Genomic DNA, 72,089 nt, shown 5'->3' with positions numbered 1-72,089 from the left:
GGTTAATATAGAATAGCAAGGAGTTTAAGGCATAAAAGCCCCAGAGATTTGTTAAAGAAACCGCTACTTCATATCAACGGTGCTATTGACAACACTGTTTTCAAGAAAGAAAACGCATTTTAAATTATGCTTCGATAAACCTGCATTACAAGATGTTTCGCAAAAATTTAGCGACGAACTCTCTCCTTACGATTTCCAAACACTCCATAGAAGAAGAAAGAAAATGCATCTTATGTAAAAACGAACTGGAAACGTCCACTCACTTCTTCTTAGATTGCAGGGAGTTATCGAAGATACGAGGCATATTCGAGGAAAGGGTTAAGGAAAGCTATGGAGTAACACTGAAGGAGACGGATTGATTTTTTTTAAATGTGTCCAGAAGCTGACGAAGACATGAAAATGGAGACACTAATTACATGTTTTCTTTTTAATGCTTACACAAATAAATGCCATGGAATCCTGTTAAACAGTTCAGTAATCTGCGAATGGATTGATGAGAAAATGCATACACTAGCTTTCCTCCGCTAACCTGTATCACTAGATCCAATGGTTTCAGTGCTTTTTATGACTCATTGTTGCCATCTTTTTTCTTTCTTCATTTTAATATTAAATCTGTTTTATGTGGGGAAAGAAGGGAAAAAGAAAAGTAGAAGGTTAGTTGGGGAAGGAAATGAAAAGAAGAAGAAAAAAATAAACGAAATAACCATTTTAATAACTTAAATTTTTTTAATTTTATACACGTTTTAGAAGCTTCCTAGTGGAAATAATTGAATTTGAAAGGAACCCTTTATTATTACAAATTTCTATGTTTTTATAATTTATAAGCACTTTTTCTACTTACTTTTTGAAAATGATTATGTTCTGCTGTTTGGGTGAGAATAAATAATAGTGATAAAAAAAATAATGTTGCATAAGAATTCTTATATAGTGGTAATTTAATTTACTCATCGCCAGTAATGGGTTAATAAAGTCAGTAAATAAAAAAATCCTATCAATTAGCAGCATTTGTTTAATTTCATTTACACCAACACGTAATAAAATAGCATTAAATAATAAAAAACACACATCAAGTTGTCAACAAAAAAAAAAGTTTCACACCAAAAATTTTTTAGAAATTACAAGCCGAGCTAAAGCTTTACTTTAAACAAAAAGTAAATGGTAATTAAATACATCATTTAATAGGTGAAAAATAATACAACATATGATTAATTATATCATATCGTACAATTATCATCTAATTAAAGTGATTACAAAGGTGATATGGGATTGCAGTTAGGTGTTTAAGAATAAAAGGGAAAGAGTAACATCTGCCGAATAGATAAATGTAAAAACATTTATAGAAATATAAGCGGAAACTAATGACATATAAATAATATCTGTGGTGCATTTTTAAGAAATGTGTTGTAATGGAAAAGTGTCATATAATTTATACCTAAATGTGAAATAAAAACTCATATACATACACTCACAAAACCACACACATTTACAGGGTAAGGATTTTAGTTACAGAACAAGTTTAGACCTCAAACTCTTGGCAACCCTGAGATTTATGTTTATGAAATTGTGTGCATCATATTTAACCTACAAAACTTTATAAGGAATAATATAAAATCATTGGGATATCCACCGAATATAAACAGCGTGTTCCAATTATTGTTTGCCTTTCTACCGTACATATGCCCAAAGACACAAATAATTATATAGATAATTTTGCTTCAGAGCTTTAATTGATGCTGTCATCTTAAAATTTTACACTGGTGATTTTTGCCCAAATTGTATAATAGAAATAGTAATTGTGCAAGAACCAAGATTAGCACGACATTTATATTTTGGGCAAGGAAAATGTGGCCTTCTAGTTGGCTGAATCTGATCCCCTTGAGCTACACTGTGTAGGTCGTCATAGTGAAAGAGAGTCCATTAATCGTGCTCATAACACTGTTGACTGCTTGAAGGCTCAATAATCTGGACTAAACCCATTAAAATCAACGAGTTTCTAATCAAAACCTGTGCCAGATTCAAGGCAAGATTGTTGTTGATTTGAGTGATTAACTTCACTATAGATTTGTGAATTGCTTTGTTTATGTTAGGGAACAAATTATATTAGATTTTATTCTTAAATTTTCCAGATTTAAATTCACTATCCTGTAAAAAATTTTAATAGAAAAACAAGAAAATACGATCAAACTACAAAAACCCCTAAAAAATGCCATTAAATTTCTAACACAACTATTTACTGTTAGTAAAAGTAAGTGTGATGCTTAGGCGTAATGGTTTGTTTACTTTTTTAGCAGAAGTATAAAAACTATTTCCTTAAGAGGAGAAACAGCTTTTTAGTCGTGAGCAATGTGATCAGGTTTCTTTATTTTCAAAGCTGTTATCATTAATATTTAATCTTAAGGAAGGGAATCTCTTAGTATAAAATAATCAGCAGTGACTAGTGCTCGAATGACCGAAAGCAACCATGAGGGGTTACTTGGGAATAGTAATTATAAGAGCTATTGCGTTTTATAGTTTGAAAATAACGGGGTACTTTCAAAAAAATAAAACAACTTTTGTAATTTTAGTTGGATTATTTATAAATGTCATAAAGTAAAAAAAATTTTTTTATAAAAAGCAAAATTTTTGAAGTCAAGAATAATGATTCATTAAATATGAAATAAGATTTATATTATGCATACAAAAATGGTATTAATTAGTGGTACAAATTATTAACAAATATGCTAGTAAACTATTCAGAGTTATTTGTAATGTTCATGATATACAAAGCTGTTTCTTGTTTTCCGGTTATTTATCGTTTTTTCACACATAGGAGGAAAAGTTTTTATTAATTGTAAACGAAATCAAGATACTTTTGTGGATCTATAATCATTATTAATTAATTACACTGGAAGGCATTTTCTTAGATATTTGAAACCCAGCTAAAAACTGGCATTGCAATGTAATTTTTATTTAGGTAAGTTGAGATAGTAGTAATTGCAGAAATCTTATAATATAATATACTATCTAATATAACTATTTATAATTTTACCTCAAATATTTAAAAAAAAATTGTGATCTTTACATAATTTATTACCTTTTCAATATTTAAAGATTATATGCTGTTCTACAGGGTTGATCTAATCTAGTGGTACAAATTTCAATTCGGAAAGAAATTGATGGATTATCACGGAGGAGACCAACCAGACATTTTATATCCAAACAGAGCTAGCTCAGGCAGTTTGAAAGATCAAATAATCAAAATTTTCTCAAGGCCAACAAAAATTAGAACAAAGTTTTGCTCTTTTCCAATGAAAATAATTTCTGATGTCACTATGAATAAGTAGAACAGCCACTAAATCACAACCAAATATCCAAACAATATTTCATGTTCAGTAAACAAAAGATTAAGTCTTGACATTGTGGCCAGCACAAGTGAATCCCCCTATCCATTTTTGTGGAGATGGAGAAGATACTTAATTCATATACAAACATTGAACTTCTAGGTAAAAGGGCCAAAAAAAAGTTCTAACCCAGGCCTTTCTGAGAAACAACTTTCCTGATTTTTGGTAGCATAACACCTACGTGTTTGGAATAGATGATGTTTCCTACTCCTCACAGGAGTGACCAGTCACTAGAAGCGTCCATCAAGCTTACGTTTGACTACATAATTATTGCCTACAAGGGATTTAAGCCTTGTATAAAGGAAGTTATAAGGGAAGATATTTTATTAAAAGTTGTGCCAGACAATATTTTCAGATGATTTTGTAAAATAAATGTCAATACAAAACTTCTCCTTTAAATTTTATTCTTGAAAAATTGAACATAATAAAATATGTTTAGTTTAATAAAATCAATCTTCTATTTTAACAAAATATGAAGTCTAAATACCCATGCCTTTTTTTTTTATAAATATGTAATGTTACTTGTGTGAGTCAACTGGTACCTTAATGAACTTGTTACTTCACGCACAAATATATCACTGAACACTTATCTCCATAACTCTATTTAACTTTAAATCAAAGAGAATAATTATTTTTAAAGAAAATATATAGAATATATTAATCCACGCTATTACTTGAATTAAATAAGAAAATATGTAAACGTGGAAAAAATTATTTTGAGATTGATAATTGAGAACATTTGCCACATCTTAAGTTCCAGTCTAACCACTATTCTCGAGAAGTTGATGTGACATTACAAGGAAGTTTGAGTATTAAAGATCAGAATACAATTTATACTAACTTGCAATGTAATTCTTTAAAATAAAATCATTGCTTCGGATATGGTGTAATCACTGCCTCAAAACTGGGTCAACTTGCTTCTCCCCATTAATATTTTTGTGAGCTATTGAATTTTGTAGTCTTACAGCTTAAACCCTTTTTGCTGTATATATTTTATATTTGCGATCATTATGCAAATAAACGTATCAAGGACTTTGCTGAAGTGTGTCAAATCAGATCTCTGTTAAAGCCTAAGACCCAAGTCTACTGCAACACCCCTCAACAATCGATACACCACTGTGCAACCTCTGAAATTTTGCCATTTTTAATGCGTCTATAATTATTTTTGAGGTTATTGTCCGAAGAAAACAACGAATGTTTTGCAATTCTTCCATTTCTTCCTTATCACCTTGAAATCACGAGTATAATTATTGATGGGACAACCATCACACCACAAAGTGATATTATTTTATTGTTGTCGTCTAAAAAAAATTACTTGCAATTTGAGGCAGGGGCTAAAATTCAGAGGTTTGTCCTTACACATGTATTGTAAAATGGGAACTAGGGGTTTTCCCCACGATTCCGACATAAGATTCCAGCAAAATTTTAGCCCTTGGCTATTTCTAGGGACCTATAAATACTCTCACTACTCGCACTACTTCCTAACCTTTGTCGCCATTTTAAATTAAGAGTCCTCCACGATACTTATCGATCGACAGATCCAAGCCCAAATTATTTTTTTTGTCAGCTTGATTTATTTACTCTTACCCCTTATCAGTATTCTCCACTTTGATTTGTTGAACTCAAATTAAACTATGTTAATTTCTGTTAACTTTAAAATAAATAATATTACGAAACTTTGAAAAAGAGACATTTTTGGTAAGATACCAAATAATATATTCAAGTCATTATTTATGAAACAGAGGTAAAGGGATGAAATAAAGAAACAATTGATTTATGTAAAATAATTTATCAAAGACATGTCGTTACGCATAGAACATCATTGAAATCAAAAGTAATTCACATGCCAAGGACATTTATTTTACGATGAAGGTCCTTTTTTTCCCCTCAATGCACATTTATAATGAATGATAATCTCTTTTAGTGTTTTATAACACTAAAAACCTCAACCACCACAGATTGTGAGTGAAAATCATTTTTTTTTTTTTCATTGACATGCTGTGTAATTCATAATAATAGTCCCATTAAAAAAAGTAACATTATTTAGAGAATGAGGTTAGAAAAAGCATTCATATTTTTTTTACATATTGACTAAAGTCCAACAATTGACAAATATATTTAGGGATTTGATTATTGTCTGTTTTGTGGATCTTTTAATAATGTCAAGAAATCGGTTTATTACCCATTGTTTATTGATACATTATATATTTTTTTTAAATATGGAGTATTAATTAATAAGAATATTCATATTTTGGTCATACCCCCCCCAAAAAAAAAAAAAAAAAAAAAAAATTGAAAAAAAAAGTAATTTGAAAAATTAATATTTTTAGAAAAAAAATTCCAAAAATCACCAGCTAGTCCCAAAAATTTTTTTGTAAAAAAATTCAAATATTAATTTTATTGTAAAAAATTAACGAAAGTCTATACCAATTTTCAAAAAATTATTTTTTGTTCTAAAATCCATAACTGTTTACAAGGAGTTATTCTCCTTGAAAAAACATTCCAATATTATAATTTTTGGGAAAAACTGCCCCTTGTATCTTCCACGACATCTTTTATTCGAAATAAAGACTGATGCCCAATTTCATTGTTGCAAATTTTGTCTAAAAAAACCCGGTTTTTTTTTGTTAAAATTTTGAACATTACATTATTCAACATCACTTGTCAAATTTTGAGCATTTTAAAAAATGTATGAATTTCTTTCAGTCCCACAAAGAATTGATAAGAATAAAAAAATTCTTCATCTTATTAAAACTAATTATAGTTAATTTTTTTAATAGCTTATAAAGATTCGGCTGAATTTGATGGGACACACCTCCCGGTTTTAAAAGGTAATTTTTTTATTACGTTTAAAAAAAATGCTAAAGTTACGCTTTAGAGTTAAGTTCATAGCATTTATTAATTATTATGATATAATTTTTAATTATAATTGAAAAAAGTAATAATTTTATCATGAAAAATAAGTTAATATTAATATAATAACATTTACATCATAACCAAGCAATTTTTCTTCATTAGCTCTGTTTGCTTTGTCTAAATTGCTATAAATGTGGTAACTCATACAGCTGCGAAAAAAGATATAATATTTTGTTCTTTGTTTTCTTTCTATTTATTAACTCTACATTCTTTCAAATAATTTAAAAATATCAAACTAATGAATAAAAATATGGGACAAGAGTGTCCCGTCAAAACAAAAGGGTGTAATTAAATTATCAGTTATGTATTTAATTTTGCCTCATTGAAAAAATAAGCTATAAATAAAATGGTGCACATAAAAAAAAATTATATTCCATATAATGAGGAAAGTTTACGTACAATATATTTCATAATTTGCTTTTTTTTAAATTTTAAGTCAAGTTTGTATCAGATTTGCCATAATTTAAGATGAAAAATGGAGTCAGACCAGCCGATGCCATTTCTTCGTATGGAGTATCTCTTGTGTTTATTTACTTTATTTTAAAGTTATACACAGCTAATTTAACAAAACGTCATAACAGCTAAGCAGTTTTAATCTAAAATATCCTTCAAATTGTGAGGGACATCATTTTAATTTTTGAGTCTTTTAATTACTGATTGAAAATGCTCACTATTTACAAGTCTTGAATATCTTGGGTTTTTTTTTGCAAAAGTGACCTAACTGACCTTTTTCTCAACATAAGATATGTTTGTTATACATTTGTTGAATGATTTTTGAATATGTTTGTATGGTTTTTTTTATGCATAGGTCACGATATGCAATAAAAGTTAATGAATAATGTTTCTGAAGAAAAGCCAATATGTTAATTATTTCTGGAGAAAAAACACTAAAACAGTTTTTGTCGTAAATTTTATCTTAGTCTTTATTTAATATTGCCGAGTTTACACTTGTTTTATTAGTGTCTAGGTGGTTCCTTGCAGCAAGTGCAAAATTAACGTAGTTATATATTACATCAATTTTGCATTGTATTTTTATGAGACCTTGATTTTTACATTACATTCCGTAGCTACAATCACCCTAAAAACTAATCTGTCACAAAAATTGTATCGTTAAAATTATGTTATATATGTATTAAAAAAAGATTAAACCATAAAATAAAAAGATAGAGTTATTCAAGTGATGTAACTTTTGCACTAATCCCACGGCATGATATACGGAGGTCGTTAGAAAAGTACGTACAAAGTCGAGAGATGACACTACTATCAACATAATAACTTTGAGACATATTGGTAGATTTCTTTTTTTTTAGAACTTGGTTTGAATGGAGGAAGTTGAGTGATTTTTAACAAATCGACAAAAATAATTTTGTATGTTGATTAAACATTATTTTATGGAAGGCAAAATACTCCAAATACTAAAAATAAGCTTGATAAACATTGTGGCCAATGCTCACCTTCGATTAGAACAGTTTATAAGTGGTTACAAAAATTTCAGAGGCGCCATATGTGCACAAGTGACGCTGAACGTTCCAGACGCCATGAGCTACTACTCTACAAATCATTGATAAAATCCGTCATATGGTCATACATGACAAAAGAGTGAAAGTGCGTGAGATTGCTAATATTTTGGGCATCTCTAGTTGGACCCCTATTTATATTAATTTTGCAACTGCAACTGTTGAGGTGTGAGCTGGTGCATCGTTGTGATGGAAAATTGCATTGTTGTGGACCAATCGTTATTGTTTTTCTTTCAGCACGGGTTTCAAACAGTCCAATATCAATAAATAATTTGCACCTTCAATAGTTCTACACTTTTTCATATAGTCGATGAGGATTATTACTTGCAAATCCAAAAGGCAGTCGCCATAATCTTTCTGACCGATTCTTCGATTCAAACGAATGTCAAAGAGAAAGAAAAAGGCATATCTTGTGGAAATTGGTTTGTGGTCTTCCAAGAGATGATACTATCTAAACATAACTTCGATTTGTGGCAGTATTGCCATCTCTTAGACATTGCAAACAACCCTCGTATGTGGTAGACCGTCTTTCAAGGTAATGCTACTATAATTCTGGGCCACCCTGTATGTATATATACATTATAAATAGAATAGGAATATCATATACCAGTAGCTAAAATACACTTTGTCAATCTAAATTTATGGTTAAAAGAAGAATGATTTACATAAAGGGGTTAATACGTATCCCATAAAATGAAAGGTACATACATTCTCTGACTCACATTTTGGTTTTTTTCATTATTCTCTTCAAGATTTATTACTCGCTGTATTATTTCTTAAGCCAAAAAAGAAAAAATCGTATATAAGATTTCGTTAAAAAAATATTTAAATATCCATGACTGTTTTTATGACACCAATACGAACACACGCATCAACCATTAAAATAACATTCTTCCTCCTTACATCCTTATCCTCTAATGGAGTAAAAACCTTTATATGTACATCGGAGGGAAGCTTAATTTTGTCAAAAAAAGCTAAATATCATTTTTAAGATGCTGATTACATCAGTAGTGTGTCAAAATAAAAACAATCATTTACACAAAAAAAAAAAAAAAGAAGAAAATCCCAATTTGTCTGCAAAACATGGATTTTAAATTAATATTTATTTTATGATTAACAAGGGAAAGTTTAATGATTGTTTTTGATATTCTGGTTCAGCTATCCTTTGTGCAGAAACGAGTTCTAATAAACATTTCGTCATCATGAGTCAGAAAAAGCCTAAAGGTGGAGCATCTCAGATCTCCTAGATACTGAAATAGAGGTGGCGATGATTATTGAAATGTTAAAGTTCTCCATGAACATAGTTTTCAAGGTGACCCAGATAAAATTTTTTGAAGAATATCTTTGCAAGAAAACAGGAAGTTTAGGATACAATTGAAAAAAGGATCTGGTGTTCTTGCCCCAGCTTGGAGATAAAGATTGTGGAAAACCCCACCAAATTGATGAACTGCCTCATCAAAGACTTCTCTGTTGCTGCCTTGACCATCATGAAGGCTGTGAAGGACAATTTGAAATTATATGCATACACAAGGGCCTTGAGCCGCCTCTGACAGCGTCATGAATGATGGAGATGTACAGAGGCAAATACATGTGCTCCTTTCCTTTCCAGATTTGAAACCGTAAAATTTTCTGTATGGGCACTTGGCAGAGGAAAACAGGGAAAATTCCAAGCCCAAATTTGGAATCACTGAAATTTGCCATACTGGCTGCATGGGACAACTTTTCTGAGGAGTTTAGCATTAACTTCTGCATGGCCTTGTGGTGACGTGTACAGCCTGTTATTGATGCTGAAGATACGTATTGCAGCCCAATCTCTGTACGTAGAGGTCATACAAAAGTTTTACGATTAAAGTTAATGAATTAAACAGAAAAGTATAATTTTGTATATGTGCATTTAGTATCAAAGACATTTGTATTAATATAGTTTTAAAAAATTATATATGGGATAGTTTTATGAACAAAGGAGGCTGGGAATAGCGGCTTCTAGGGGGTGACAGAATCTACTGTACGGGCTTTTGATGTAAGCCTTGGATATGGGAGCCTGATGAGCTTTTCCATTTTCATACTTTGTAGATAGAAACTTTTGCGCGGTTGCCAAACTTTTTTCAGTAAAACAAAATCAATTACAAATCCTTTAACGTAGATAACTTGTAATTAAACCAGACTTGTATGAAACTAAAATTTGACAAATGGGTAACTGAGCCTCAAGGTCAATCTTGTCATAAATGATTGTATAAGTATTTTGTTTAAAACTTTATGTACGTAATATTATTTATCTTTTTGATTTGGTTCATTCCAATCTTAATTTTTTGCTATTTTGTTCAGCATAATTTTTGAAATTTGTATAATTTTTTACTGATTTCTTACTTATTTAAAAAGTCCAATTTACCACCCAATTTGATAAATTCCTTCTTTTATCAGGGTTTGAGAACTAAGAGAAAAGAAAGAGCGTAAACAAAAACGTATACAATTACATGATAAGCAGTTAAACACTTATAGTAAATTCTTCATTTTTATTTTGTACCAATTTTTAATTATAATATCTGAAAATGTAGATATGAAATAGAAAGCTAAAAAATTTAAATACAATATAAGATATTAAAAAAAGATAGATCCTTAATTTTTTTATAATCATAGCAACATTTTTTTTTTTGAGTATTAACAATATAGATTCTTATTATTTTTTAAATTAACATCCTCTTTTTTATTAATATTTTACAAATTCTTTGCAAGAGCAAATTAATTCCAACAAGTTGATAATTGCATATAAGGACCAAGATTTTGACTTAAAATGTATTCTTTTCTTTGATGACATACATGTATTTTTATTAAGTAACCCTAACGTTCTGAAGTAGTCAATTTGCAAGCTTCTTGAATAAATAAAGACTGGATGACTTCAATCAAGAATCTGGCCTATCTTTTTTATGTTGAAAAATCCAATATAATTACAACCAGTAATTCATACGGAAATTTAAGTTTACTTTATTGACCAAATTAAATCTTGGAACTTAAATATATTTCTTAGCATAGTTCATTTTCTTTGGTTCATCCCTTTCAAAGAAGGAATTAGATGAGAACAAATGAACAAACACCTTATATATTGAAAGAAATACTCCATACTCAAGTAAGTGAATAGGAGCTTGGTCTTTACGATATCAAAATACAATAGAGGTCCTGAAAGTATTTCTTACTTAGACAATTAAGGCTGTTTCTGGATTTGTTGGCTAAAAGAATAAGAAATTATTTTAACAACAACACAGGCTACTATTTTGAGGAAAGAATTACCATGGGCCCAAGAGACCTTTATTCAGCCTTACCTGAGAATAACTGGAAAATGCTATTGTCTTCCCAGAATTCATTTTTGTTGGCTACTATTCCACTGTTGGGAGAAATGAGCCTGTAAATTTTTAATAACCTCTTCAAATGTAGAGATTATTTAATTGAGCATTAGGAAAATGTCTCCTAAGGTCAAATAAACTATTTCCTATCCCATTTTCTTTAAATTTTGTAACGGACAACTGTATCATTTCACTGGGACATATAAAATGAAAAAAAAAAAAAAAAAAAGGAGTATTGATACATACATCCCGTTTTGCATTGCGTTGGATGCTCTCAAGGTACAATATGTTCGAAAAGAGCTTGTGAAAATATCCAATAAAGTTTCCAACTCCTCAATTCTTTAATTTTTATTATTTACTCAAAATACTATTTAAGACGATATATTATCTATTTATTGTTTTAAAACATGTTGGCAAAAAAGTATTCCATTTATTTTTTTTAATTTTTACTTATAGTAGTATATAATATATACAATAATGGACCAAACGTTTTTACACTGATAAATTATAAATTAGTGTGACAATTATTTCATTTTTTGAGAAAAAGTAAAGATATTAAAGTTTATAAGCGGGTTTTTTTATCTAAAAATAAGATAAAAAAGGTCATTGTATTTATAACAATAATTTAGCAATCCTTCAATTTTAGAAATTTTACATATGGTTATCATTATATTCATATCATTTGTATAAGGCACATTACAGCTTTTAAACTATTTTAATATTTATTTTGGTAAATCATATTGCTATCTAAAGTATTTAATAAGTTTTTATGTGTGCTTAGTATATACCACTATAGTATACGATAATAGTTATTAAACAAAATGTAACCTTCTGCCAAATCTGTCTGCAAATTAGCTTATTACAGCTAAACAATTTGACTGATAAACCACAAAATTTGAAAATAAGTTAAATTTTTACCTAGATTAACAAAAAACGATAATTTTGGAGCTTTTTTTTAAAGAAAAAAACTGGTACATCCAGTTTTTATAATTTATATAAAAATTTGACTGAAAAAAAAATATATAGGAATTTTTTTGGAGCTGATTCTCATTAAAAATCACTTGTGATGTCATTTAAGGCCGAAGTCAACAACAATATCAATACCAATAATTTTTTCTATTATTTTTTAGGAATATTACAATATTGCTTTCGATGTAAATAATAATATTAATTTTAATAATTGTTACTTTATATCCAAGTTTCTTTTGTAGTGGCTTAAGACGCCAGGCAAATACTTGTAATAGAATTTGAAGGAAAGTCCAGAGCGTTTAATTTACAACCTTTGTATTTAAACTAGTCAAATAAATATTAAAATGGAGCTAACTTACCATTTTTAGACAAGGAACGCTATTATAATTTCGCCTACCCGAATAATCGACTCACAGATGTGGTTTTAAATCATTTTTTAACCGTTCGTTATTGGACTGAGACTTTTTGCACCCCAATTGCAATAAAAAAAGATAAAAATTTGTTTAAAATAAATTATAATGCTGCATTTATTTACTCCTAAAACATCTTTCAGAAGATATCCATCTTTTAGTTAATGCAAAAAATGTATTTTTTGGAACTATTTGCACATTTTGGACTTTTTAATCAATGTTTGGTGAATTTGATTAATTTGTTCATTTTTAAGTCCTTCTTTTACTTTCTCTATTTCCCTTTTTCATTTTAAGGTATATGCATTTATACAAATGTAATATCAGCCACATATATCACACTCAATCTCATCAAAGGTAACACGTACATTTTTAGTACCAAAAGTTTTGATAAAAGTTTTAGCGAAACTGAAATTATAATATTTCGCCTATAATAATAACAAATGATGTATATGTCAACAACAATGTATCAAGAAATATAAAGCTTAATATTTTGGGTAAACGGATTAATCCAAGTTTATTAACTACGTCAAAAAATAAAGGATGTACGCTAACGGAGAGTTAAAATAACTAGAGACGGTTAAAATAGCTCAAAATAATAAAAAATAGATTAAAAAGTAACCTTTAAACAATTAAATTAGCTTAAAAACCATTTTTTAAACTTTTGTACAATTATAAACATAATAGGAAGCGAATCAAGATTATTATAACCAAGTGCCAGTTAATAATTGATCATTAAAATTGTTGTGCTTTGAGGAGTATCAGTAATTCATAATTGGCTGATGCTTCTATAGTTGATTTGCTAAAAGACAAGATTCTGTTTTTTAAATCTTTTTGAGTTTTGATTTCAATGGCTCGAGTTAGTTGGAGATTTTCAATTAATTCCGATCTCTTTGAAAGTAACGCCCTTTCAATTTAATAATCTTGGATACCAGTAGCTTCAAGTGTTTGGTTATTTTTGAAACTTGGGAAGAATTTTCATCTGTGTCGAGAAAGGTATATGATAAATAAATAAACAAGGCCACGTGAAGTAAATACTGCCATGACGATCCACATTTTTATTCAGAGTTCAACAAGGGCTTACAATCATAACAGTGTAACAAATACTTTTGTTTCTTTCTGTCTTTTATGAGACAAAATGTTTAATCCAGTTTTAATTATAATTGAATGTAGTACCAAAAAAAAATCACTTCTCAGGAGTAAAAATAATGCTTACAACACCTGAGGAAAGGATTTTTTTTTATATGGACTTCAAAAAAGATTCTTAGGTCTGATGGAGTAAATGTAATATCATCATGTTTACTTATACTTAATAAATGCAATTACATCTGACGAGTTTAAGGAACATTAAAACAAAAAACACACACAATTTACAATATTATATATAACATCTGATATACTAATTATACATATTGTTTATATAGATAATAACATGTTCTACAACTCTTAATTATTTTAATGTAATGGTATAAATATGCTTGTGCCTTTTTCTTTGAGGCATGAATTAACTTTGCTTTGTAGAATAAATAAAATATATCTACTTGTCTTTCTTTCCATCTATTTTTTTCCATTTTCTACCCTTTTTTTAACCCAAAAATAAATGCAATCAATGAGTCAATCAAGATTCATGAGAGTGCTCCTCAATGAGCCAAACACATAGAAAACGATGACATTTTTAAGGATGAGAGCTTTATATATGTAACTTGGATTTTATCTTTCTTCTCTTTTTTATTCTCTTCTATCTATTAAACATACCTAATGGACCAAGACGAACCAACATTTATATCTTATATGCAAAGAAGAGTCTTTACTAATAATTCTGTAAGTCTTCTCTCTCTGTTTTCTTTTCTTTTTTCCTTGATTGTGAAGAAGTTTTTTATTATCCAACCCTTTTTATTTTCTTTATTTTTATCATTATTGCCTTCAAAATCTATTCCAGAAGAATAAACCTAGGAGAGAAAAAAAGAAACTCTTTCTATCTTTCTTCAATGTCAAAATTAAAGGACATAGTCGTGGTAATTGAAAATAAATGAATAAATAATGTACATGTGATTTAAGTAGATTTGTATGTAAAAGTAGTCACTGATAATAATATAAATAAATAAATAAAAAACTTCCAGTAATTGACTTAATAAGACTTGACAAATAACTAATTACATTTGTTCATGCATATGCGTCGTATGACATAATCTATAAATGGGCTAAAATCGAAGCATTGTCCGTATGTTAAAAGAAAAGAAACAAACAAATAGTCCAGTGTATTTCGGATATGACCTGGCTATTTTAATATCTGCTATTACGGAAGGGTTATTTATTTAAACATTCACAAGTTCAAAAAAGAAGTAAAACGATACCGTAACTTTATTTTTGAATCAATTTATCAAAATTTCACAACAGTCAGCAATGTAGGATAAATTGAAAATGTTATAAGATTTCAGTTTTTAATAGACCACTCGGTATATATTTATTCATGGTACTTTTAGCAGACAAAAACGTATTTAGGTTAGGTATATGATGTTAGGAGGACTTCTAGTAACGTCATTTGTGAATAAAAAGGTTTTACTAGGAACAAACTTTAGTAGTTGTTATAACAATTAGTTACTTTTTGGTTAGAAATATACCCAATCGAAATAGAGAGCAATGAGATTGTTAAAAAACAAAATTGTAAACATATTTTATACAGTGTTAAAAAAGTTTTATAACCGTTTTTGAGTGATATTTTACCATCTAAAAAATAAAGTATTCAAAATATGGCAATTTTATTATTTCCAAATTAAAATTAACTTTAAATGACTGGGAGATACATAAAATTATTTAATATCTTTTTTATATTTATAAGCAATTATTGTTGAGGAATATTCTTCTGTAATTTTTTAAATTAATATAAAAAACTTGCAACTTTGAGGTTTAATTTTTAATAAACTTTAATAAAATGAATCTGTTTCTATGTATTTGTTAATCAATTACTTTAACTCAATATTGATTTTAAGGTTTTATTTAACTTCAATAATTGTTTTTTAATAATACATTCATAAGAAAATTACTCCTTTGAGTAAAATTCCCCAACAATGTGGTTGTTGATATACGATCTGCATTATTATGGCGTTTGAAAGGAAGAAAATGTAAATGTATTTATAATTCTTATACGAGTAAGCGTTGAAGGTTTACCAAAATTTAAAATTTAAAAACAGCTTAAATACAAACAAATATTTTTAGTTATTAAATACCTAAATAGGCTAATTTTTCTACAACTAAAATATCAAAAAATAAAATTCCAGTATTAATTTTTTTTTATATAACCAAATTTGTACTGCCAAATTAAATAAAAAGGCACATTATGATGCATGTTTTTCAGAAGAGAATGCAAATTTATTCAATATATTTTATTGGTTCACAAATTTAGAAAATTCAAATTTGAGAGTAAGAGAAGTAAATATTTTACTAAATAATTCTTTTTTCTACTCCTATGACGTGTTTATATTATATATATTTTTTCCTATCCAAATAAGTAAATACAGCTTGTCTCAGGACCGAAGTATATATTTGTCTAAATCGTTATTTATATCAGTTTAAACATATAATATCTCCCATGTCTTTATAACAGTAATTCATTTCCTTCTTCCAAAATCATATAACAAGCAGCTGATATCAACAAAAGACTTCAGGTGTACTATAGGTATATTTACTGGTTTTCTCTTTGCAATCTCTTATTCATAACAAAATGCTCAAATCTAATTATACAATATATTAGAAAAATAACAAGTACTAATTTTGATATTCAATAATTTTAGCACACAACAAAAGGTTGTAAAATATAATGAAAGAGCCCTCATTGGGTCAACTATAATGTCTTCAGTCCTTTCTTTTCTGGGTTTAAAAGAACTATAAATTATAATACACGCTTTATTAGTGCCGAAGAGATCTAAATAGACCAGATTTACTTCAGTGGGACAGTAAGGTGTACCAAAAAAAAATGGTATTATTAAACCTGTGCTGTTTTATGATTTGATTTTTCAATGTATAATTAACATAACAAAAATCAAACAGATATCTGAAAAATTCGACCATCCCAAGATGTTAAAAGATTTACACGATATTAAAGAGGAAATTACTACAATTTCTATGGCGTCAGCACATGAAAACTTCATATTTCAGTAAATATGAATAATTGTATGATTTTGTTTCACAAATATATTTCTATTGTGATACAACTAAAAACCATTATTTTACTTTAGATTGTTTTAAACTAATTTTTCTTTCATATTTTATGTTAATTTTTGTTTAATTTAGGCATTTTTTTGCATAAATATATTGAGTTATTTATATATATTTTTTTTAAAGTACAGAATGGGTAAAGCTAAATATGCTTGAATGCAGCTACCACAACCAGCTCTTCTCTAAGGTGTCACTTGTTTCTTAGAAATGTATCAGTTCCATTAATAGTGACTTCCTGATCTAATTTTTGATAGTTTTATAATTCCTTCTAAAATTTTAAATCAGTAAGTGGAGCTTCAGAATATAAAGGCGCTTTATACTAATAAGGTCTATAGACAAGACTTTGTGAATCAGAGCAATTTTTCTAATGTACTGATAGTTTAATTACTGTTGTATATTTACTTGTATCAAGTTGAGATACAATATAACAAGCTTTATGAATAGATCCTGGTTTTCTACCCTTCTTAACTCTGATGGGTTTCCTAGCAAAGTCGTATTTAGCTTTGCGTTCTCCAAATAATTATTTCGGTTAAATAATTTGTTATTAAATTATATTAATCCTTGGCTTGATCCCTCATGATATGAAAAACTGAATCTTCTTCAATATTCAAAATTTTCATACATATTATATTTATTTCACCCCATTCTTTTATGATAGCTGCATGCTAAATGAAGAAGAGATTTTTCTAGAGCTCTTTCATAAATGCTGTTATTTGATGCAATTGTATCAAAAGACATAGCGGATATATTTTCTTCCACGCCTTTATAACATTACATGTAGCTTGTGTCAAATACAGTGTTAGTCAATATTTTTTCATTAAAATAGGGTCCAGTTGCAACTACTGCCGATCTCTCTACAATTAATACAATTTTGGAATCCTAATGAATTGTTATTCCCCATGGATACTTGGATGTTACTTCTCTAAAAGGGGCTTCCACTTATTTGTATATATATGTGCCTGTTTCCTCCTATGCTCAAGCTCTTGATGACTTTGAAAGAACAAAATCCTGAAATTTTGCTCTACCAGCTTTAATTGTTGTTGCAATCAGCAGAGTTCCCATTCGTTTGAAATTTCTCCTTATCAATGACTTTGACTATTTCCAGAGATGTACTAAAATGTTTTGGCATAGTCAAATTCATATCAGCAAGATTATCATAAAACTTTCTCTTTTTGGGAAAAAATCTATATCCTTCTGAAGTTAACTTTCTGGCTTAATCATAGGCCTAATTTGAAAATGCATTATTTATTGCATTAACATGACGCTGTTTTTTTTTTTTTTTTTTTTTCGAAACTTTTAGTATTTTAGTTTTTAGTAGGTTTATTTAACTTTTAATTTTCTTTCTTGAGGCCCTATCTTTTGTTTAAGATGTACATTTTCTTCTACTCGTAGCTTTTTTAAATTCTCTTTATCTTTTGGAACTTTATGTACTCCTAGCGTTAAACGCAGTATTTCATTTATTATGGAATTACAGATATCAAAAAGCAATTCTATGTTTTTCAAAAGTTTATCAAAGTTTTGTAAATGAACTTCTCATATCCTTGCTTTGTGTTTATATAAAGATTGACACTACTTGTAGTACTGGATAAGTTTGTATGTGGCCCAATCATTTGTAATTGTCGTTAGATTGCACTTTTTCAAAAACCAAAATGGACTTCATCAATAACGACTCCATTTTGTTTCATATGCTTCCCTTGCCTGGTATTTGATTATAGAGTAATGAAATATGTTTTAAATAATGAAAATATTTTAAAACTTGGCCATATGTTGGTAAGGTAGATGATTCCATATTTATGTACAGCTTATAGTAGAAGGTGTAACTATAGCAATAATGTACTTTAAAGTTGATATAAATATATAATACTAGTATATTTATACAATTAACCTTAAATATGAAAGAAAAATTAGTTTAAAACACTTTAAAGTAAAATGATGATTTTTAGTTGTATCAGAATTAAAATATAAGTCAAACAAACTAATATAATGCAAAGAATTAGTCATTTTCACTGAAGTATAAAGTTTTTATCTGCTGAAAACATAAAATTTGCAGCAATTTTTACTTCAAAATCGTGTAAATCTTTAAACATCGAGGGCTGCTGAATGCTGAATTTTTAAGATATCTATATAATTTTAGTTATGCAAGTTATATATTGAAAAACTTCATATTAAGCAGCCCAAGTTTCATGATAACAATTGGTTATTTAGGACACCTTCATGGGACAGCTATATAGAATGGATTTCACCCCTTGTGCGAGAGAGTTTCTAACTCTAAGGAGAATATAATCAAAGTCTCAAACAAAACATCCACTCCCTTGCAGTCCATTTATTCTTTCGAACATTATCTTGGAATCCCTTACGAATTGGGATACTAGGAATGCAATTCTATGCAGGACTAAGTCCTCAAGTTCCCACATGATATTTGCGGAGCGAATTAAAAAACTTGGCGTATCTTTGGGGAAAATTCATGATTACGCACCCGAAATAAATATGATGAATCCATTAATAGACTAAAGCAAAAAATTGTTTGAGTATTATTTTGAGATAAGTCACTCCAAGTTCCAGCAAAAAGGACTTACTCCTTCTGTGGATTAAAAACCGAGACAAGTATACATATGTTCACTATTGTTTAAGGATTCAATGTATTAGGGAGGCCGTAGAAAGGAATCTTCTTACGGGGAACAGGGTGAAGCTAGACGTCCTAGACTGGCTCAGAACGACGTCGAGCCGGCATACCAACTAAGGAAAAATTGAGAGTTTAGTTGTGAGTGTCCTCTCAATCATCTACACAATCTGTTGCATATGAAAAGGGATCACAGGCATATTCGAGAAATATATTTAGCAATCGATCCGGTTTCTTGGCTACTTTAAAGATAGGGGAGCCCCGCTTGGATTGGGAAAAGTTTATATATTATAAAAGTATATGATTGATGTATTTGCTACTTTTTATTAATTGTTGGTTTTAAAATGATAGTATTTTATTTAGATGTTTACATAATCTCTCTACGATCTACCAGGATTCTAAAAGGAAAGTATGAGCTTTCCCGTATCAACCTCCCTGATTTTTCTTTTAACCTCTTTTTTTTGTACGTATGAGTAAGGGGGAAATATTAAGAATAAATATAATAATAATATTTGTGTATATGTATTTTATTTATTACAGATTAGTGATATAATGGAGAAAATGTAGATTTATATTGTGAATATTTGAGTAGTTGATCGATGTATATTATCCGTAACGTCATAATTGTCATATAATAAAACCCCATACGCCAAAAATAAAGGTTTTTGCCTTTAGTGGATTAAGTATATGATTTTTTACATAGGATCACAAACACAAAAATGAAGAATACATTAACAGAAATATTGACTTTGCAAATCAATTTATAAGTGCCTCAAATTTGTAATAGAAGCTCCAATGTATTAATTTTGGTCAAACTTTGACCTCTTTTAGATTGTAGCTAACCTACTGATTTATTAATGAGCTGACTAATAATATAAATTTTGAATGATAAACTTACTATTATTATATAAGAATAAATTATATTTTTAAGTTAAAAGTTATTTTAATGGTACAAAAATATATTTTTTTTCATTATGGCTCTTATAATTAACATCAAATAAAAAATATACTTTTGTCTAAAGAAAGTTTGTTTTTGTGGATATTTTGATACAAATATATATATATTTTATCTAATAAATTACACTTTCTGAAAGAAAAAATCCACAATTTGTGTAAAACATGATTTATACCATGTTTTCTATCCCATAAATCATTCTAACAATCTAAGAAATTAAAAAAACAAAAAATGAAAACTGCCAAACTCTAAGTAAATATAATTTTTTCCTTTGTTTTTTAGGCTACTCATATTACCATAAAGTTTGTACACATTAGGGCGTTTCATAAAGAGAAATAATAACCGATGATTGTCTTCACACAGTCTGGAGTTCATCTTAATCAAAATACTAATAGACAATTTGACGTTGTAGAAACAATAACCTGACGTTATGCTAAAAAAAAAAAATTAATCCTAACAATATAACAGTTCGTTAATAAAAATGTTTTTTTAAAAATCACAGACTATGTAAAAAGGAACCCAAAAAATAAGTTTTATTCAATTAGATTATAAAAAATTGAATAATTGTATTAAGTCTGCTTTCAAATTTTGCTTCATTTTATTAGTGGTATAAAATACTTACTGTTTAATGTCAATTTTCTGTATAAAATTTATTGCCTTCATTTATTTAATGAGGCACAATCATAATCTTGATACGACCTCTTAAGCGGTAGGAGGTCCTGACTCCAAGGTTTTTGATCATGCATGTGAAGTGCCAGAACCATAATTGCATTAGTTGTATGGGAACGCCAATGTGTGATTCAAGGCAGTCTGAGATAAAATAATCCATCAGATTACTATTGGGGGTGCTAAGGGTCCACATATCTGTCAGGTTAGTATCTTGTTACATGAGCATTTGAGAACCTCACTTCTTATCTTGTCCCTTACTTCCAATTCCTTTCCAATGGAGACAAAGGACCTCATCCATATCTGGTAAATGATGATGCTAACCTTCTTGATAAAATCCGCATATCTGACCTTCCTGGAGTCCTCCTGTACTATCCAAGACCTCAAGATATTCCTCCGGGTATTATTCGAATCCTCCGATATTGCTGATTTCCTGGATGTAACCGCTTGACAGAAAAGTGTGTTACAGTTGTCACAGTTACTGAACTTTTCTTGAATATTAATTAGACACATGGATACGGCACATCTACGTTCTTTCTTTGTGAACTCTGGCAGCTTCAAAATAGTTCTCCTATCGTTAACGAAATTTGACTAAATGTATTTTGTTGGAATATTACGTGGGAGATAAAAAAATATAAATCACGACAACATTTGGTTCCGGGGCAACCCAAAAAGATACATATTTCATCTCCAAGCTATACATCAGGGAACACTATATGCAGTGTACCCTGAATATATACCATATTCTAATTTCTACATTGAATGAAATAGTATCTCCTAGATCAAAAATACCGTGATTTAGGTATAAAATTCATATGTTCATGATAATAAAGTTTGCTCTATTAATATACATCTGTTAGATATATTTTTTAAATGCTATTCCAACTAGTGATGGGTTTGGTCTGAAAATCATTGAACGGTCAGAGATCGTTATACTTTTTGTCTGGAAAATTTTTTTGTTCTGGGTCGCTCCAAAGGAAAAGTTCGGTCCTGATCGGTCCTAAGAATAAACTCGGTGTATATCGCTCTAAAGGAAAAATTCTGTCTAGATTGGTCCCAAGAAAAATTGGATCTAGTTCGGTCCTCAAAAAATTGATCTGGACCGATTTAATAGATAAATTGTTTATAATGTGACATCATTTGTAATTCCAAGTGCACTTATACGACTTTTTACGTATTACTCAATTGATTTGCCTGTATAATTAAATGAATAAATTTATATTATATGTATACAGTATTTGTTCAACAAAATATCCTGTAGTTTTAATATATTTTTGAAAAAATTAACAACGGTTGATCTAGAAATGAAAGAAATTTAGTCCATCATAATATATGAAACCAAAAAAAAAAATGTTCACATGATAAGACCGAAAAAAATCGATCCATAAAGTGAGATTTAAAAAAAAACAATCCACATGTGAGACTTAAGAAAATCGGTCAATAGTCCTTAACCGTTGTTTGGACCAAAATATTGGTGCAAATCGGTCTATAAAAAATCACAAAAGACCGAATCGAAAAAATAATTGTTGCTGGACAGAGTCCCAACACTAATTCCAACCCTTACCGTTCAACTCATTTTGTATTTGCATCGCAATACATTTTGACTCCGGTGAAAATCAAAACATATATAATGAAACTTATTTTTATATTACTGTTGGGTTACATATTACTACTCTATATCATGATATATATCTCACATAATTTATTTGTCGACAGGATACACTAGGACTCACCATCCCCCATTCCATCTTCTTTATCAACATACATCTAATTGGATTCTGAGGAGAAAACTTAATTAAGGATCCCTCTACCAATGTTTGTATGTGAGACAATTTATAAAATATTATTTTTGAATAGACGGTTGCAACTATCCCTTCTCTCTTGCATCAAAAGAACTAAAGTACTAGAATATGCGTGAAAAACATATACTATAATGGAAATTATTGTGAAAAAGTCAATAAGGTTTGTGAACTTGTTTTCTTTTTTGATATAATGGATAAAAACAATTATATTTTATTTTTTTTGAGGGAGGGAGGAAAGGTAAAGTAGTTTTTAGAGAAACATTATAAATGAAGTTTAGCTCTTCCTCAAAGTTATAAAAATTAAATTTTTAGTGGTAAAACAATTTCTTTTAGTGATCAAATAATGCAGACGGTATTGACAAAATATCAGATCATCATGAACCTGTAATTACAACTCCATCCTTCCCATTATTGTTCCTAATGAGCCATTATATTTTAACATGAGATTAAGAAATAGAAGTGAGTTTACCTAGGAGGGCCACTTAAACTCCGTTAGTCTATTTCTCTACCAGATAAAGTAGGCTTCGAACACTTTATTATACTGGCGTGGAAGACTCAAAGAAGTTAAACATAGGCAAAAAGTGAGCCTAAACATGATTATCCAAAATCCAATTGCCGTTGGTAAACAAAAATGGTTTAAATATAGATTGGAAACTTTGTCAATCTACAAATACCAACAAAAGCCGAAATATTTTCAAGAAATAGATGTGCCTCTTTTGTAGAACTGACATCGATACCTCCTTCAACCCTTTGTTACTTTTGCTCTCGGATCGACTTTTTTGTCAAATTAGTTTAAGCTGAGATCTGGAGGTATATAAAAAGACGTTGAGCCCTTCAGAGGAGTTGCTCTCAACGTTAATTATGAGCAACGCTTTCTAAATAGTATTTGTCATAGACAAAGTCATAGCATACTATATATGACAAAAGTGAACCCTCAAACTGTTCCTGGAGGTGTTAGGAAAATTAGTGAAAATGATGGATCAAGTGTTAAAAGCAGTATAGCTCTATATCTTGTTTATTATATTTAAGAAAGACGGGAAAAAGATCTCTGCTTTTATCTACTATTTATTCATAATTTAAAAAGAAAAATATGCAATGGATATAAAAGTCTACTCGTCACCTGCGATATTATGAAAAGATAATAACTGAACATATTATACAAACATAGACAATTGCTTGTGTAATCTTGTCCAATTCAGTTTTGCATATCAGATCTAAAACTTTTAAAGTTCGGGAAAAATGATGTCAATCAACTTTATTTCCTTTTTTTAAATCAGCTATATTATTGATAGTTTGAAGGACTTACTGCCCCTTCCAAAGGACTCGTACGCTCTTTCCAAAGGCAGAACTGGACTTAATAAATAAAAATTGACAGAACAATACTGGCAAATATTTATAGTGTGAATAACAGACAAAGGAAACAAAAAAATAAACATTAGTTGTTCTTTTATTTGAATTTAACATAAAAATATAAATTATACAAAACAAATCATTTTTATGCTCATGTTTGCATTATAGGGTTATAAATTAGATCAACCCTTTATAATACACGTAATTTTATTAAAACAAATGGGTTTTGATTCTGCAAATTTGCCTAAATTAAAAAAATAAACATAATACTATGAATAAAATTCATTTCTAATATAATAATAACAAATTCATTTATGTTAAAATCCCAAACTCCAGTTTCTAAAGATAATTTTAAAATACGGATTTATTTTTGAGCAATGTTTAAAAAAATACAAGTTTTCAAGTTTGTTTCCGAAAAATTTAATTTTTTATAATTACTTTTTTGATTTCAATTTTTGTCCAAAAATTTAATATTTGTATATTGTTTTCAAAAAATTTTAGTTAAAAATTTAATTTTTTAAATTTTTTGGGAATATTTAAAAAAAAATTGTGTGTTGAAAATTTTAAATATTTAATTATATATTTGAAATTTTATATATAAAAATATATTTAATATAACTTTTCTGGGACAATTGTGGACTTTAGGAAAAGAATGCAATAAATATTTGATATTTTTTTTTTTTCTATTCATAAAATTGTATATTTGAAATTTTATAAAGGAAATAATTTTTGGGTTTATTTTGCTAAATGATAACATAAACAAAGCAACCCCCCTCCCCAAACAAAAATATAATCATGTGGACGCCCCTGATAGCAAATGTATTTTTAATTACTATTTAAAATATTTAAAGAATCAGCATGGGAAACTTTTACAAGAATAGTATCGGATTCGGCTTTTTTTTCTTTTCTTTTTAATCGTCCCATCACTAGTAATGATCTAACAAAAAAACTAACTGCCCTATTTGGTACGGGTTTCCCCATGTATCAATACCACAAATTGTACATTTTTTTTTTTTTTGGGGGGCAAAAAAAATAAAAATAAAAGGAGGTGTGTTTTATTAAATCAGAAAACTTTCTCTAGAGAATAAATAAAAAGAAAGAAAGAATTATGTTGCTTATATATTGAATGTTTGAATAAAATAATCTAATTATATCTGTATTTGACTAATTCATACAGCAAACATTATCATCAAGGGAATGTACATTTGGGTGTTTAATAACACATCGAAAAAGAAAGTTGTATTATCATTAAGAAACCATTTCTATTGTCTCTGAATCCATTCTGAACAAATTTGAGGTAGAATTGTACAAATTTAGTTAGGGAAAAAGTAATTTCGCATATTTTTTGTCAAAGTATTTCATGTTCATTATTGGTCACATCGGATCTTACTATAAAGAGTTGTACAAGTGTGAGTGTAACCTATGCAATTTTTCAACAGTATTGCACTGGGTTGATTCAGTGGTGAATTATCGTGCATTGAGTATGGAGTTTTTAAAGGAAGTAATTCGCCATATTTTAAATTTGTACTATCTGAAAGGGAAAAACTCGTCAAAAGTGATGATTAATATTTGCTGTATTCATGAGGCGGATACTCTTTCGGTTCTTAAAGCGTGGTGTCAGTAATTTTCCCCCCCGCTCAGTTCGAACAAAAGCGGCCATGATTCGTTACCAAGAAACGAAAAGGACCCGGCTGCACATATCTTTGCATCCACCCTACAGTCCAGACCTGGCACCATCTGACTACCAACTGTTCTTGTTTACGGCCAACGCACTTAGGGTACAAATTTGGCGTCAATGAAGGCCTGTAAAAATTGTTTGTCTGAGCTTTTGCTGATATGGGCAAGGGAATCCATGAGAAGAGTATTATGAAGTTGGATTCCATAGACAACAAGCTATCGAATCGAACAGTTTAATTCTGATTATTGTAACACGTAATATAAAACAATAAATATAGGCAAAAACACAAAATTACTTTATTTATGGGTTAGAAAAAAATATTTGTATTAAATTCTTCGTATTTTTGTAGGTATTGCTGTGATCTCAATGAGTAACACAGCATAATTGGAAACCAAATCAGACCGAAAAAGAGATGGAAATGTTTGGAGGAGACTTCAATACATCTATAAGTACTGAAAAACATAGACATACTTCCTTGGAGTTTCCCGTCTGCCAAGATATTTATAGCCTATAGATAACAATATTAAGCAGTACACTCTATGTATACAATCAATGATGTCAATCCTGTGTTTTTTTAACTGGCCCGTTTAACTGCCCATTCTACACTGGATAATGCATTTAAGACTGTTACAAAATAACGGTGTTTTGTTATCTCTGTTAACAAAGTTAAATGATTTTTTCTTGTACCTTTAAATGGTTAGATGAAGTTGCTTTGATTAAGAACATGTCAGTCTTATGGTCTAATAAGTACATTATAATGTTTACATATACTTAATCTGTGCATCTCCATCTGATTACATTATAGTTTAACAAATAAAAGTACATTAAAAAAATATATACTCGCCGTTCAACTTTGTTTGCAAAGGTAAATATAGATTTTTATTGAAAAGTATACGAGAAATAAGTGTTTATTAAAATGTAAATCTTGAAACATAAATCCTTTTAAAAGTAGTTATATGTTACGAAGTTGGAAAAGAGGATTGATATTCTTTAATGTCCCTTTAATTGGTCAGTTGAAATTGCGATGATTAAGTACATGTAATCATTAATTCCTAACAACTACTCTATTTGACCCAGGAAGGTTCTTTTGAAGTTCATACACATTTTGTATGTTACTATGTGTAGGAGTGAGCAAGTAACGAATCTAAACACATTGAGTTTAAGATAATAATTTTTTTGAGTGTTTTGTCTATTCAATTACCTCGCTTTATAATAAAAGTTTTGTTTTTAACCACGTTTTGTTTTCTAGTGTTTTTCTTAAGGGATTACAAAAGAAGTAACTGACAGATTCTTGTAACACTTTGTAATAAGATTCTATATATAAAGGTACATAATTTTGATAGGTTAATTTTAGAGATAAATATCTCCAATAAGTGTCATTTTGAAGGTATGTATAATAAAGGCAAATCTTATATAGATTAGGTCAAGGTGACATAAAAGATATAAAATGTTCAACATTCAATTTTTTTTACTCGTAAGATACAACAAAGGTTTTTACTCTACCGGGTGCCCATAAAAGTCTTTGAAGTTAACACCTTTTAACTCTAAACACCGAATTGACAATGGAAGTTTGAGAACCTCTATAACTGTCTTGTCACTGACTTCAACTTCGTTTCTAATTTAGACGACAGACCTCCTTAGAAATAACTACAAACTTAACAAAAAGTTTTTGGTCAAAGATAGTTTAGCTCACTGTCTCTAAGACATTTGCATATTGTGGGACCGGTTCATAAAATATAAATTTGAGAGAAGTAAAGTAACAACTCTCAAAATATATGAAGTTGTTGGTTATATACAACAACCGCAAAATGTTGGCAAAAGGATCAAGATCGCTAATCTTTTGAACTCCGGGCTACATCCGACAAAATTTGCCAGACACACAAAGAAGCATATTCTAATATTATTAAACGGCGGTGTCGAGTGAGGGATGGGATTGAACATCAAGGCTAAATGTTTTCATCCTGGGATCATCACTTCTGTGGCGAAGAGGAGAGTCAAGGTTCCCTGAATGTACCTGATTACATCAGATCAATCACAAGGGGATACCTTGGATTTAGCAAGATTTTGGGGACTATCCAATAAGTAAGGAGCCCCTGCCCCGAATGCAAACAGGACCCAAATTTAGTTAGAAATTCATCTTCCTAACGGTGGCTTCTGCTCAAATAAGATTTGGTCCCTCCAACCCGGACCTAACCCCCTGGAATTATTCCATTTGGGTGGAAATTGAGGGAAGGTCTTAAAATAATTAGCACATGTATGTTGGGAAGCTAAGGACAGAAATTGAGAAGACGTGGGATGCAATGCCTGCTGACTGCGTACGTCAGCAATCCATGCCTTTGGAGGAGAATGTGATTTAGGCCGAAATCAGTAGATTTTATTGATAAAACGAAAGATTATACGTTAATCAATAAATTTGTTAATTTTTTTATATAAATGCACATATTTCATCCCTGAAGGTAATGTGAGTTTAATTTAGAAAACTGTACAAGAACCTTCTGTAAAGCAGTTAAATTATTTATAGGAGTCAATATACATTAGAGCAAGGATATTACTGATTGTTTATTCCATTAGCTCATCAGTTCTCTAAAACGTCCTCATTTGGCCATTTTGCTTCTTTTAATTTCATGATGACTAATTAGGTACTGCATAGGATTAAAGTTTAGTATCCGTTCATTTTTAAGCCATTTGCAAATGGCTTAAGGAATTATAGAGCTAGAATTTTTTTTTGATCCATCTCTCAGCATTTTTAAATAAAGCTAACAAAGAAATTGAAGTATTTTTAATCTTTTTCAAAAGAATAAAGGCTGAACTTCAAAACCCTAGTACTGAGAAGCTGTCAAGAAGATTTTTACAAGAAAACAAATATCTTCGGTATTTACGCTCAGATAATAAAAACCATTCGATCAATTTTCTTCAAGTTTAAAAATTGGGTAACTTAAGTCTGATAATTAATCTGAATTTGTTTTCGTAGTCACTTTTGTATATATGATATTTTATTCATGTTAAGCTTAAGAAGTGAGGTTATTTATCCACACACCTGTTATATTTATAAGTAAAGTATAATATCATTATACTACATATTGAATCATTTAATCTTCTGCAAAAAAACAAAAAAACCATTTAATTATACGAAAATCTTACTATTTTTAAAAGGTTTATAAAGAGCTGAACAAGGCCACCATTATTATTTTTAAACTAAATTCCTCATAATCGTTAATATTTAAATGCAAATTCATAATAATAGCAGAAAGTGTAAAAATAACTGATTATCATGCTCAAAAGGACTCCAAAAATGTATAACAATGTAAACATGTCTAACAGTTAACCATTTAATACCTGAGAAAAAAGCTACACTTGTTTAAGAACGTGGTACCTATGAGTGCTTTAGTAGTTGACTAAACAGGTTTCAACGTTGCTATCTCTAGAAGAAGGTACTGGACAAGGGAATCATGATTTATGTGGATTTACCATGACTTTGTATACTTAATAAATTGAATATTACTATTGATGTAATATAATATAGCTGTAGAAATAATATTATAATCAGTCGTCACTATTATTGGATTGCTCTAGTATGGGCATTTTTAATTTATCTTAAGTTTTAACTATTCCATATCACATCTAAAAACTGTTTACGTACCATTTATATCCAACACAAGTTTATACCTCAATTTCTTGGCAAATATATATATAAATGTGCTCATCCAATAAAGCTCACAAAAATATAGAAAAATATTAAATCCTTTAAATGTCCTCAAAATACAAACACCGTGTAGCCATAATTGTATGCCTCCATCACGGGGCACGCCCAAGAAGATAACTGAGATTACGAATATTTCATTATCATCTGCTGACAATGTTACCTTGGCATTGAAGGAGTTGGATAGTCGGGAATACCAAAATGAAAAATTCATGATCATTTTGACTAATTACTGATAAAAAATTAATGGAATACACTATTCATATGAATAAACATTTAGTCTAATAGATTGACGGGCCTGAACTCTTGGGACCACTATGTGTGCGGCGTGTTGGGGAAAGAGTCCAAAAAACGTGCACATAACATTGTCGACTTCTTGTGGCTTCTCTTCTCGAGGCAGTACCAACCGGGACAAGGAGTTCCTCATTAACGCATGTGCCAGATTAAGGGCTAGGTCGGAACTTGTTGTTGAAGTTGGAAGTGGTTGGTAAGAGTGATTTAATTCACTATGGACTCCTACAAGTAGGATAAAAATATTTTTAATTGTTGAATTAATTTGGAAAATTAACTTGTTATATATAGTCATTTTTAAAAGTTTTAGACCACCATTTTATTGTATTTTTGCAAAAAAGGAAAGTATTTTAGAAATAAAAAAAATATGCCCGGTTTATTCAAGCGACATAAAACAGTTCCAAATTTTGCAAAATTAATTATGGCAGTGGGAAAAGTTATTTTGTTACAGCTCATCTTTACGGATATTCCGCGTACAGAATAGCCTTCCTCGTGTAACATCGCCATTTTAACCCAATCAACATCAGAAATATAGCATTTTCGGCCATTTTTGAAGAATATCAATTAAAGCTAATATACAAGCACATTCTTCTCCTATAAACGTCAATGGACAACAGGTTGATAAGCACAGTTGCAAGACCCAGTGGACATGACAAGTACGATACCCGTATACTACGCGTCCATACACGTCAAGAAAACAATTAATTAAAATATGAAAGATGGTCGTAAACTTTTGCAAATCACTGTACAATATCCTAAAATTTTCTGGATTTAAAATTTTCATCCTGTTAATCATGGTATAAAAAATTTCACAATTACCACATTTGCCATTTGTAAAACACATTTGTATTAATATGAAAAATTGTGGATACATGGAAATAATTAAAGTCGTTAATTAGGGACAAATCAACATTTTTTTTACTAGACAACGATCATCCCTCATGTAGACATTCATTAGGGAATCACTTGATGCCATGGGTCCTTGACCTCATACATCCTTTTTGCAAGCTCCTACGACCAAGATTAGTGATTACAGACCCGTAGAGAGTAAGAGGTTAGAAGATAAAAAATACGTTCAAGAGAATCGTCGAAGCAGATCAACACAAAAATCCTAGTAGGCAGATGATTTCGTCTACAGGGATTCATTTTCACTCATACACACTCCTCCAATGATAAACCCCGATCTTAAATTCGTATTCTATTCTCAAGACAGATTTAATTTACAAACATTGAGTTTTCCAGCCTCCTCTCTCTCCTTCTTCCCTTTTCTCCCTTTGGCACACGACAACCTATATGTACTTTTCTTAAATATCATATAGAAGATAAATTACATCCTTCAAATAATATCATAATTTTATCTGAAATTGACAATAGCAACATTTTTTAAAAGAGTCATTCAAAAAAAATTAAAATTCAAACTTTCAATTATCAAAAAGGACATTTAAATCTTTCCTTGATATGATTCCCCAAAGAAAAAAACAACAACTTAGAGGAAATATAATTTAGTTTTAAACATGATACATATATTTGAAACCTTGTGTTGTTTTATGGGTCAAAATAAAACTTATTCCCTACTTTAACTTATGGAATATACCTCTTATTGTTACTTTTCCAAAATTTAAATCTAAATAAGGGAAAGTTAAAAATTATCATTTGATGATTTATTTTAGCTAATAATAACTTTTGAAATAAAAAAATGTCTTGAGGATGATTTTGACTTGGTTATTATTAATCCTATGTTTTGTTACAAAAAACATTACTTGAAACTAATTACAAGTTTTTGATTAACTGAATATGACTGTTTTAAGTAGAGATTGATGCAGAATAAGAGCACTGTCATTCAAGAAAAAAACATTAAAATCTATTTACTTGAATGTTGTCCAAACTATTATGACCCTTCATGAACAATGATATATCAATCGTTGGTATAAAGTAAGATAATTTTAAAATGAGTAAAATTTGGAAACTTAATCAGCACAAAACTACAGATTCCACTGATACCTTTCCATAATTATTTATATGGATAATATGACTTTTTGAGATCATTTTTAGATACAAAATTAAATTTACATATTATTAAAATAGATAAACTAGACGAAGTCGTTCCAACCAATTCAAAAAGGAAAAAAAGGGGAAAAAAGTATATGGAAAGATTATACAAATTTCTAGGTTTCAAGAGGAAATTTACTTGCAAATATGTATGTAGAAATAACTAAATTTTTAGTATTCCAAAACTTTGAATTATTTCATGAGCCGTTCAAACGGTAGAAGTTGGGTTGATTGGTTTACCCTGAAACCATAAAGTAACTTTTTTTCCAGTAAATAGTTTTTTTTTTAAATGCTTGTTGAATACTATTGCTTACAACAGAAATTAAATGGAGTCCATATTTTCTTAGTCAAGTTTGAGTCATCAGGAACAGTCCAAGGTACATTAAAAAACATGAGTTCGGACTAGGGCACTGATTTATACATATTATAATTTCTAGCAAACGCATTTAAAATTCAGCTAGTAACTGGAAAAGTCAGCATTAAAAAAATAAACCCTTTTGTTATTGAATATAAAATTACCTTATAAATTATAAAGAATAGCTATTTGTATCGAACATAAAAATGTTATAAGAACCAGCTAAAAATTTGGTATCGGTTCATCTCTAAAACGAATAAATTCATATAATTGAAAATAATACAATTGTTACACACCCTGTGATACAATTTTGTATTAAATTGAAAAGATTTTGAAACAATAAAAATAATTGACTCGTGTAATATTTTTTGTAAGAAAAAGAGTTTATCTAAACATAATTAATATTTTTTTTATTCAACGTTCTTTTAAATGTACAAAACAATTACGTAACTAAATATATATAATTAAATATTACAGTTTAAAGTAATTGCTTCATTAAAAATTTCTATCGAAGAGGCCAAATAAAAACATAAAATACCCTATTTTATGCAAGCAGTGTATTTTAATAGTATAAATTAAGTGTAATTGATTTAAAATTTGAAAAATGAAGTGCTTCAATAACAAAAATTAAAAAAATGTCTTTATAAAACACATTAATAATCGTTAATCTATTAAAATAATTGAGCCCAAAATAAATACTATCAATCAAGAGTCCGGTTTAGAAATTCGAAAACTTCTGAGGATTGATTTTAGTTATTAGCATTGGGGATTTTCAAGGAAAGGGTGGAATATCTAGAAAATGAAGCCACAAAAATTGCTTTAAGTACGTAAAGGTATATCGGCTCAAATGATGTAATGTCTCTAGGAATTAATGATTGAGAGTTTAACCCTAGAACAACGAGGGTATCATTTTTGATAACCATTAAGGGATTCAATGAAATATTGTGAGAAACTTTTTGATTGTATTTGCTTAAAATTTCTTGAACTTATATAAATTATTTTATTAATCACACAATTAAAACTAGTAATAGTTTAGTTGATATAGTAAACACAACCAAGACAGTCGTGGGTATCATATTTTATATCCAATCATTTAAAAAAAAAATGTTTTAGAATTTTAAACAACTCTTTTAAATACCTTTTGAACAAAAGGCTACCAAAAAAATCACTAAATTTAAGATTTTTTTGTAAATAGTGGCAAAAGATTGAGTTCACGACTAATGAAGAAAAACAAAATGTTTTAATTTTTATCTCTGTTCACAAAAATATTTGTGGAAGAGTGGATTACCAGAATCAATTTAGTTCTATCATAAAACTAAGTATTAAGTTGATATTCTAGATCTAATGGCAAGACTTTATTCGATCAAAATATATTTTCACCGATGGCCTTGACAAATCTTTTATAATATTTTGGATTCTAGTTGTATAAATGTTGTTATCTGGTACAGAGAAGTGACGGGTAATACATCACATTCAATTTTAGCAACCAACAGTTACAAATATTAAAAATAAATGGGTATCATATTTGATATCCACCGTCGATTAAGGGGGTCGTTACCACCGTTGATCTAGTGTTAATAAAACAAAACTAATGAATTAAATATTTTTGGGGACTGCTTCTTTCGAAAAGTATATAGTCGTTGATTAAATTCAAAAATCAATTTTTCAGACCCTTGATGTTGATGGCAACAAATCTTTGGAAAACTTTGACAGGCCTTCTATTCACAAAGGCATGCAATATATTGTTAAAAACTTTCCCACAAATTTTGCAGGGTTTATAAAATTTGATACAATTGGCAGAGATCTGAAATTGAGCAGTAAATTTACGACCATTCGAAACATACATAAGGGAAGATAATGTTCTTAATCTCCAAGTAATTTAAATCGTATTTAAAAATAGATTGAGCTTTGTTTGTTGGTTGAATAAAAGTCGTTTTAAGCTACCAGGGTCTAAGAACAATAGAATCTTTTCTCCCTCTTTTTAAAGGGTATTTAAAACGACCGTTGCAAAAGGAGGTATGCGACTTTAGGTCATGAGCGGTTAAAATATTTTTTTCCAGGGCTTCTTCCTCTAATTTCTTTGGAAAAACATCATTATTTTTATGCATATGTGAAGAAGTTTTTTTTTAAATGGCCATATAAAAATAAGTAAGCATTTCTCTTCCTACTTATTCATCATGAATAAATTATAGGATTTTGAGGTTAAGAAAAGCAAAGCAATGAAAGCTTACAACCACATAATTCATCTTCATTTATTAACAAATACTTTGAATTAATTAATTATTTTTATTTATCTATGCCTAAACTATTGAAGCTTTGGAATATTTTTTTTGAAAAACAAAGTATAGAAAAAGCTAGAACAAAACGCTGAGTAAAATAAAAAAGAAAGATTTTTTTTTTTTTTGTAAACTTGCTAATAATTAATTCTCCCTGACTTGACCTTAAAATCAAAAATTTAGGCTTCCAAATATATCATTTATGAAGGTTGAATCCTAATCACTTCATAGTAGAAAATTCACAGAGGATGGCCCTTCTAAGCACACGGCAAAAAAAAACCCAATTACATTATCTTTTTTAATTCTCAATTTTATAAGGTCAACATACAAGTAATTAATAAGATTAGTAAATGATACATGGAATGTGTTTAAATAATTAATTACAATAAAATGAGATTAAAAATCTAGTTCCACAACATTCCTCCAACCCCCTCACCCCCCCCAAAAAAAAAAAGAAGATTAACAACAAGTATATCTTTGATAAAAATTATCACAGAAAGAAAAACATTTCAAGACAAGGTGGGGGATTGGGTTGATGTTATTAGTCAACAACATGATTAAATATTATGATTTGGCTATTGTCGTGTTGCCATCGGAGAAGGAGTCCATGATATTAATTAAAGTGGACACGCCGCTTTTGATTCCTAGTGGAATAATTCCATTTGTATGCTTTGCTGTGGAGAGAACTTTCTGAACCTTGGACACAATGTTTTCCATTTTGAGAAACTCATCATATGTAAGGGACGTGACGAGAAGGAAATCTACCTGGGTGGATGTCACTCTGAAGTGGTGTTATACTATTTCCTCCACAATTATCATGTTGGTTACAATCATTTGGCTAAATAAAAAATATCGGGTGATGTCTTCCACTCCTTACAGAATGAATACTGTCTATCTGTTGGAATTGCTCTTGATTTACTGATAAAAAGTGACGATGTTGCCAACCTAAATCTAAGCCACTTCTGATGAGATTTGCAGAATGCCTTTCTAGATCAAGTCTCTTCATTTGTATTTGTCAGGAGCGGAGGAGTGTTCAAGAGCAAGGCCGTTGGAAAAGGCTTCTCTGATTGATTCACTAGAAACAGTTTTCAAAAACAAAGTAATTCATTTATGGAGGGTAGCAGGGGTTTCTGAACAATTAATAAAGAAAGCGAAAACAATTTGGCAATATTTTATATTTTGCTAATTTTTGCAGAGATTAATACATTTTATCAAAGAATTGGGTGTATTTTGGATGATACCTTTTCGGGATTTTTAGAAGACTATTTTATTCTCATGGATTGGAACAATATTTGAGGAGAGCTATTTATGTTAATATTTATTAAAGAAAAAACTAGAGGAGAAGACTGACCAAGACATAGAGACAATGAAAGGCATGTAAACATTGATGTTAATCAAAATAAAAAAAACACAAGAGTATTTTTTGGTCAGAAAACGTTAAAAATAGTATTGAGATTTAAAAAAAAGTTTATCATCAATAAAGTGACAAGAAACTATGGATGAAGATACAAGACTTGACTACATGATGAATTCATCAATCTGAAGAAAACTAGATTTTATGGTATAGTTTTGAATAAAACAGCTTGGTTTTTAGCAAAAAGATTGCAAAATTGGTATTTTCTCTCTTTCAAACAATAATCATTTTATATCACAAAACCTTTTTTTGATATGGATGGAGTTGTTGTGGCTTTGAAATTAAAAGTCCTGTTGATGCTACAAATACAAAATTCTCAACCACGTTTTAAGTAATACTTCATACAAATATATGCATTGATTTCAAATACTTTTTAATAAATTCTTTACTGAAGTACATCGTTTCAGATTTAGTCCTCTTTTACTTTTATCCTCGAAGGGGATAAACTTTGTGGATTTACGTTGAAACTATCTTAGAAAATTAATTAAATGACATTTATGTACATACATATATTTATATGAAAAGGTATATTTATAGGTTTATTCAGCAAATTAAATTAAATAATAATTAAAAAAGTGCTTTCGACAGAAATATATGAATTATTCTTTAAGGAGTATAAAAAATGTCCTAGAAAGTGAGAGTGGCCTTTTGTTATTGTAATCTAAGGTACTAGGAAAACAGGGCTGGTGGGGAAATTTGCCCGAAGAAGATAAACCCTAGAAAAAATTGTCCGTATGTTGTTCAAACTTCATGATGAATAATAACACATTATAATTTCGTTTAATATTATTTTTGACAAATATCAAAACATATTTGTTTGTGTTATAAACCAAGGGAGGACCTTCAAGTGTGATTAATTTTATTGCAATATAATTTCCTTGCAATTTTTTGAATTCAATCCAATCTTCTAAGAAGTTGATCATAGTAAGGAGGGGGGAATAAATAGCTTAGTGCCCCGTAAAATATGGTTGAATAACCTCAGCCCTCAGATTGGCCGGGGGTATTGAGGGATTGCTAAAAGTGACTGCAAATTCATCGGATATATCTAAACAACCCCTATAATATATAAAAAAGTGCCTAGGCTTTGGGTGACGCGGGATACTTGGGGGTACACCTGGATCTATAAAAAAACCCGCCCATTCATTCAGTATTCCATTATATTTTAAGAGGTCATAGGCTGTTTATCCCCCCCCTTTGCTTCTGCTTTATTGCAATAATATTACTCACACTTGAAATATGGGCATTTATAAACATTTTCCTGAATTGCAATTTTCTCCAGGATAATCTTCCATAGGAAGTTTTCCCCCAGGTCAGTTTTCTGCGTACATGTATTGATCTATTGCTTTGTTTTTAAACAGTTTAGTATATTTAGAAAAATAATTTATTTGAACAGAAGATAAATTATTAAAGAATAAAATATCAAAAAACTGGAAGAACTACATTAAATATGTTTAAAAAATCTTTTTATTACTATACTGTACAAACTGCGTACCGTGAAGGGTGCAGAACGGTTGGTACCGACCGGCAGGAGAAGGGCATCGTCCTTACCTTAATAGTTATGCATTAGGTTATTTCTCCCGGTGTTTCGTTTTCATAGGGTTTATTGGATATTTAATATGCTCAAATTGTGAGAATCATCATGTTCAATTTTTTTTTCAACTTAGTTTAACTTCAAGTCATATTTTCTACAACTTTAGATATATCATCTCCTGAAAATGATAAATATTGCCATAAAATGATTATTTCTTTATCTATTAAGTATCAATTCGGTGCATGGACAAAACATCGACCGTCAAAACGTCAACCGCCAGACCTTCAAACGACAAAACGTGGAATAGACTAAACGTCGAATAGACAAAACATCGACCAGACAAAATTTCGACTCATAGAAGATCGACCGTAGAATATAAAAAAAAGGCTACTCCAAATGGTGTTGCGGTATATCCCATTCAAAAATTTCCCGTCTGAAACATAAGCCAGCAGCACCATTCTTATATAAACTACCAGAAAGGGGCCCTCCCAATCCGCCTTATTTGGGGGTGTTTTCATTTACTGCCGTGTCCCAAAATGGGATGAAACCCACTGCCACTATTTAAGCAACCACTAAGAGCCCCTAACAACCTATATTTCCCCCAGATGTTTGACCTGTTTTTTGGGTAAAGCCTAATCCCCTAAATGAGAGGACCCACACCGTCACTATTTAAATTTGCCTCACCTTCATTTTCACCCCAAAAGAGCCCCAAAATTTGAGACTGTTTCGGGTTTCATCTCATTTTGAGGCCCCGAATTACACTAAATAACCCCAAATTTCGAATTATAAATGGGGATTTGTGAGGGTACTGTTAGCTTATGCAGTGGTGTTTGGGTAAATATCTGGGGCTGGAAATGTCTGTACTGAAATGTCGTAGTAACAGTTATTCATATTTTGAAATGTAATATTTTTGGGTCGACGTTCTGTCTGTTGACTTGCTATCGGTCGACATTTTTTAGGGTAGACATTTTGTCCATTTGACGTTTTTTCCATTCGACATGTCGTCCGTTGACGTTCTTTCGGTCGACGTTTTGCCTGTTGACGTTTTGACCTTCTACCTACGAATTCTATACCAAAAGTGGTAAAAGAGACCTTTGAAAGATATTATTTTCTTGATTCCCTTCCTGTAGAATAGTACCATTGTAAAAAAAATGTGTTATTCACCCAACAAAAAAAATAATATGAAATATGTTAAAAATTAGATATATACACATTAAATAATTTATTAAAGGAATTCAATACTGTATTTCTGTGAGTTGTAAATTGGAAGTGTGCATCAATGTACTTTTAAATGCTATTTAAAATATTATTATCATATATTTGTATAATAAACATTTTTTTTACCTATTTTTTCTCCGTAATTGAAAAAAAATAATCATTTTCTTGATATTATTTAGTATTTAATCAATTAGCACAATAACAATGAAAAGTTTTATGAACACATCCATTATTTTCTTATAAAAATTTTATATTGTACAATGACTAGTTATTTTTTATTCTGTTAGTTACTTGTGTAGTTTGATTTAATAGTACTATTGTGGTACCGGGTTGCTGACACATTTAAAGCAGTACTTAAAAAAATAAATATTGAAAGGGGTACTTGCAGCCCCATTACATTATTAAAATCGTTGTATTGATGATGTAACAAACCAAATCTTTGAAAAAGACACTATAATATATAATTCCTTGTATTAATATAATATCTAGTTTTCCACAGAACTTTTCAAAAGATGCGCAACCTCTCGACATCCATGTTAAATATGTATTTTCTTAATTTTATTCATCATCTTCATTCGCTATTGTAAAAATAATAAGGTTTGGATTAACTTTGTCTGATTTACTTATTATTTTTTACATCACTACTTTATTTTATTTTAGTTTCTGATTTATAAAAAAAGATTAAACAATTTCTTGTGCTACAATGCGTATAATAGATATTGTATTTTAGAGATGATCCACTCAATCTTCCGCTTATTCTTATATCGTAAGGATGTTACAATGAGTCAATCCAAGGGACTCAATCTCACATAAAAAATTATTCCAGACTTTTTTCTCCAGCATCCCAATGATTTGGGTAATTTTTAAACTTTAGCAATTAGTGAAATGAGGTATTCAATTCTTTTTGGCAAATATCACAATTTCCCTCCTTAGGATATTACCGGGACTTGTTTGTAAAGATACAAAACGTTCCAAGTCTTTACCCCAGACATTTTTGACGTGCGTCAATGAATGGGTTCTTCCCAATGACGTTTGTATGTGTATGTACCATGGCATTGCTAATACAAAGCCGTTCAAGCCTTCGCCTAGTGATTGATGAAGTGTCGTTCTTTTCACAATCAATACTAACAGTCGAAGCTTGCCTTATAGTTTTGTTAGGAACGGCTTCTAATGCAATAAATGCAGGGATTGGAGGAACGAGATAATTACTTCTGAAAGCTTCTCCTGAGAATATGGGCCGTGATTTATGGGATCAATACGTTGTTAAAAATAAGATTTTTTTACGTTAGGCATATCAGTTTACTATATTACCCACTAATTTGATTAATTATGTCTTTCGGCCATTTTTATATTAATAAATGACGACTGCGCCACGATTGATACTTATAACTACAAATTAGTAAGAACTAAATAATCGTTAAAGATTATAAAATGTTTTGTCATTATAATAGTATATGCCTATAAGAGTAAGTGGATGTTCATTTACTTGTTTTCAAAACACTCAAAAGTACTATGAATACAAATATAACAACATGAACAATTACACATTAATTAAGAAAATATTACAATTAATTTGATATTTATTTGGTTTAAATACAACTATTCAAAACATTATTGATATTATATATAATATTTGTACAACTTTCATTTAGTTTGTGTAATATAATTGTTTATTTGATTTTTAACAACTCTTCTTATTAAAATGAAAAGGTTTTTGTGATTTAAGGAGCTTAAAGGAGTAAAAATGTTATGGTAATGTAAGCTTTGGAAGCACTTAAATGCATATTTAGCTTCTTAACAAAGAAACATTGTAAATTACTGAATCTCTTTATTTTGAAAGAAAGGAAAGTTGTTTAGGTTTGAAGATAATAATATGCAAATTTCTTATAAATAAATTGCGTGCACAGGAATAACAAATGTGATATCCTGCCTTTACTTGATTGATTTTTTTTTTAAATGAGCGTTGGAAAAGAAAAAATAATAATTTGTTAGAAATACATACTGGACTAACTTTGATAATGAATAAATCCATCTTGGACTTTTTACCGAATGTTATAACGTCGGAGGCTTTTAAGAAGTATAATAGACATAACAGAAGAATTTATTCATATATCTAAGGCAATGTGTACTCTCAGTATGAAGTATTCCTTTTCTACAAAAGTTGAACGATGATTTTCTTTTTGTTCTCTCCTTTTTAGTGATTACATCATATAAAATATCGGGGCAGATATTGAACTTTCTAAGAATATTCTGTTTTAACTTTGAGTTTATGTTGACTGTGAATAGATTAACCAAACTTAGAGTAACATTTTAAGATAACTTACTAATTATATTTAAAAAAGAATGTTTACAAACAGAGGGCTAAAACAAAGACAAAAAAATGTGTACTAGTAATTATAAAAATGAAATTTAATATTGTAAATAACAAGATATAAATTTATAAAAATTACAGTCATATAATCAAAGTGTATATTATTAAATCAGGTATCAAACCAAAATGTGGTTTTTTGATAAAGTTACCCCTATGAAATTTGATAATGATGTAAAAAAATAAAATTATAACAATTTATTAGCTTTCATATCCATATCCAAATACCAAAACCTAGTTACATACAAAAATATATAAATAAGTTAATTGAGATACTGTAAAGAGTGTTTCATTAATTGTGTCTCCCAAGAAAAAAAATCACAATGAAACGGTAATAATAAACATATCTTTCCTGACTCGATACCCTTTACCTGTGAGAAGGTTTGAAAGTTTATTTAGAGATTGATAAAATATTAGTCATGTCAATTTTTCTGTCCTTGCAGAAGGCTGTCATCAATGAAATAGCTTAATATCTGGCGGTTACACAATCGAAAAACTGACCTATTAGATACTTTCATGTACTTGCCTAGTGCAGTCAGATTAATTACTACTTGAAGAAAACCAACAGATCATTAATGAGTAACTTGCATAAAAATCATACAATTAAGTTAAGCAAAAATCGGAACAAGTTGTATTTAAAACCTTTCCAATGCATTGTTGTATTAACTTGATTGATCTCAACTTCTCTGCAATAATGTACTGCTTCATCCATTGTCATTGGGTTTGTTGCCAGCAGCTAATTTGATCTTTTTGGCTCAATCCCGTATATACATTTGTTGTATTCCTTATGTGAGATATGTATTGGCATAAGTAGAATAAATGTCTTTATTTTTACTTCTGCTCCTTAGAAAAACAAACATAGTATTTCTTCTGCCTTCTTTCTAGGTTTGTTCATTAAAAGGGATAAAGTTCTCCTTCAGTAGCACAACCATTTTCCTTTCAGATTCACATTTACCATTCTTAGTTTAGGTTGCATTTGACGCCTATGATGACGTTTTTTCACAATAATATTTGTAACAAATCCTGCAGAAGGGATTTTTTTTAAAATTTAATACAATGATATAAAGATTAAAACAATAATAAAATACATCAAGAGGGATTGTTATAAAATTTATTATGAATAAACGTAATAGTTTACAATTAAACCTCTTCAATATTAACATCTTATGTTTTTTACAGACTCTTTGAATGTGTTTGCAGGGATAGATGATATTTATAACTTTTTAAATACAAAATTTGCAACTTTCCTCCCTTTTTTGGCTGTTTAGGCATAGGTTCATCTTCAAGGACTTGTTTGTGGCTGTTCCACCATGGAAAAACTGATTGGCTGGATTACTTCAAGTGCTTTGCTGATGGATTCACACAAAGTTCTACCTGAATAAGGCCAGCAGTATAGGTATTCACAGGAAACTTGCCTATGATTCATTTTATTAAGTGTAGAAAAAATTAAATAGTAGTTCGTGAAAAAAATACGGGTGGATCGAAAAATGGAACTCTTGCACTTTTTTATTTTATATCTAATTTAAGTTGCCCAGTTGTATTATACTACATGAGTTAGAATTTTATTGCAATATCTAAATGTTCTCAGGTGCCCCAAAGACGAAAACATTTTTTTTTTGTAGATTATTAAGTTAATATGCCAGTTTTGATCCACATTCTTTTATATCTTCACTTAAACAGCTCTCAATTCATCTTTACAAAGACATAATCCAAAACTCACAACGTGTAGATGGCTGTGCGTCGAAATCAATCCATGCACTTTCCAACTACCCGACTTTTCGAATGATATTACATTAAATTACATCTTTTTTTTTCTCGGCTCTTATTACCATTCATTCTTTATCTAATTAAAAATTATTCAACAATAATAAAAACAAAAACTACATAAACAACAAAATCACATAAAATATATCATAATAAAACATCTCAGGTAGAAATATAAAATCAGTATAAAATTAAAATTTCAAATGGCTATTGATTCTTTTTTTTTGGAAATATATTTTTATTCGAACAATATGCGGACCATATATGATATTATCAACAATGTTAACATTTCAAAAGGACTTACGCAAAGTAAATACACTACACTTATTATAATATTTATATTTTGAGCCATGATTTTATTCCACATGTTCAAGCTAAAGAAAAGAAAAAGTTAATTTTTTACGACATTCTTATATAAATATCCTACAGATTCAATTCTACATTGAGAGTTCCAATCAAATAGTGTAAAAATTCTTAGTTTTTGAGCAATTTTGAACATTGGACACTGTTTTCCCATTAAGCCGTAATATGATGGACTTATATACTCTTTTTTCATAATTTATTGTTAATCTTGTTTTGTGGAGATACACTTTTAACATCCAAGGTCTTCTTAATGGATTTTAGAGTTTGAAAAGCTGTTCCAGAATACACCATTGTTAAATTATGGTCGTTAAACAAACTTTTCAGTTGGAACTGATTCAAGTTGAGCCCTTAACTAAGGGACATATTATACTAACGATGCAGTAGCTTCAAAAATGCATATATTTAAAAGCAATAATGACACAGGATCACCTTGACAAAATCCCTTTTTAGTTTCAATATATATTCGAGGCTATTTCTTTACTGAATTAAGGTTTGTGACTTTGATAAGGTTACGCAAGCCTTGCAAATAATGCAATCACCATATAATTTTCTCTAGAGGGTGTGTAATACATCTTCATGCAATACAGTATCAAAAGACTTAGTTAAATCTATGGCCATAACTGTAGTGTAGGTATCCGATTCTAAGATTGTAGAATCGGATACCTAAGAAAAAGAACATTCCTTAGAAACATCTGGTGTACCTACAATATTTGTGTCGATAAATGAAGGAGGTCCAATACAAGAAACTCTTAGCTTGTTGACATATCATTCGTTGAAACATCTGTAGGGGCAACGTTATTATTGGAACTTTCCTTATCTTTAATATATCCATTTCAGAATTTCTGACCCCAGGCAAAAGCTTTCTTCCAAATACATTTGAGTTTGTTAGCAACTTTTTTTACGATTTCTGACACTGTCAGTTCATTATTTGTTTCAAGTTTCAATAACTGTCTGAATAATAATATTTAATTACATTGTCAAATGTTGGAAACTAAGTATGATTTCCCAAATCCTCACTAAATTAAAAAATGGGCAATTTATGGACATAGAATTTTACTGTTTCGTTGCCATTTTATCTTAATTAAATTATGAACAACAAAGATTTTGTAAAAAAGGTCATCTTACGAGCACAGACACAGAATTAAATTATGACATAGTATATCTTTAAAAAGTTAACCTTCCCCTACAGGGTGAAACTTAACGATGACTGGCATTAAAACAGTTTTGGTAAATTACACCATAATTTTTTTTCATAACTTTGATGTATTAAAAATCGGTTGCCATTTCCTTATAAAACAACATTTTATTTAATACTTTATGCGTCTTTTTAGTTCAAGTAGTACTAAACAAATTGTCTTTCAAGACAATAACATTAAACATTTTTTAATTTTCTCTATATTTATCGTTTTTTCAAATATTTTTCAATGACGTGAGGTCTTTGAAAATGTATTTATATTTAAACAATATTTAGTTGGATTACATAAATTCTTATCAGCACCTTTTCAATACTTTTAAAATTAGATTATTCAGCAAAACATTTTTTTGATCTGCCATACCGTCCCATACATCAGCATATTAATTTGATTTATCTTCACTTGATTTTAATAAAGTGCTGTTTTCCATGTTACATTTAGTATATGTATCTCTATTTTTAACCAAGATAGCCATCATTTTGGAAAAATCATGGTGTGAAATATTTAGTGAAATAGCCTATATACCAATGAGTAAAAATACAACACTTCGTTACTTTCCTTGGGTCTTTAGAGACATATATTTATAGTTTAAAAATGTTTTTTCTTTTAAATATTTTTTTTTTACGAATATAATTCTTGTAGAATATAGCTGGTGGGTCATTCCATGACAAATAAGTCAATTTTTTAAAAAATTAAACCAAAGTGTTTAGATTTTCTTCATTTATAAATGTGGGTTACCCCTTATTGTAAAAACTCATTTTCCAAAATTTGAAGTCATTACAATAAGGGCTCCCGATTTATTGACTTTTCTGTTAGGGCCCATTTCGCAAATAGACACTGGTCCACATAACGATTCAAAAACTACTTTAGACAATATTTGGGAAGTACTAGTAGAAAAAAAAAAATTGTCAAGTGTGATCCTATTTGTATGTAGAATTCAAAAAAATACTCATAAATGAAGATATTACATTAAAAAAAAATACTATTTCTGTTTTAGTGACTACACCCTTTCATGTGGTCCATATCTCAAAATACCGCCATTTTTTTTGGCTTTGTCTGTGGACAAAATGATTTTATATACTCAAAACTTTGATATTTATAAAATGTATATTTGATATAGAATTAACAATTTTAAATCAAGGTGAAATCTACTTTCTGAGACAAATCAAGTAATATCTCCAATGTTGATGAAAATAATTATAGTTTGATTTTGTACTGACTAATCAAATACATAATAAAGTGGGGGGAAAAGCAATTTCCCGCCTTTTTTTTAACAAAGTATATGTTATTCATTATTGGTCACATCGGATCATACGATAAAATATTGTAAAGATGTGAGTGTAATTTGGACAGTATTGAGCTTGGTCGTTTGGTTGTGAATTATAGTGCTTCCAATATGAATTTCGAAATTTTCAAATTAATGCTTCTAAAGGAAAACATAATTGTTGCAATATTTTTGAGAAATCAAGTTTTTACTAAAGTGTTTCAAATATACAAAGTATTATTTTTTTGATCAATATGTGATTATTTATTGTAAAAAGGACCTTTTGCTACTTTCATTTTAGTTTGCTGCGCCTTCCAATAATTAATCCAAATAATTAGTTAACTAAAACTGATAATGCGAATATTATCCTAGCCCAACGTTGATAAAAATAATTAAAGCTATATTTAGTAGAAACTGGCCACATATGCAATTTCTTCTTTTAAATTATAAGAATGATTATTAGTAAATAACCGTTTTAGCTCATTCTTAAAGAAGTTTTGGGATAAAATATGTATGAAGTACAATATAAATGGATTTGAATAATTAAAGGTTACACATAAGGAGAGATGGATGAAAAAATAATAAAAACAAAATTAGACTAATGACCATAAAACATTTTATGTATTGGTAATTATTCGTGATGGATTCATTAATCAGATTCAGAAATCATAGAATCGCGAAGATAATGTCTAATTTGCGATTCCAATTATTATATGTATATTATTATTTTTTACTTTGCGTCAAAACATAAAAAAATTTTGAAACTTTTGAAGTTTAATAAATATTCTAATTAAATATTTATACTAAAAGATACTTTAAAACTGTGAAGAAACAAAATGATTACAAACTCAACGCGAACAAACGTATTCTAAACACATGTGTTTGTTAAATATATTTTGATTAAAGGGAAAAAGTTTCAAGGGATTTAAGAAAGGTTGCATTTTCAATGTTTAACGTGGGATACATGAACACAATTTATTTTATCAATTTAATTCTTTAAAAATATAGCAAAACTGTATTTTAACTTTAATTTAAAAAATTAAAGAATTGGAATTGTCATCAGATTCTTTAATTAGGAATCGTCCCATCATTACCAATTATCTATGAATTCATCCATTTCGTTATTTTTATCAATTTAAAGATTACAGTCAAAATTCTAACATAATCTATCAATGCCGAGGGATAATATTGTTTGCAACACATTAAAACAACTTTTATGTTATCATAATAATAAAAACTTATAATTAAAAATGTTTTTATGAATACTCTTTAGAGTGTTAATACTTATTTAAACTATCCGGGAATGTGGTTGATACCCTTATAAACACGTTTTACTGGAAGGCAGAAAAGATGGCAAAAACTTTTTTATAAAAATTGCAAGTTATGTGCTCATTATTAATATTGTTTTAAAATATTTTTGCAGAAAAAGTTTTTACTTTCTTAATTAGTCACATTGTTATATGATCCTGTATTTCATTTTATTTTATATTGGGCTCTAAGGTAAATGAAGAAAATAATAAATTACCGAATGTAAAGACCAGCCTATCTTTTTAACTTTATTTTGTTGTAAAAAGGTAAAACAATTTAATACGTTTTTTTTTACATCAAAATGAATTTTTTAATTATTTAGGAATCAAAATTACTGATTGAGAATGGGAATTAGTATTAACAGTTAAACTATTTGCACTTTTTTTTTATTTATCAAAAAGACGGAAATATATGAAATTCAGAAAGATTGGCAACATGATGTTTATATATCCTCCATATTACCATATTAAAAAAAACTGTATAAATTTGTATTTTGATATTATAGGCTTGAAAAATTTCTGAAATATTAAACGGGTCCTTTGGAAAATATTAAAATTGATCAATTGTATCCTAACAATAGACAAGTTACTTAGTATGTCAATTTTATCTTTTCAATAATGTTACATTTTACATGATTTTTGCATCCACAGCCTAATTTTTGTCATTTTGTAAATTCAAGAAGAGATTAGTCTTCTTTTTATAGGTTGAAAATTAGGGTTAGCTATTATAATTCATAGTTTAAACAATTTGATTTAAAAAAATCTATGATTTTGTCCAACTTTATATGTTTTTCACTTATATACAAATTATTACAAACTTAATAAAATATTGAATTTACTATTCCATTAATTTTTGTCATAACTACCCTGTCAATTTCACATATCTTCATAAAAACAGGCTAATAATTTTATATGACTCGAGACAATCTGATATTGTGTTCCATTGTTTTTTTACTGTAAAATTGACTACCTTCCTGTCAATATCTTGCTCTGCCATAATGATTATTAAGCAAATGTTTAAAGATATTCACTACTTGACTATATATATCTTCAATTTAACTGTCACAAGCGAAACGATTTCATAAATGAGCTGAGCATCCATATGTAAGGACAGAGCTCTCAGATCCGAATAATTTTCTTAGGAAATGTATCCTCTTATTTACATTAGTTTCATTCTCCGTTACAATACTTCTTACATGACAATTGAAATCAAATTAATCCTTTGCTATTGAATTTTGAACCAAATATGGGAGATATTCTAAGGTCCTTTATTTTCCTGATGTGTCTATTGTCACAAGAAAGATAAACAAGTGGTTTTTTTTAGAGTGACGCATATTATAGGTTCTTCATGGATGTTTTACCATTCATTGATAAAAAAAACCAACAATTTCATTATTCATAATATCTGTACATTTTTTCTATTCCCTTTCATTCGCACACTCCTTATACTTATCAGCTATATCTTTTCTTGACAGAAGATTGTAGCTTGGTCTGAGGTTATGAACCAGTTGCATAACTGGGGTCTCAAAATGTGAAAAGTTACATTCGTAGCAAATATAATCTTTGTAGTTTTTTCTTAAATTTTAAAAATTTTGATTACCTAAGTTTTTATAACAAATTTATTTAAACGTGCTACAGTACTACAGGTAAATAAGATATGAAAAGTGGTGCTTGTAGAAGAGTTTGATACACACATTTTTTCTAAGTTGGGTAGCTTAAGTTTATATTTAATTCCTTTGAAGTCGTTAATTGTTCGACAGAACCTGTAGAGTGTAGATGCAGATAATAAAAGATGCTAAAAAATTTATGTTATTCCATAAGAGATAGATATCGAATAAAAGGAGTTCTAATGTTTCTATTAGAATAGGTAAAATTAAAAATTGTAAAAGGCAAAAGATTTATTCCTCCCGATAAACTTCCTGATTATAATATCGGGAAATCATCGAAGATTGATGGAAGAGGTTACTCAAATGTCTTGAAGGAAAATAAAAGCATTCATAGAGATGGAACGGGTTGGATGAACCTGGAGAATAACTTTAAATGGGAGACTTTCCTACTCAAAATGTAAAATACAGAAGGTTTATGCTTTAGGGGAGATAATGTTAAACAGATTGATATATACGATATAGCATTGAAATATGGTTTTAATGGGCATGAAATTGCAGGAGCTAACATAGATTTAGTCTGGGTCAAGCTTGTTTTTATACTAGATTCTCTATAGACGTTAGGGGTCGAATTAATTACTTAAACTAACACTATGTGATGAACATAAAAAATATGGACAGTTCAATTGAGGACGTCACTTTTAAAATAAAAGGAATTGACAATGTTAATATTAATAAAAAGAAAAAGAAGTTTGTTGTGACGCTTATCAATCCTTTGGATTCAAAAGAGTAAACGAGGCAAATGTGGATGAATGGATGAAACAATTTGGGGAAATTATAAAGATTTGGCCTGACAGTGACTACATCGTGGAAACTGTAGCTGATCCTTCCTCTATACCTCAAATTTTACCAGTGCAAGGAAATTTAATTCAGCTGAAATTTTCTGGAGTGAAACTTCAATGTCAAAGATGCAATTGGTAGAAAGACAAAAATGAAGATAAGTTTTCCAGAATTGATCGAAATCCTCTACTCGAAAAACAAATTGAAGAGGCTTGTGAGACCCAAACTGTAGAAGCCAAAGATGAAGAGAAGTATTTCGGAGTAAATAATGATCCGGCAAATGATGATGTAGAACAAGTGCATATCGATTATTCGGAAAAGGGAAACGAATGTTCTCTTATAGAAAATGATAAGACGAATGATGGAGAAAGTAGAAATCCAAAAAAACAATACTAGCCTCATTTGGACGTCCATAGGTTTTTCTGGAAAGTCGTACTTGTTCTTCTCAGCGAGAAAAAGAAAAAACGCTTACAGATTTTTCCCCTGTAAGGGAGAAGAAAAAAGTGTTGGGGGGTCCTTTCAAGGTAACTTATATGACAGTGGTGGGTTTCATCCCTTTTTGGACCGGGTGATACATTAAAACATCCCAACTTTCGGGGTATAAATGGGATTTGATGGATCATAACTATTGTATATATAGGGGGGGGATGTCTCGGGCGGGAAATGTCTGCAGAGTGAAAAATATGGTACCATCAATTTTTTGGTCCTTCCAACATCCCAATATTTACTCCAGAATACGGATTTTGTGTCATGTCTGCCTCTATAGACAGATTAAAAACCACTTCTACAACCTCGAAAAGTGTAAAGGGCCCCTCCAAAAACATACAAACTAAGCATGTACTCACAGACTGTAGTGAACTACAGTGGGTTAACAAAAAAGATTAAAGACACCGTCAGAAAAGCAAATGGGACTCTTCGAAATACATTAAAACTAACCCCTGCTATGCATTGTTGGGATATAGAGTAAAGTTTTTTTGTTAAAGTTTTTTTGTTTCTTTGTGAGCTGCGTACTTATTTTTATGCTCAATGTACTTATTGACATTTTATCTTTGTTTCACAATTAACGCATTTATTTTCCCCATATTTACGCAGTTCATATTTCTCACTACATTCCTTGATGCACCTGAAATAAATGTGACCACTTCTATATTACATTATAATTTCCTTTGTTTGGTAATTTACACTTTTGTTTATTCAAATGATAAAAAAAATAGCGCGTATAAAATTGTTAAAAATTTGAGATAAGAACTATCTAGCTGTTGACTTTTTAAGTTGGATTATCTGATTTCTATGTGGAAATATTTTAGAAAATGATGGAAATTATCAAAACTCAAAAAGATGGCAAAAAACTTATACATGAAGGACAGTCATATCTACTTGAGAAATGCAAACACGACATACTGTATGGGAAATGTGAGAAGTGACAAACATATAACAAGAAAACTACCATCAACGAAATTAAGTAAATCTCATCCTCCAGATCATATAAAAAATCATGTTGAAAAAAGTTACAGAAGAAAAAAACACTATCATCTTCAAGTTCATCATGTGTCACTTCAAATATCATCAATCCCTGCACATGTAAGTTACTTTAGATGTGGCTGCAAAACATTCTAACCAAGAATATTTGAAAAAAACTGTTTGAAGAGCTTGCACATCCATATTATCCCAAAAAGATTGCAATAAGACCACTCAGGGTGAGATTTTTATTTTGTTTGATAATGATAAATTTATTCAATTGGGAGCAATATATAAATTTTGAAATCATATAAGAGATGGTCTAGCAATGCCGCTTTTGATTCATCACATGGATATCAGCTGTACACAATTCACACTCGTATTGAAAGTAAAAAAACTCTTCCCTTAGTATATTGTCTAACTAAGAATAGAAAGGAAGAAACTTACTCCATCATATTGAATTTCTAAAAAAATAAACACCTTATTCGTCTTTCAATAACGGATTTTGAAAGTTTTATAAATCCAAATTAAAAGAGTTTCACTGAAATTAAAATTTTCGGGTATTTTTTTTCCCATTTTGGTCAATGTTTTTGGTCAAAATATTAAAAGTCTTGTTCTTCAGGAATGGTATATGAATGATAACAGTCAGTTGATTGTAAAGTATTTGCAAGCCCTAACTTTTCTTTCGCCTGGCGAATTGCACAACGCAATTATTGGAAACATGAGCACACTGGACAATGAAACTGATGAATTGCTCGGAAATTTCTTACAATAATTTGAATGCACATGGATAGGCATCATTCAAAGGAGAAAGAGACAAGAACCTGCATTGGAAATCAATATGTTAAATTTATTCGAACAAATGAAAAATGATTTACCAAGAACGAATAATTCAGTTGTGGGCTGGCATAATGTTTTCCATATGCGTTTGCAAAGGAATCATCCTACAAAAGAAACACAGTCTTAAAGAAAATAATCCTTGAGTAAGCTTCAACACATATGTATGTATCTATGACAAATTCAAAATGGACAAAAACAACAGAAAATCCAAAAAATATGAAAATGGTAATAAAATATTCTCGAATGTATTTAATGAATAGGAAAATATGGATACACTAAAATATGTACGTTGCATTCATCAAAATTTATAATTTTACATTTCCTATTTTATATATATCAGAAAATAATGGAATAAATAAAAATATCTGACATGTATTAACGTTATAACTATTAACTTTTGTTGAAATAAATTAAGTTGTTGAGAGGAACCCTGAAAAAATTTAATTACCAGCGGTCGGTTTCATCTCATTTTGAGGCACGGTGGTACCCAAAATTGCACCAAATTTTGAGTTATAAATGGGGGTTTGAAAAGGTTCCTCACTGTTTCTTTATGTAGGGGTGGTGGGGTAAAGATTTCGGGCTGGAAATATCTCGAGTGAAATGTTGTTGAAACTTTTTTTCATATTTTGAAATGTAATATTTTCTGGCCAACGTTCTGTCAGTCGATGTTCTGTTGGTCGACGTTTTGACCTACTACCAGTTATAAGGGATCCAAATTCAAATAGAAGGTTGCACAGACCTATTTCTAGATTCCATGGTCAAAAGCGCTGCGGTCTTATGACGATGTAGACCGCATCAACCTTGGAATTTTTTTTGTACAAATTGTATTTACACCATTTTTAATTTTTTTATTGTTTTTTCATACCGCAACCCTTTGATTAATAAAACTATACTGTTTTCCAGAAAGAGCAACTTACCATGTGAATTTGGACCCCTTATAAACTAACTTGTAGAAGGAGTGGAAGTACATGTCGAAGGAAAATCCAAAGAAGACCTACAATGACTTCATGCCGAGTACCACGTCTCTGGTGGAGGCCAAGTTAAATATATATATTGAAAGTATCATTGTCTTACAATTGAAACCTTTTGAGAATCTTGAAAAAGTTAAGTTCAAGAAAATATGTACATGATTTGTTGGGACACACTGTATTAAAGCTGTACATTCAACAGAATGTTTAAAAAGTGTACAATAGAATCCTATAACAAATATGCACACTGGTTGGGATCTATAAATCATCCGACCCAAAGAAAAAGAAGTATATTGCTAAACAAAACAAGGATTCCCTTTTTCCGAAACTTATCTGAAAGATCAAGTTCTTTTCCAAATCACTTTATCAATGTCTGTAGGAATCCTGAACTTATTTGAACATGCTGAGTAGAGGAACGATATGACTTTTGATATGATTAGTTTGATGACATCACTAGCCAATCAGTCTTGCAGATCAATGTATGAAACGGTGTTTCCAAAAAATTCAAAGTCATATTTACTACGTACATTACTTTCAGACATTTATTCGATACATAAAAAGAGGTTTTTGTCTGCAAGACTCATAAGGAGATACTTTTCATCTTTGTCACTGTTATAGATTTATCCGTGAATAATAAAGAGGTTACCATTATATAGTGGAACCACTTCTTCTTTTTAATTGTGAATGTTTTCCAAAGAGTTTTCTCAAGCCCTCGAAAATATTTTATATGCATAGCATTTAATATGTTGCAATCTTTTTTTTTTTTTTAACAAAGTTGGCTGGAGTTTCTTTTATAAGGCTTTCATTGATATATTTTGAAACACATTTCAACGGCACGGTCTCCAAATATTGTTTATTGAAAGATACTCTGTTGTTTGACTGTTAAAGTATCACGTTTTTCGTATTAATTATTACATAGTAACCTCAGACATTCAAACTCATGCATTCAAAACATTTTATTTAATAACCAAATCAAGTATGTATCCTAGACATACATATGTTAGAATAAAAAGATGATTTGGTATCTTTCCAAAAAAAAAAAAAATGCTGTATAAAAAAAATGGATTAAGATGAGTATAAACTATATGTTTTTATTTAATGCAATATACATTTTAAATATATTTACCAAATTGAAATGGGAAATTCTTTGAGAGAAAGTATAATATAAATATGTATATTCTATGGGCATTAGGGTATGTCGTTTTGTAGAAATATCATCATTTTTTTCGAATTTTAAAATTGGGGTATTGCAAAAGTTTTTTTATTGCTATAAAGTAATTTGTGTACATTATGTTGACATAGAATAGTGGGTTTCAAATTTTTATATACATTTCTAAAATGTTTTTTTTTTCAAGTAACTATTTCCTTTTTTATGGATGACCAACATTTATTAAGTATCGACAAGATAACCGATTGTTAAGAGTAATAACCTTTTATTAGGTACAAATGATGATTAATTATTATTATAATATACAAAAATAATTTATTATTGCTTAGTGTTTGATGCATCAAGATGAAATTAAACACGCTATTAAATTAGAAATAAAACATTTGATATGCAGAAACCTCTTCTTATTAAATATGCATATAACTTGATTATTGATATATATTAAATATACTGGTCGGGTTTTCCAAAATTCAAAGTATTGTCTTAATAATATACAAATATATACCAAATCTAAAATAATTTAATATGAATTAGAATTTTATCTTAAAATTATACCTGTAAGCAAGATTTAAACATAAAAATAATCAAGTATTACATTAAAACGAGCACAAAATAACATAATACAATCAAGCAGTTAATATTTAAAAAAAAATCATTACCTTCGTCTTCCACAATAAAGTTTTTATACCGCCAAACAATTTTTTTAAATATATTCATGTATTTAACTAAATATGACATAATTGGTGGTAGAATTGACACTGTGAGGAAAATTGAGGTAAAAAAAGAAAAGAAGAATACGGTAAATCAATTCAGGAGGACGATTGACTTGTGGCCCTGCTTTCTACAACTCTGGTTTGTCTATAAGCAAACTCATTGATATAAAAAAGTTTTTGTAAATATATACCAGAGCAACAAGTTTAAATAAAAGAACGTCTGGCTTCGATGACGTTAAATAAATAATTTAAAAAAATTATAGGCTTTTTAAATCGTGTATTCTTAGTGGTTTTAACACGTACGCTTAAGGCTCTAGATTTTGTGGATTAATTATAATTTGTCATATTTAGTGATACTTTGTATCTCAAGTGCTGCAAGGAAGATGAGTAGATGTGTTACATTTTCATTATACATTTGTTTTATGTTACATACGCAACTTAATCTCATTGTTTGAAGTTCATTATTTTCATTATACATTTGTTTTATGTTACATACGCAACTTAATCTCATTGTTTGAAGTTCATTAGTCATATTCATTGTCCATAAATTTTATAAATTTCTGTTAAATTAATATTAAGAGTTTTATGTGCACCTTCAAGATAAATTTTGCTTACGTTTTTTAGATCGTTTATTGCATTAACATCAGTTATTTAAAATGTAAATGTTGTAATTAATGCAAATAAAAAATAGCACAATCTTTGAAATTCACGCTCTGCCTTAGTATTTTTAATGACATACAGACATATCTTACTGCAAAGGACAAAACTATTGTTCTACTGTTTTCCTATTATTTGGCTCATGACATTTCAATTTATTTACACTAAAAGTTTTGGCACTTAAAAAAACGAATGATATTCCCTGATTTTTAGAGCTTTATCGTCTTTGTTTTGTCTGCTAGCAGAAAAAAATGGTTGCCTTTCAGTTTTTGAACATGTCCCCCTCTACATTAAGAGAAAAAAAAATCAAATAAAAAGGGCACTCGATAAAATAAATCAAAATATTGTTAAAAAACTTTCCATAATACTTTTTTTGTTGTTGACCTGAAGGTGTACTGATGGACACAATTTATTTCCTTTTGTCCAATACTAATTGAATTAAGTTTTACTCATATTCTTCTACATAGTTTTTTGAATAATGTGGAGACAAAATAATTCCTAGAAAGCAGTTATACTTTGTAATCCTAATAAATGCGTTGATAATCAGCCTTTTATGGAGTGGTACATCTTTGAGTTCTACAATCTATCGTAGCTGAATCAACACAAAAACAAAATAGTGTGGTTGACTATTACATCATTCATTTTCCGTGTTCTGATTTTTAAACTTAATTTGTATTTATAAGTACTAGGGATGTACTGATTTTTATTTAACGAAAAATTATGATACCGATTCCTTATTAAGATTGTGTTAAAAGAATACACAATAAACAATTATTACATAAACAAATACAAAAAATGATTTACTTTTTTGTCAAGAAAAGACACAGTCAATATTATTCATAAATATGATTATACTTTTTTGTTCTTCCTTTTGTCTTAATTAAAAATCCAAAAGAAGTTGCATTGTTATACAATATGAATAAGCATTACAGTCTAAATTTAATCCTTGGGACATTAGACACCATAATAAAAATGTACGTACATATAATCACTAGCAAACCAGGTTGATAATTTTTTTAAATAAAAAAAAATGAATTTATTTGATTAAAAACCGATTTTTTCGATTAAAATCCATTTTTATGATACAAATCTTAACAGCAGTAATACAATACCTATATAATTGTTAATAAATTATCTATTGTTATTCACTCATTCACAACAGTAGATACCAGAGCTGCAGAGTTGGAGTCGAACTCGCTCGGAGTTGGGACTTTAACCTGGACTCGCTAGTTGTTGAGTAACACATGAGTCTGGATAAATGGGTGTGGTCTGCAACGTCGAAGAAAACAACAACCCAATCATTGTTGCGGCAAATCTATTATTTCAGTTTAATTTTAAATTATATACCTAGTTTAGTAAAACTACAAGTTTTTTCTAGTTCATTGCGGTTCTTGCGCCAAACAAAGAAGACTATGAAGTATTATTCATAATCCATGCCCACCAATAATAATATATTTCCTTTGAAAAGTGATTAACTCAGTGCCTGAAAAGGAGTCATCTTGCAGAAAGAACATCAAAGGTGCATAGAAACCATTTTTTGACGAAAGTATGTTCTAGTTTACAATATTTTGAAAAATTATATAATTTTCATTAAATTTTTCTCCTGACACTGTAGACATATCAGGCCATCCTCACACTTCAGAGTACCTTCTACAACTTGTACAATCTTCTATCGAAAAGGGTGAAGATAATTTTGGGTTTAGTATTGGTAATATCATGACAGACAATGCGGGAAACGCTAATAAAATGCAAGAACTACTAAAGAATCAAATGAACATGATATCACCTTCCATGGTTGTGGAGCATATCTTCTAAATCTACTGGCTCATGACCCTAAAATTGATAATGTAAAAGAGCATGTCTTTATTAAAAATATTTTGGGAATAATCATCATGCAGGTGCAAAATACCGTCAAGAAGGTGGCCAGCGTCTGATAATGTCCCAAAATACTTGATGTAACACTATGTCAGACTGCATCAAGATTTATGTAAACAACTAGCTAATTGTACGGAAGATCTGTGAAGATGAAGTGAAACTATTGGCTCGATTACAGCCAATGTCTATGGGTTCAGATCAAGTACAATGGGACAAATGTACTATTGCTCTAGTTGTCAATATTTTGAAAGATTTTTGTTACCACCTCAAAAACAAACAGTAAGTGGAAAATCTTGTGAGAAAAAGGTATAAACAGTTCATTGCTAAGGTTCATCTTCTCGGCGATATGCTTGATCTTTCACTGCAGGAGAAGGAACTTAATGAAGAAAATATGAATATGGCAATTGAATATGACAATAAGAAATATCCAGCACTTGTTCCTATCATGAGGAAGTTTCTCCTTTCAGTCATTTAATTTTTACAAAACATGTGACTAAGACCATTTCAGCTACTGAATGGTAGGATATCATGCAGGTTTTATGGGCGATCACGGCAGCATCCTTCTCTCTGCAGTTTATCAACTTATGACTGCTGTAGCCATGTTATTTTAGAAAGTCTTGATCTTTTTGATGTTAATTTTAAACTGAGGAACTGCCGTGGTACAAAAAAGGCAACAACACATTTTTTTTTTTCAAGTACATGAATGAACACAATTCTAATAACAAAATTATGCATAATTGAAAATATGTTGTAACCAGTTAATTACAGATGAAGTAATGTTTTTCTTCTTTTAATTCATGTCTGCATATGGACATGCCGGTTTGCGGACCTCATAAAGGGGAATTTGAATTTTTTTACACCAAAATGGACTATTCTCATTGATATTATGAATAATTAAAGTTCCGTCTTGATGCTAATAGTTTTAGTTGTCTTGGGTCAATTCTCTTTAAAAAATATTTATTTTCACAATTCCCACGAATAATATCCACAATAAAGTTGGAGTGGAATCGAGGGTTGACCATCCATAAAATTCTTTGGCTAACACCTCAAGAGGTAGACAAGGCTAAAATATATAAATTAGTGTTATCAGATCCTCACATCAACCATCCGTAAACTGGACTAGAAGATATAGCCAAGCGCCACTCAGAATTCAAATTTGTTGTCAGGTCTAAAAAAATATTTTGATTAATTTTTAGTGAAATTCTTGATAAAAGTGTCAGTGCTCCTTCCATTTGAAATTTAGGCCTTGTTACAACTTCTATTTACCATCTATGAAACAACTTTCCTAACCACTTTCCTTCTTTCTTCATTGTAACATATGCTAATCTGAGTGAAGAAGTAGCCTTATGAACTCCCAATGTAATCACCAGGTTATTGCAAACATCGATTATTTTTGCAGATTAAAAGATCTCTAACCTCTAATTTTTATTTACTTTTTTTTATTCAGGGTCACACAATTGGAGTCAAACTCACCATCTTTTTCCAATACTATATTCAGTATTTTAATTTGGTTTTTAATAGGGCACCCCATAATTTTTTCTTTTATCTGTGTACACCATGCGCCTAATGGAAGACTCCTTGTTTTTAATCTATTTATTTTGAGTCCTGATTTTTCTCCAAATTTCGTAGAAAAGTTCATGACTATTTCAATCCTTTTCACTAATTTGTTTTCTTACTTTGCTTCCAGCTTAATGGTTATGTCATCCGTGTGTAAATCAATGAAATGTTGCAAACTGATAAATTGTATTCCAAGGCCTCCATACTTTTTTATGATAGGTTTGGACTAGCTATTTAACGCCAAAATTATAGACTGGGTGACAAAATCTTTTTAAATAAATAAGCTCGCACTCATTTTCACTTAGCCTCACAAAAGATGTTCCATTATAAAACATTGCACGTATGGGATTACAATACCTTTTTGGTAAAAAATTATCACTGCTTTAAGAATAATAGTATGTGATAAGGAGTCAAAACCCTTACTGAAATCTATTGCAATTATTGCTCCAAAAGGGTTTTTTTTTTTGTATCACTTCGATTCTAGTCTGAATATTTTGAGAAATATTAAGATATTTATCTTCTTCAAGAAACGTTTTCTTTGATGACGGTGATTTGTCTGCATTAAAATATATCTGTTACATCTCCTCTTTTCGTGATTAAAACAATTTTACCGTTGGTGATACATTTCAGGAGACTCCCAAGTTTTTCCATTGTCTGTCCCAAGTCTCTCAAAAAATGGGTTATTTCCTCTATGCACCTACTGAAGATTTTCCTTCCAAGGTCACCCGGACCAGCAGCTTTGTCATCCTTAAAGTTTTTTTAAAATGTATTGGAATATCGTTTCATACGTATGTTTGAAAGCTTTTTAGAAAAGGGTTGGCTATATTTTTTGGGTCAGTTACCATTTTTCCTTCATAAAACAATTTATTAATCACACTTGGTGTGATAAAAGTTTCAGACCTTAACTGTTTCATGCGTTTAATTTTGTCATTTTTGGTTTCAAGCCTTTTTTTCCTCCATAGCTCTCTCTGAAGCACGGTATACATTTATGAGGTCTGACGTAAAGTTTTGAAGAAATAAGGAACAAGAGGTGAAAATTTATTCTAGGCTACTGCTCAAAAGTATTTTTGTATTAATTAACTTTTTTATTGATTAGTGAATAATATAATTGAGTCGATTAACTTTAGCCCTACCTCATATCAATTATAGATAGTTTTAAATAATTTGAAATTAGGGATATTTACAAATATAGGTCATTTTTGGACTCATAAGTTAATTTATTCCTAGTTGGCTTGGCTCCTATATATTGGGCCTATACACCGTTATTATTTAAACATTTTAATTCAAAAAGTATTCAATACAATGGCGGGATTCTAGGGGAATTAGAAAACAAGTTTATTAAAGATCAAATGAAACACAAAGAACTCGTTTTAGTCCCTGTAACCGCCCTTAGAGTTGATGGTGAGCTCCAACCGATGATAAAAGATGCTGTAGACACTATGGATGTACTCGGCTGTCATGAAATATCAAGCCTTATTGACATAAGTCTTCAAGGTGCATGCATTTTCTTAGACCTATTCGTAATTTTTCATTTACGAATTGCTTATATGAAATTGATTAATTAGTTCACTTTGATGTCGTTCTTTTACTTCGTTTATTTCCTTTTTTTTTTAATTTCAGGTATACACATTGCTACAAAATGGAACATCAGCTCTTATTCCATATATCACACTCAGTCTCATCAAAATTAATGAGGCCATTTGTAATACCAAAACTTCGTTAAACGTAATTAATATTTCACAGAATTATTTAATTGAAAATTAAATTATCATATTTCAAGTATCAAAATCACAAATTATATTTTGTTGATACACAAATCTATTGTTAAAAAATATGAAATTAAAACTATACTACAGCTTAATTTGAAAACTTCAAGGTATTCAAAGGCACCCAGGACTACCTCCGATATATTGACTTTTTACTCATATACTTTTTTAACAAGGTCACCCATTGAGGAGAATAAACAAAGAATATAAAGGCGTTTAATGCAACCTAATGCAGGTACTATTTGTTGGAACACTAAGAAGAAATGCCAACACTAGATATGATCCATGAGTGATCTTTGGTGTCCAGAATTTTAATATACATGTCAGCCTTCCGAGAGTATCCTAAGGGAACAACATGGGATGAATGGCCTTCTCGTTGGATACATCCAGGCATAACATCATCAATAAAGCAGATTCTGTGGTGGTGGAAACATATCGTTACTTTTGTACTACATTCCCCAAGGTCGCTACTAGGACATTTTGCCTGTTGAAGACAGGGTCAACAATATAAAATATCACAATGAGGCTACAAGTTTTTTTACTTTCTCTATACTTTTTTAGAGCTCTGGACACTGCAAATGGAGACTTGTTCGTTTATCTGGTCATGTCAGCAAATGAGGAACTCAGCTTTTTCTTAAAGGCCAACTTCAGGCGGTTGATGGACAATTTAGGTTTCCCGCTTACTCCTGAAGGCTGTCCAAAGTTCTGCAACCACATGGGTGCATTGTGAGTTGTCTTCCTGATTGCCTAAGTCTTCTCCCAGGTGACATTCCTAGACAATCCTAAACGGAGGAGCGTTTTAATCTCAATCCTCTTCTTGTACTCTGTGCTCATGATGGCGATTAGGAGAACGTTGTTCTTAGTAATCTATAGCTAATTATGTTCTACAACATTGTTAATCGAAACATTGTAAAAAATGACTCTTAATCTCTCAAAATTTGCATAATACATAGATATGAATAAATAATAACGATGGGCCAAGTATTACACGCGACTACATAGTAGACTTTCATTTTCAATGGATGGACTTAAATTTGTAATGCAGGTATTTTGGAAAATTCTCAAAATAGTTGTAACCACTGAATTTTTTGGCTCTAAGCTTTTAAACAATATATAACATGTACTAATTAGAATGGACACTATGTGGAACACCAAACCTCCCCCTAATATTAGATAAGGTTATGTATCTTAATTTCTTCTTTGGTTATGGTCAAATGAGCATTTTTCATTTCATATGTTTCCTTGAACTGTGACCTCTCAAAATTTAAGCCTATAACTCCAACTAAATATAATCTTCGTACGCAGTTTGATTTAAAATTTGATCCATACATTTTCCTGAAATCCTGCAAACTAATAAACAGACACACATAAAAATATAGCTTTTGTTCAACTACATTGGTAGAGATAATTAGATTATAACACTACCAAGACATCAAATGGTGAATTCTATCATAGCGCAATAGTCAAATAGGAGATAGAGACAATAAACATTACCTTAGAATAATACCACCTATATATCACCACACAATTTTGAGACTTGGTTTACTTTAAATATATATTTGTCCATATCTTTTAAAAGCTTTAAGGTTGACTGTCATTGTGAGGCCCGTTCTTTGATAAAAGGTGGTATCTCTACTTGTCTGAGGACACGTACATACAATATCAAACAAATCTTTTTGAGCTGTTGTGAAATTTTTGTCCGTGAAATTTTTGTTTTTTATCATTCTTCCCATACCTTCATATCGTTAAGTTCTCTTTGATGGAACTTAAAATTCCGTACTTCCCGTAGTCACTCTTGAAGATAATGGACAGAGACAGGGATGTCGAACAGGACGCCACAGAGGAAGAAGAGAAGAGGTAAGAGACAGAGAGAAGTAGATAGTCATTGAAAGAGAGAGTGAAAAGGGATGTTTTATTTCGTTCCAAAACAGAATATTTATGCCCAGTGAGGACCAAAAAGTTATCATATGAACTAGGACTTCATGAATATAAGGACTAAGCAATCTCTTTTTTCGTTCGCGTGAGGCGTACATGAGTCTGCATAAACTTTCTCATCTATGTTTATTTTCCCCTCTTTTCTCTCGCCTTCCTTATTGTTTACGAGTTTTATTTGTGAATTGGCTTCCTCCATATGATCCTTGACCTATACCTAATCGCTATATTGCCCCTTCTTCCACTTCAGGCAACCCCAATTATGAAAAACAAGAGGGTCTAACTTTTCACAGGTATCCAACTATTGAAAATGATCAAGTATTTTATGTATCAACCCCTTCATTAAAGATTTCCTCATTATCCAAATGAAAGAAAAAATTGAATTAAAGCAATCGAAAAAGCAAAAAAAAGTTTGAAATATCCATAAAATTGCCTTTAATTTGTTCACTTCTTTTTCGTTCAAATTGTTTCATCAATGAGGTGATTTGCTGACTCGGAGAAAGAAGAAAATAGGTAGACTCAAGTTTTTTTAACGACTGAGATTGAAAACAAGGTCAATTCTTAATAATTTCCATTACAACTTTTCTATCTCAGCAAACCTTCTTCTGCATCTCGAGGAAGAAATAGACTCTCCCGTAACAAAATAAAACTCTTCAACTTAGGCATGAACTTCGAATAGACAATTAATTTAATGCTGCCAGTTGTGAATCCCCTTTTGACTAAAAATGCAATTAAGTGAGCTCCATTTTAAGGAAAAAAGTTTTTAGTGTTTGCTATTTTATGTTCATTACAGATGAAACAAAATTTGTCGATGGATTTAACGTTCTGATTAGAAAATGCAGAAAAGAAATAATCATATTCAATATGTCCAACAATAATAGTAAGGCCCATCAATCTTGAATTGCTTACTTACTAAGAAAGACTTGCAGAAAGATACGAAGCTTTTTTTAATGGTGTAAAGATTTGTTACTCTCTCTCTTAAAGAGTTACATCAGCTTCCCTGATGTAACGAAAGTAAATTCCATTCAGAATGTCGCAGAGTTAATTTTTTTCTTCAAAAGAAAATAGCAAAATAAATCAGATGTAACTCAAAACGATATGAAGCCATCTGCTCAAACTTTGCTGCAGAAGGCGGATATTTGCAGTTTGGAAATTATTGAGAAGAAAAAAGTGAACTTCGCATATGAGCAAATCGTTCACACTTTATCTAATTATACCAATACACATCAAAGACTTTATCTATTTCAACTTCCTTAAAAACTATGAGTCTTGCGGCGTTTATATTTCTTCTAAAGGAAAATTTGTTTACTTTACCCCCCTCCTCTTAATCACATCAGTAAAATGACAGGTTTCACCAAAGTCACAAGAGCTTACCTATCCAAACGAATTGACTCTCTATCTAGTAGAAAAAATATTTTTATGCTCATAAGAGATTAAGTTTATACTAAAAAGCAAGTACTGTTTCACCACAGGAAGGTGTAATGCATTGAAAATAAAAAAGGGCCGTAGTATAGTCATAATCTCATGTGTTGGTGGATCATTTCAAGATTCTATTCAAATAAAACTATCTCATGCAAAGTCATTCAAATATTGCCAAAAATTTGAACCTTTTAATTTTTTTTAAATTTTATTCTTTATTCCCGGATTCATTTTTGATTCTCTACCTACAACCATTAACTGTGAGGACTGAAAAAATGTATTAATCTATCAAGCCAAAGATCAAATTAATTCAATTTCGTGGATGGAGATTCTAGAAAGGAATATTTGAACATATGCATTCGAGGTGTAATGAAATCTCCTAGAGAATCTCTATATCTATTTGTAATATTTATTAATAATTTTTATTAATGAAATCTCCTAGAGAATCTCTATATCTATTTGTAATATTTATTAATAATTTTTATCATACTAATATGAGCCACCAAAACGTTAACAGTATCTAAATCAATTTTAAGAATCCACAATCTTTGTTTGCACCTGTAATGGCGGAGCAGATAGAAAATAAAGAAATCCCTTATGCGATTGCACTCCAAGAATAAAATATTAGTCTTTATGTATTCAAGGATAAAACTATCGCAGCAAAAATGTTTAACACTTTATTTCGTAATTTTGTCCAACCAAAAAATCAGATCAAATTAGACTTGAAATAAAAGAGAAGAGTGAAAAATAATTTATCTTAACGTAATCACTGAAAAATATCTAAACTTTTTGAATAAAATAACAAGACTTGAATAATCTAGAATTAATCATCATCATAAAATTCAATAATGACTGTCTTTAATAATTTCGATGTACATTTTAAATTTAATATGTATTAATAAAAATTTCACTTTAAAAATAACCATTTGACTTCATTTCAGACCATTAAATTATACAAAAAAATGACATAGGTATTACAGATGCTTTTTGGAAAGTCAGATTTCAACTTTGTCGGGCCAGTGAATAATCTAGAGTGGCAAATTAAAAGAATATAATTTATTGTACAATTTCGAATTTAAAAAAAAATGTATTTGCATATTTTTGTCACAATAAATTTTCACTTGGTCAAAAAGTAACACTCTGATATTTTATGTACCTATCTGTTGGTAAGTATTTATGATAAATAATTCATTATAATATCTTTTACTTATTTATGTATGTTTCGTTTTGTCATTACGGCTCTTGTACGTCTCCTTTTTTAATGCGTAGTCCTTATATTCATGCAGTCCCAGCATATGAATATGTTTGGTTATTTTATATGTTTAATTATTAAATTTCAGACTGATTTTTTTGATCATTTTTGATTCCATCAATTATAAAACCAAAAACACACAATAAATATATAATACTAAATATAAAAAATGTAGGGAGGCGGCTTCAAAAGTTTTTTGGGTTGTTCAAGCAAACCCCCTCAAAAAGGAATAGCAACGCCACTGGGAACCAACTACATTAATAAAGTTTCATCAACTAGGATTTATTTTAAACTTTGAAAAATGACATTATATATTACATACCTTGTAGATATTGGTCCTTCTACACGATTGTGTTCAAATGTAACCATATGTGAATAACTAGACTGTCATAAACTACGTTTAATATGCAATTTCCTTACTTTATATTTACCTTCAACATATTTTTGCAAAATAACATTTATTGTGCGTCTATTTTTTATTATCTAAAATAAATTATCAATGATCACCCATTAACCTCTTTCTATCAATACTACTTATTTTTATAAATATATTTATACATATATATATAAATGAAGACATATTGAATGTGCCAAGGAAATGTTTACTTTTAACAAAATAATTTGCCATTTTTAATATATATTACAATTTATTTCTTTAAATTAATACAGTATTTGACAACATCTTTTATTATACCTTTAGGGCTCCATAGTAAAGTCAATGACTTAAACCAACCACCTCCAGATTTAACTAACCCCCTCCAACCTGGTCCTCAAACCTTCCTTGTTGAATAACTCCTTGTCCATACTGTCCACTGTCTCGAGAATGGAAGCCTCCAAAAAAAGTCAACAGTTATGTGCTAAGTTATTGGACTCTGTCTCCAAGACACTACACATAATGGAGTTCAATGTATTCAGGAGCTTGGAGGCAAAACTGTACCAATTTAAAATTCTATTTTGATCTGTTAATATCAATTACAGCTCTCTTGCCTAATTATCTATGGAGTTAATCGCGTCCTTGTGCTTGCACCCTGCATGGATACACACAATAATATCTGCAAAGTATTCGTATTTGGAGGAAATCTTAAAAATATATATATATATACATTCATAAATATAGATCTTAGTATAGTCAATATATTTAAGACTAAACTTGTTCCAGGTTGAAAATCCCCACTCTGTGAATGTAAGTAATGGCGAACAACAATTGCTAGGCTTTATGATAAAATATTTGTGTTTGACTCAAACATTTCAAAATTTTACGCAAATAACAAAATATTATGTCTAAAGTCACGAAGGCAATATTTTTATTAAAAAACAAACAAAAACATTTCAATTTCTTTCAAATTTTTATTAGTTAATGTATAATGTTTCATAAACTTTGTAACCTAAATTTTTTTAAATGCATCTTCTTCCAATAACATTACAATATGCTAAGAACCAAGGATATATAGTGCAAAAACTCGAGTATAATATTTAGTATAAATATTCAAAAATTTGCTCCATCTACGCACACATTTTCAACTGAAGTATTTCAGTGGAATCCAACCAATTATTAACAAATCTTTTAATAAATATTTCAAGAAACTAATTGATATATATTATTAAAATAAGAGGATAATAAATCAATTTTTTTAATTTCTTCTGCATTATCTACAATCTATTTTTACAACTATTATCTAATACTAAAACAGAAAGCTTAGCTTTAAGTAAAGAATGAGTTATTATTTTAGATGAAAAACATTCCTTGGAATGATAATAGCAATGGATAAGAGGGAAATGATTGGTAAAGGCAAATAAAAGTATATTTAGTCTAAACCGGCTTACATGTTGGTTTATTTTTTTTTCAAAATAATTATAATTATTTTAAGAAAACTACCTATTGATAACAATTTTGAAATAAATACACAAGAAATACGCAGTGCATCACTCCCATCAGCCTTATTTTTCTCCTTCCCCCTCCCCAACAGGAATGAATAGTGATGTAAATTCTGTGAACTGTTAGCAGGCTTATTTTTCTTGGAATTGGTTATCGGAATAATATATTTTCTTTTCCTTATCAGTTGCTATTATTATTTAATTCCTGGGTAGTGAATATCATTTCCTATATAGATTCATTTATATTCAAAACCTGATTAAATATTCATGTGTGATCATAAAAGACGGAGCAAAATTCTCAGAATTTGTTACAGAGTTATAATTGTTAGCCTTGTTTTACTAAGAGGAGAATTGGAGATCGATATTTGAGTAACTTTTGCCAATTCCTTTGTTTATTCCTTCTTCTTATCCTCCCTTGTCACAGCTTATTTTATCTGGTCTCCTCCAAAACATTTTTCAAATTGTCAGGGTTACCATGATAATTTTGGTTTCTTTCTTTTTTGATATGCCCATTATACAGAAGTAATTCATCACTGGCAAGGATTGTAGCGTGGTAAAAAATAAATTTGTAGTTAGATCTTGATATAGGATAACAAATATAAAGTTTTAATAGTTGTATCTCAAATTTAAAACGCTTAAATTAAAAAAAAATATAATCAAAATGGGAAAAATCATCAAAAATTACTTCCTTGACAGTTTAATGCACTTGAAGTCTCCGACAGGGTAGAGCCAACTTTTAGGATATCCATGGTCTGGAAAACATACTCTACTTGCCCTGGTGGAATAGGAATGAGTTTATCTTCAACAACCATACATTATCCTTTAGATTTTAGAAATAATGTTTCAATCTCTAGATGTCAATCAATCAGTTACTACTTGCCAATCGGAAAGGCTCATTTCCTTACTAAACTTTCAACGAATAAAAAACGTCACCATTTTTACAGAAAGAGCCACTTTTGATCAAAAGTGAGCAAACGGAATGAATTATATAGTTAATATTCTGCTTCACTTTTTATTAAAAAGATATGAGTAGCTAACCTATATATAAATAATTTTTGATGGAAATCTTTTAAGTTTACTATTTTTAATTACACTTCATCCACGGAACATAAAATAAAACGTGAGTTTCATCGACACAGACTCCTGAAAGTTACTCGACATCAAATTTAATAATAGACCATTCATAGTAAATTAATAAAAAAAATAAAAATTGTTAAGAGGAAAGAAAAAATCAAATAAGAATCTGGTTTTCTCTATTTTATCTAAAGAATGCAATAAAAAATCAGTTCAGTTTTGTAAATTCTAAGAATTATTGCAAGTTTTGCTGTTGTTGGCAACTTGAACAATTACTTTAGATATTCTAAAAATGTTATTGAAGGTAGGACTGACGGTTTCTATAAGAATGATCTTCTATATTATTTAAATTTTGCTGTTTGTCCAAGCTTAATAACTTTGAGCAATGCCAGGTAGTAGTTAGTCAAAAATTTAGTATATAAACTTTAAAAAAACTGCATGTTGCACTTCTATGCTCGAGTATGTATACTAATTAATAATAGGAAAACCTTTTGGAGGAGTGTCAAATTTAAAAGCTGTTTTCTTCTATATTAGAGAGCAGGTAAATAAATGGTTTGGAGACTAAATAAACAGAAAGGACTTTTTTACACTAGCTTTAAAATACAAAATATACCATAAATATAAATATTTTGGAAATGTTTTTGTTTTTATATTATTTTGATAATATTCTATAAAACATATTGTAACATTCTTTACAGTATTTTAGAACGTCTGAAAATTTTTTTGGTTAGGGGGAAAAAAAAACTTATAAAAAAATAACAATAGTTTCCTATTCGGCCAAATTTCTAGAGTTTCGACTTCAAAATATATTCACCCTAGCTTTATAATATTTTAAATTATCGCAAAGTATTGCTGCTAATACATTAAAAGTGCAAAATATTTGATGTATTGCAAAAAAGTGATGAATTTATTAGTGATTTTCCTACTAATTTTATCCAATAACTAATTAAATTCTTATCTTGCAAAACACTCTGTGTATTTATATATATTGAAATGTCTGTAGGGGATAGATAGTGAATAATTTCATTAGAAGCAACAGAACATAAAATTCGGGAAACATTAAAATATCTAATAAGATTTTAGCATTTTTACAATCTCATTTTTTTAAATTCATACAGTAAATTAATTATATTTCATATACATAAAAAAATATTTTTCCTTTCATGGAAAATAGATTATCTTAGTTAAGTGTATTTATATGTTGTTTTTTTTGATGTATTCACACATTGAATCCAAGACGATAAAAAAAATTTGTTTAAAATTTTGCATGTAAACTAAACATTTTCCCTTGATATTTTTGGGTGGCTTTAAGGTAAATGAGAGGCTGTTTTGACCAAAATAAATACTATTTTCACATCTTGTCTTCTATTCTCTCTTTGTCTTGTTCTACATCCCTCTTTCTGTCTATATTTTTATTCTTTTATTGGTAGAGTTGTCAAAAAAAAAATGAATTTTTATAACATTGTCACTGTTTTATTATTTCACAGTCGAATAAGTTTTTCTGCAATTACGAATTATACTACCAAAATTAGGCATATTTTGAGATACATGTGTTCAAAGTTTCATACTTTGTCACGTTGACCCATTAATTTCATGTAATTATCATTGTAATGTATTTAAATATCGCAAAAGAAATCATTCACTCAGTACAAAGACATGCTAGCTGGACAAAGGATAAAAATGAGATATTTAATTTACGAATTTTGGGTAACTATGCCTTTGCCATTATTGAAGCTATGATTATCAAATTTTTCCGTCATTATTAACATCACCTAAACACTAAAATGTCAATTTTTTGAAATATGCTATGTCAGCTAATAATACCAGTGTTTATGTAATGCATTTATGAAAATTAATTTTTGGTAGTAAAATATCTGCAATAATATATAGAACTCTGTTATCTGGCTTGGATAGTGTAACAAAGCTTACATTTCAAAGATATAAAGTAGTTTTATTGAATTCTATTATTGAATATTTAGAATGTGCTCAGCTGCACATTCTAAATATATAATTAGGCAACGAAGTAACATTATGATTCTTTTCATTCTTTCTTGCCATCAGTTTAACTTTTTGTTGCACAATGTTTCAACACTTCATTGGCAGGGAAGGTTAGGTTCAACCATGATAATTTAGTTTGAATAGTTGGTAAATTAGTAAATCTTGATCAGTTATGATAAGATCAAAATATTTCTGGAGAAATTCTACGATATTTAAAGTGATTTATCACTCGACAAAAGGTATATACAATTTTAAAAATATACCAAAAAATTCGAACTCCTCTCCCAAATCTATGAACACTACATTGCAGAAAGGATTATTTGAGCGACATAGGATTTCCCTAAACGGAATTTTCGTCTTCTACTTCACTAGAAGATAATTCCTCGGTTGTTCATATTTAATGATCAAATATCTTCTCTGAAGACTGCGTTTTGTAAGAATATTGCAATAAATAATCAACTCACATAAATGGTTCTTCAGATAGATATTCATCTTCCTTGAATTATCTTCAAGCATGAAAGAGGACCTTAGCAGCAAAGAAAATTAAAAATAGAGTTACTATTGATCTTAATTCATTTGTAAATGATGAATTTCCTTGGAAACCCATAGCTATTGAAATGTAAATCACAATATTAGTCAAGCTTAAGTTAGATCGGAGAATTATTGAAAGAGTTTGCATTTGCTCTGGTATTAAAATTATATAAGTTATTGATCTGAATAAAGAATTGGACGTAGGAGATAGTTTTGCCCCTGTTGAAGATGAATTTATTATCTTGAAGGCTGATAGTCACTTCAAAGGATTGAAAGGCTAAATTAGAGACATAAAGAATTAAAGATATGATTTTCTTGAAATCCAATTACTTTTTTCTTCACAAAATACATTAGTTAGGAGATAAAGAAGTATGAAGCTGTTGTGGTTCCTATCATTAAGTTTACTTTAACAAACGATATTCCTGGATTGATGTTGATTAAGGGTTGTGTAACTAGGATAGCCTACTAATTTTGGAAAAAATTATGTGCAAGATACTTTACAGTAAGACATTTTGTAAAAGAATGTAATAATACATCTGTGAAATGCCGAAAATATTAAGAACAATGAAAAAATAATGAAAAAGTTGATTGAAAAGAACAGATGCGAGCTGCGAAACAATAAGGTCAAGAAGAACACTTTCAAGGCAATAATTAATGTACAATTAGCGAGGGATTGGTTAATGAAAATTTATCTACGGGGTATGATTTAATTCAGGAGAATATTGATGAATCTTCTTGTAGTCAAAAACTGGACTCCTCATACAAGGTTAGTTTGATTGAAGAATCTTCCGGTAAGATTGGGAATATTATTAAAGTGAAATCAATGGAACTCAATAAACCTAAGAAGCCTGCTTTAAACTAGTTTCTTTTTAGGATAGAGCATGTTTTAATAAATTCTATTCTTTTCTTATTTAATGAGAGCTGTCTACTTATTCCAATCATATTCTGATCAAAAAATGGTGGTAATATAACTTTTGGTTGTCCAAAAAATATATTTTCATATTACTTGAATATATTGAAACCCGAAATTCATGTCTATTTCAGATTATTTATAAATTAGCTTTTATATTTTATCGATGTTTTAAATTTATATAATAGTTTTTGCATTATTATTGATATTTGGGAGTGCAAAATGAATGGAATAGTTGAAAAAATGATAGAGAATTAAAATAGCGTAGTTATTAAACGATTATAATAACTAGGTTGTTTATGACGTCATTAAATACATTTCATTTTGCGGCTTTTTTTTTTCCATCGTTCAATAACCTCCTTAAAAAAAGATGATCACAAAAAGGGGGTTAAAATACTTAATTAAGCCATAAATTGGTTTTTCAAATAAAATATATCAACTTATTAATGTTTATTGTAAAAATCAATGTAGGTAATTTTAAATGCAATTGGCATCCTCACAAAAGTTTTATACAAATAACTTTTTAAAATAAATTGACGAGGGATACAAATTTAGTACTTACTGAATTTGAGAAAAACAGTTCCATCTTTTTTTTTACTTGACAAGGAAACATTGTCATATACCCATCAAATATATTTTTTTGTTCTCATCGAATTGTGGAATATTTATAATTTACTTTGATAGAATAGATCTTATAGCCTTAAGGGGCTTACTGTTATGAATATCGGTATATTTTCCTGTTTTTG

This window comes from Lepeophtheirus salmonis, chromosome 10 (assembly GCF_016086655.4).
Source record: "Lepeophtheirus salmonis chromosome 10, UVic_Lsal_1.4, whole genome shotgun sequence".
Lineage (NCBI taxonomy): Eukaryota > Metazoa > Arthropoda > Copepoda > Siphonostomatoida > Caligidae > Lepeophtheirus > Lepeophtheirus salmonis.
Note: the sequence above shows the minus strand (reverse complement) of the source record.